The sequence below is a fragment of the Trematomus bernacchii genome, unplaced genomic scaffold (genome assembly GCF_902827165.1).
Source record: "Trematomus bernacchii unplaced genomic scaffold, fTreBer1.1, whole genome shotgun sequence".
NCBI lineage: Eukaryota > Metazoa > Chordata > Actinopteri > Perciformes > Nototheniidae > Trematomus > Trematomus bernacchii.
The window spans coordinates 662,060-734,148 of NW_022987549.1; the positions used below are offsets into that span (position 1 = coordinate 662,060).

Sequence of the window (72,089 nt, forward strand, 5' to 3'; positions counted from 1 at the left end):
ATTTCAAACAACTTTTCCCCGCCTTTCAAACACTTATTCCTTGGTACAAGTGTTATCTTTCCCCCCCTGGGTGTGTGTGAGACAAGTGAACTGAGTCAGCCTGCCAACAAGCATCATTCTGCTGTCATTTGAAACATGTTCCCCCACTGTTTAACACACCTTTACCCACGTTTGAGCACTTACTGCTGGGTCAATGTGTCCTCTTTTGCCGCCCTGGGTGTGTGTGTGAGAGACAAGTGAACTGAGTCAGCCTGCCAACAAGCAGCACTCTGCTGTCATTTGAAACATGTTACCCCACTGTTCAACACACCTTTACCCACGTTTTGAGCACTCTTTCCTGGGTTGAAAAGACATGTGCTGTAGCCTGGTTCTCTCCCAGTACTGGGTACTAGTTAATGCCACTATCACCACCACATTTAAACCAGATGAACTGGTAGTTATCCGGGGTGCTGCAGAGTCATTTTCAGGCTCCTCTCCACAATTGTCCCCCTAAAATGATTTTAAATCATTATTTTTGCATTTAAATGCATTTATTTTATCATTTATATGGTTCCCCAACACAACGCACATAGTCTGGAGCTCACTGGGGTCCTGCATATAATTTAATCAGGCGTTTTAACACTTTTTCCCACGAAAATGATTTTTAATCACTATCATGGGGCTATGAAAATCAAATTCCGGGTAATGCAGAGCACAATTGCACCTTTTACTATTTAAATGTATTTGTATTATATATATTTGGGCTAGAAAGGTGACCTCTCTGGGTGATTTAGTCAGTTTATGGAGCTTAGCCCACAAATCCTGGATGATCCAGGCCGAATTTGGGTGCTCATAGGCGGCCTGCCAGGCGCCCCCACCCGTGGAAAGCAAAAAAAAGTGAAGAAAACGGATAATTATATCTTAAAATAATCAAAAATGAAGTTTTGAAAAATTGTCAAAAAAATGACAGTGCCAACGGGAGAAGGGGCCAAGTGTTTGGCGCTTCGGGCCGATTTTTCCCCTTCTCCGATGGTTGGTGCAACGGAGAAGGGGAAAAGGTCCCTGGGCTTCATTTCCCCTACCCTGTGAAAAAGATTCATCCATACTTTTCAGACTACCGTCTGCACGAAATCGGAAACCCAGTTTTTGGGTGCACTCAGAAAAAAAACGGCTGTTGCAAATCATGGAAGAATGTATCCGATCACCATGCACTCTGAGTGGGCCTTATTTTGTGCCTCAAGACCCCCCAGCCTGGTTCTCCAAATACTTTAAGTTCGACATGGAGGAATGGAGGGCACTTTGCAGGTGACTCTACCCGATTTTGAAGCACTATTTTGGTGCATAATTTTTACATTTTCCTGGTTCTCCAAATACTTTAAGTTGGACATTTTGAGCCATGGAGGAATGCAAGGGCACTTTGCAGGTGACTCTACCCGATTTTGAAGCACTATTTTGGGGCATAATTTTTACATTTTCACCCTATTCCCCGGTTCTCACAAAAGTTGAGTTGGATGATTTTGACCATGGAGGAATGTCACGGGAGTCGACAGGGGACTCCTGCGGGGTCATGAGGCACTATTTTGGGGTACAATTTTCTCAATTTGACCCCTTTTCCTGGTTCTCACAAAAGTTGAGTTTGCAGGGTTGCAGGTTATTCTTTTACTACATTTATTCTTAACCTTGCCTGAAAATTACAATTAAAAAAGTTAATGCAGGATTTGATATGTTTTACGAGACATAAGGGCAAGAATTCAGAGGGAAAGGAGCCGTTTTGAGCTCTGCTACTAAAAACTGCTTTTTTTTAACGTCATACGTCAAACGCGTCATATTACGTCACATGGGGGAGCAACTTTCTCGGACTCCTTCTCTGCCCAATCCGCGGTAGTATTTTGTAGTTGGTTTGAGCGGTTGTGATTTAGTGAGCTGGTATTTTTTCGGTAATTTTACATTGCATTTCACCATTTCTAATCATGGTGAGCTATTGTGTTTGTGCAGGTTGCACAAACTCCAGCCTGTCAGGGCATCGAGTCCACAGTTTCCCTAACAGGAAAAGGACCGGAGCTAGCTTTCGTTCCTGGGTGCGTTGTGCGAGGTGCATCCACCTCCCTGCAGCACATACTCTCCACAGCTGAGGCCTATCAAACAAAACGCTTATCAGGAAACCGTATTACATCTCTCTCGCCCAGGGGCGGATCTACGGGGGGGCAAGGGGGGGCAGTTGCACTGTCGAGCCTTGCACCCCCAGCTGCCCCCCTAACTTTTGTGTCCCTAAAGCTGTACTTGTAGCAACAAACCTACACTATGTCCACAAGATTCTCAAGCAACGAAACAAGCAGTAGGCCAACATTAGTTAAGTGAATCATTTTAAATATCATTTTAGGCCCGTTAAAAACGTAGCTACGGCCCTGCATTAAACTGCGGAGCGGCGTTCACAGACCGCGGCTCACACCGCTGCAGAGAGACCGAGCTGTCCCCGCATCTGAAGGTGGATCTGATTCCCCTTGGAGCTTTCCCCTTCGACTAGTTTTGTTTTTACTAAAGACCAGAGCTTGAAACAAAATATTAATAAAACGCTGCTGTTTGAATCCATAGCGTTAAACAGACGGTCGCTGTTTGGGACGTTACGTTACAAAATACTACACAGACAGCGCTACCTGGGAGATTGATCACTTTTATTTGCTAAACTATGCGGTACTATTAAATCCACGTAAATTACACATCACAGCCATGAGGCCAGATCAATTAAACCAGGATGCATCCTTTACCGTCAACCTGGGTCTAAACACAGCTGCCTGTGTGCGTTTGATAAATACTTTCTGATTTCATATTTATTATATATGCTACTTATTAGCTACATGGCCCTAACGCAGGGCGTTGGCCAACTTGAGGCCCCACGCAAAGTTATATGATGAGTAGGGTTGGGAACCGAAACTCGGTTCCAGATGAGAACCGATAAGAAAATGCCGGGTACCGGGTACCCATACAAAATACACAATTTGGGTTCTGCTTAACGGTTCCTAAACGCGGTAGACCCTGTGTTCCACCGGGTCCGTCTGCACCGCGGTGACCCGGTTGAATACAGGGTAAGGGCGGACTGGCCATCTGTGTGTTCTGGAGAATCACAGAACGGCCGGTCGTCAGCGGGCCATTGACGGCCGGCTCGGTACGCTGACGGCCGGCACCGCCCTTACATTTTTTAAAACGGCATCATGTAAGTTGCGCTGACAGGCGCCAGAGGTCCACAGACGGTCCCGTAGACAGTTCACAAGCTCAGTCACTTCATAACACCAAAGATGGATGGCGGTAAACGCTCTAAAGTGAGGCTAAACACTAATAAAGAAAAAGACAAGGCACAGTGTAATGCCTGTTAATAGCTTGCCACAGGCATAGCTCAGTTCAAATAAAGCACAGCTATTGTGCAATACATTTGTATTGCATGTATATTTTTTATTTGTAAAAATGTCAGTTAAAGCTTAAAAGAATAAAGATATTTTTGTTATCTAAACGTTTGACCTCTTTCTTTTACAATTTTGGAATGGAAACGGGGAATCGATAAGAACCGGAATCGATAAGAACCGGAATCGATAAGAACCGGAAACGGAATCGATAGATTTCAAACGATACCCATCCCTAATGATGAGGCCCTCTGTTTAGCGAGCGTCAACGGGGGGGGGGCACACTAATTGCGCCGCATAAGCGCATACGTGCGCATTTACATTTTGATGAGGCTCCCTCCGCCAGGTGAGGCCCCACGCAGTCTGCGTGATCGGCCTGTAGGGAGGGGCGGCCCTGCCCTAACGTGTAAACTTATACACACATTTGTACCAGTGCTTTTCACAAGTAGACTAGTCAACAACAACAACAACAACAACAACACAAAAGACATATCTGAAGTGATCAGGAAGAACAGAAAGAGGAAAGGAAAAGAGAGATGAAGAGACCAGGAGGGTCAGAGCAGGAGGAAGAGGAGGAGATGAAGACATTAGTGAAGAAGGAGAAATGTATGTGAGGAATGCAGATGAAGTGTCAGAAAGAGGGCCAGAGGCAGGGATCAGGAGGCAGAGGAGACTCCAGCTGGACCACATGGTATGTTCTTATTCTCCTTACATATTCCTTTACAGCAGCACAATCTAGCAGCTCTTAGTATTGACACATATGTATTGAAATGTGTTGCTGCACAGGTCACCTTTAGCTCTCTGAAGAGATGGGTGATCTAATTTGTGTACTTAAGTATAACTAAGTACTTTTACTGTACTTACAGTAAACAGAGTTCTAGGTACTTCCTGCTGTTTTATACTATATGTTAGTTTGTTTGTCTAAGTGAACACCTTGTTTCTCTTGTGCATTAAAATCACTTGTGTTAGGGCATGATTTAACAATAAATAGGTTATATATATATACAAAATACCACGTACTGTCCGCCCCCCTTTGCCACCCCATGTAAAATGTTCTAGAACCGCCACTGTTTAGCAGCCAGGTATATATTGCACAGTTTTTAACGGCATATATATATATTTACAGGGTTGGGTGAAGTGTTTTGCCCAAAATACCAAAATGCCTCATCTGCACTTTTCCCCCAAAAATGAATTTTAATCAATACTTTTAGATGTAAATGGTTTATTGTATCATTACTATGGGTCTCTGAAACAATCAGACTTTTACCACACTGTTATCAGACTTTTAGCAGACTTTTAGCAGACTTTTAGCAGACATTTAGCACTCTTTTCCCCGCTGAAACGACTTTAAATCATCAGTGTCACTATTGTGGGGATGTAGGAATGTACCTGTGCCTGGTGTGGAGCCTCCCCGCACTTTAAATCAATTGATTTGCTTTTATTGATCGTATTTTCTACTGTGAATGCACTGTGCTCATGTTGGGTGATGCGCTCCCTGGAGCCCTCCTGTGGGGAAACTTGGAACTTCATTTAAATCACTTGGTGCTTTTTAAGCCATTTAAAATAGTTTTCTCACTTTTAAAATACTTTCTGCCCTAGAAATTATTTTTAATCAGTATTACCATTATTTAGGGGCTGCATGAACACGTATTTGAGCATCCCTGCACACTTTCCTTCTATTTAAAACACTTTTCAGTGAGGTGCTGCAGCCTGCTTCTCTCCTGTTTCTCTGCCCCTATTTAAAACACTTTTCAGTGAGGTGCTGCAGCCTGCTTCTCTCCTGTTTCTCTGCCCCTATTTAAAACACTTTTCAGTGAGGTGCTGCAGCCTACTTCTCTCCTGTTTCTCTGCCCCTATTGAAAACACTTTTCCTCCTTCCAACTTGCTAGAGGTGAAATCTCTATTTCAGCTCTGATTTTGGCACATCTTGTAAATTAGTTAAATTTAGCTTTGTGTTTTTATTTAAAGGTAGGGTAGGTAAGTTTGAGAAACCGGCTCGAGATACACTTGTTGTTATATTCCATGGAATGCTCTTAACATCCCGATAGCAATGAATATCTTAAGGGCTTTGACAAAAAATCCATAAAAAATGTAATCTGTGGAAGCCGTAGTACTGTAAAAAGCACGACCAATCATCTGAGCCGGCCCGGCTAAAATAACTGGATGGCCTACCTGCCTGTCAGCCTTCCATCTGTGCACAAACGTATTTCGTGCCCTCATTGGTCATGTGCGCGTTCGTGTGTGTTGGAGGAGGGGCTCTGTGAGGAAGTTGCAGATTTTCTCCGGTTGTGTATTTTCAAATTCTAGCGCACTCGAGCTGGTTTCTCAAACTTACCTACCCTACCTTTAAGTCGCTGTTCATTGTTTTCTATATAAAGCAGTTTTAATGATATCCTATGGACGCTGATGTGTGGATGTTGTGTCGTCTTTTGATAACTTTGTTGAGCTTGTTTTTAGCTGCATGTCTTTTTCTATATTACTGAACATAGTGTGTGCTGGTTCAGCTGGTGAGGCTGGTTATGAAACAGAGGGAGGAGGTGCAGACAGGTGAGGGAAGGTGAAAGTATGAAGTCAGACTGCCAGACGCCATTTTACAGCTCGACACGAGGAGGAGAACAACAGGGTGAGTGTTAACACCAGGATCTGCTTTCTAACACATTCATTATTTACTCTGTTTTACTGGATGTCAGAAAATAACTTCTTGGTTAAAAATCTGCGTCCTAGAGTCCATTGAGACTTCTGCAAGTGTTGTACACTTTTATTATTTCCTGTTTTCTGATTCATCAGAGTTACATAACATGTGACAGCCAGCACAGTCAAAATGGAGAGCGGCCTGAAGTCTGACTGATTTTGTGTGTGTGTGTGTGTGTGTGTGTGTGTGTGTGTGTGTGTGTGTGTGTGTGTGTGTGTGTGTGTGTGTGTGTGTGTGTGTGTGTGTGTGTGTGTGTGTGTGTGTGTGTGTGTGTGTGTGTGTGTGTGTGTGTGTGTGTGTGTGTGTGTGTGTGTGTGTGTGTGTGTGTGTGTGTGTGTGTGTGTCCTCCTCCAGTCTTCAGTAATGACCCTGGACCTAAAAAACAAATATGTAAAACGTTTCACACTCAAATGAATTTTAACAACAGAAACCCACAATCACGACTCAACAACTCTAAACATCTTTAATAAGGTGAACAGTCATAGATCAAAAGCTGCTCTTTAAATAAACTAATGATGTTTAAACATGTGTTGTTTCCACAGACAGAGAGCAGAGTCTACGGTCTCCATGTGGTCTCTGAAGAGTGACCGGTCTAAAGACTGGCTTCCTCTAAACTTCAGTGATGAACCTGGACCCTCAGACACAAAGTAAGAGTCTCTCCTATAAACTTTTTATTTTTTTATTTAACCTTTATTTAACCAGATAAAAACATTGAGATAAAATCTCATTTTCAATGCTGACCTGGCCAAGAAGGCAGCAACGTTACACATAACACAAACATATAAAATACAGAGAACATAACTAAGAAAACAAAAGACGAAAAAGCAGTCACTACATTGTGCACATTAGGACAGTAAGAAAAGTACACTACTTGTTACTGCAAGAGCAGCTGGTGGTGAGGACTTCAGACAACTTCAATTTAAAACATGATATTGAGACAAGTGCCCTCAGTTTAAGGCGTGATTGAAGGTCATTCCAAGACCAAGGACCATAATAAGAAAGACTCCTTTTTCCAGCCTCAGTCCGCACAGCAGGAACCTGGAACCGTATCCAGGCACTGGATCTGAGGTTGTAAGAGTCACAAACTGGGGCAAATCTGGCACATATGTACAGTGGAAGCTTACCTAAAATGGCTTTATACATTAATAAAAACCAGTGCTGCATCCTACGCATAGTAAGTGAGGACCATCCAGTTAGGCTATACAGTGTGCAATGATGAGTCCTATAGGGTGCATTTGATATGTAACGCAGTGCAGCATGGTAGAGTGGGTCAAGTTTGGCCAAAACAGTGGGACAGGCAAATCTATAAATGATATCACCGTAGTCCAGCTGGGACAGGAATAAGCCAGAGACCAACCTTTTACGGGATGAAATTGAAAAACAACATTTAAGTCTGTAAAGGAAGCCAAGAGTGAATTTCAATTTCTTTGTTAAAACTTCAATATGGTGTTTAAAGTTCAGATTACTGTCCAACCAAAAGCCCAGATATTTGTAGGTATCAACAAACTCAACAGAAACGCCATCAAGGGTGTCAATGGAGAGGCAAGAGGAGGACGCTGACTTGGGAGCAAAAAGCATTGCTTTGGTTTTCTTACTGTTCAATAGCAGTTTGGAATCAAGGAGTGCATGCTGCAGTGTGATACAATCTGATTTTAAATTGGAAACGGCCATATCCAGAGAAGGAGCACATGAGTATACAATAGTGTCATCAGCATACATATGATAGGTAGAAAATTGCATCTGATTACAAATATTGTTTACATATAATAAAAAGAGCAAGGGCCCCAAAATAGAGCCCTGTGGAACTCCCTTCTCCAAGGTGACAGGGTCAGAGACAGTACTACCCAACCTGACGCATTGAGTACGGTCGGTTAGATAACTCTGAAACCAGCTAATGGCATTGTGACCGAAACGAGACACCAACATAACATTAGACATAATGTGGTGATCTACAGTGTCAAATGCTTTGGCTAGGTCAATAAACAATGCAACACAAACTGATTTCTTATCCAAAGCAGCCTTAATATCGTCTAAGACTTTCAGACTGGCAGTCACAGTACTGTGCTTTGATCTGAATCCAGATTGCATAGGGTTAAGGATGTTGTGTGAATTTAAAAAAAGTTTTAGCTGAGTAGAAACAAGGGACTCAAGAATCTTTGATAACACAGAAAGATTTGAGATAGGACGATAGTTATTCAACTCCGTGGGATCACCAGCTTTCAAGAGGGGCGATACCAGAGCTTGCTTCCACACAGCTGGCAGTGTGTGAGTCGACAGGGAGAGATTAAAAATATCAGTTACTGGTTGTGCTATCATCTGAGCTGCAATTTTTAAAAAGAACGGGTCAAGGCCGTCAGGCCCGGCAGACTTTTTAGGATCAATCGAGTGCAAACCCTGTAAGACTTCAGAGACCGAGAAATAAGCAAAATCAAAAACAGGGGAGTTCATCTCTTGACTATGGCTGTGAGTACGACCATTTAGAGAGTCATGACTTTGCTCATCAAAAATGTGACCAGCCTTTTCGAAGTGAGCATTAAAGGCATTAGACATACCATCTGAATCTGAAATAAAAGAATCACTGACCTTCAGTTTTTGTGGGAAACTAGAAACCTTCTTGTTCTGAAGTGATTTAATTGTTTTCCAGAACCTAGAATGGTCATTAAAACAATCAGTGGTTAAGCTCAGATAGTAATCAGCTTTAGCTTTTTTAATAAGGGCAGAACATTTATTTCTGAGGACACGAAAAAGAAGCCAGTCATCACTAGTGTTAGACTTTCTAGCTAAGGACCATTGCTTATTTCGATCATGAATGAGATCAGATAGTTCTCTAGTAAACCATGGAGTGTTCCTATTCTTAACTCTGAATTTTCTAAGGGGGGCATGTCTATTAATAATCGATAAAAAGTGATCAATACAAAATTGGACGGCAACATCAACAGATGGAATTAACGCTGTGAAGTGCCATTTAACCTCCGCCAGATCGTGTAGGAAAGCCTGCTCAGAGAAGTGTTTGAAGCAGCGCCTGAGCACAATAAGGCCCTTGGCTTTGGGCAACTTAGTGCTCCTAACGCAAGCGATAGTGCAATGGTCACTGATATCATTAGGAAAAACACCAACAGACACATACTTATGAGCTGCATTTGTTAGAATGACATCTATAAGGGTATCGTTATTGGGTTTGGCAGGGTTTATTCTAGTGGGACTATCAATAAACTGAGTTAAATTCAAAGAATCACAAACCTGCTTAAACTGTGAAGATTTATCACTTAACCAGTCCCAATTTAAATCACCCAATAAAATGATTTCAGAAGAAAACTTAGACAACAATTCAGTAAGGCTAGTAGTTGCATCCATGATGGCCGATGGAGGCCTATAACAGCCAATAACAGTGAGAGGAGCATTTGCTATAGTTATTTGGACTGCTAGCAACTCAAATTGCCTTGGAATTGAAATTGAGTGAAGGACAGAGCACTGTAGTTTCTCAGCAGTGTATATTGCAACACCACCAGCTCTGCCCTTACGATCCGCTCTGAATACATTATATCCATCAATGTGAATAACAGTGTCAGTGACAGACGGTTTTAACCAGGTTTCAGAAACTACAATAATATCAGGCTTAGCAACTAAAAACTAGGTCTTGAAAACATCTAATTTGGGCACTAGGCTTCTAGCATTAACATGCAGAAAACCCAATCCTTGCCTACAGCTAAACTCATTCGGAGTTGGCAAATGATGCAAGGAAGCAGAGAAACACTCAGGACCAGGGTTAATGTTAACGTTACCAGAGAGTAATAGCAGTAACAATATTAACAGTCTGGGAGATGATTTTTTCACATGGGCTCTGGACGCGTCACTCCTCAGAGGGGCGGGGCTGCTCCGATCCTTCGATATTAGCGAGTCCAGAGTCAAAAGGGCATACGGGAGAGCGCATTTCGTGCCATGAAACGTCAGCTTTTGGTAAAAACTATCCGATGGAGTCAGCGCTCCAGAGGTTCCACCATCCGAATGTCCGAAGTGAACAGAGGCATCGCTGGGAGGCAATCCGTCAGTTTTGCTGACATGCGGGCTGACAATTAATCCCAGGAAAAAAGCGAACACAAGGGTAGCTTTAGGCAACATTGTGCTGCAACACACCCAATTCAGGATCCGCAGCTCAGGTCCCAGCAGCTCAGGTCGATCAGCAGCTCAGGTCGACCAGCCCCCGACAGCACGGCAGGACAGACAGCAATCCAGAGTCCGAAAGAGCGACAGCTCAGGCAGAGAGCAAACAATCCAGTCACAGCGAGGCACCGGCACAAAACGACGCAAAACAGCCCAAAAACGTTTAAAAGCTTGTAAAACGTTTTTAAAAGCGCAGCAGACCAATTTAAAAACGGGTCTAAAAAGCTAAATAAAAATTATAAAATGTCAGTATGCACAAGAGGTAGTTAATGCCAAAAAAACTACGAGAATGAGACTAACAGAGACAGAAACCAAACAACATGCTGCCATCTTGGAACACACACCTGGGTGCAATCAACCTCAATTCGAGGTTCTGAAAGCTTCTGAAACTGACCTGAAGAGGATCCAGTTTTGATGTAATCTAATATACAGGGTTCGTACGGGCGCTAGAAATCCTTGAAAATGCTTGAAATTGTACGAGGTGTTTTCAAGGTTTGAAAAGTGCTTGAAATTGTAAATGCTTTACTTCGATTCTTAGATTAAAAGAAAATAAAGAAGTCGGAGCGCGCTTAATTGCTTCGCTTTTACATAAAACAGCTCCGCCCCGGCCTTCCCGCGTTATGCTCGTGACCTGCAAGTGTTTTTGTTACGTGTGTGACCTGGGCATTCTGATGAGAGTGATAGATGACAGTATGCCAGGAGGTTGCAGTTTCAACGAGCGTTGGCTAGCAGAAGACAAATACAAGCCATGGGTAAGACGAGGGTCAAGCCCACGAGTAGCCTCCTGCAAAGTTTGCAAAAAATAACGATGCGAGAGTCTGCGCTGATGAGCCACATGAAAGGCACGCCGTAGTAGAGCATTTTAGATTAGGCTAACGTTGCATGTTACGTTTGTTCAAGCTAACGTTAGCAAGCTGAATAGCGAACTCGATGAGGGATAATAATAATTGCAGGGGACAATCATTTCAGAGGAGCGTACCTATGTTATGTGCGTTACAGTCGCCATCCTGTGGTGTTCAGAGGCGTGCATTCTCCCACTGAGACTTCTATAGACGTAGCCGGCCCAGGGTGGGCCTACCTGAATACGCGCGCATCACACCGTATAAAAGGAGGCCTCGCCTCCTGACTATCATCCTATACCTCTCTTCAGCGAGCGGAATAGAACAGACAGTGCCCTGAGTAGAGGGCTCCGCCTGTGTTTATATAACTAGGGTTACAATACGTAACCCCCCGTTATATCTCTCACAGGCTCCACCCTCTACTGGACTCTATGGGTACAATGGGTGGAGCCCTGATGTATACGCGCACTGTTGTCCAACACCAATCCACCCTACTGCACCTGACCGGCTTTTCTGGTCAGCAGCTGCTGCCCCACACTCTCCCTTAACCCGGTTGTGAAACCTGGGCTACGGCTGACAGAGCACACCCTGCTGCGCTTACCTCGCAGAAAGTGTGCTCAAAAAACAGTGCCGGGGGACCCCCCCCCCCCCCGCCCATAGACGGGTGGGGAGAGCCCCCTCGGCCCCGTATGGGCTTGCTACGCACCTGCCTTCCTGAATCCCTAAGGATAACAGGGAGAGCGCCAGCGCCCATGCCTCACACTCGTGCAGAGGGTGAGAGGACTACAAATGTGGGGGGGCCCTCCGCCCGTAACGGGCCAGCACGCCTCTTGCCTATCCCGGGACCCTCAGAGGGCCCAGGAAAGGTGAAGGCGCATCACGTCCGGGGAGGGGGTCAGATGCCAACTGATCCACAACCCCCCCCCCCACCTACAAATCCTGTGTTGCCCCAGCAAGCACAGACGAGGAGAAAGAGCCTGACATGTCCAAGAGATAAAACCTTATAAAGGGGCCTGGCGTCGACCAAGACGCCGCTGTGCATATATCCTCCACACTCACACCGTTGAATAAGGCTGTTGACACAGCTACAGCCCGTGTGGAGTGCGCACAAATCCCCGTGGGGCAGGCTCTCCCTGCCTGTCCGTAGGCATGTGCAATGCACTCGCAGAGCCAGCCTGCCAGGCGTTTCTTGGACAGAGCTTTCCCGATCACCCCGCCCCCGAAGCACACGAACAGCTGTTCGGTGCATCTAAGGGCAGCCGTGAGCTCCACATAACATGCTAGCGCACGCACCGGGCAGAGGAGGTGCAGTTTAGCCTCCCTGGCCCCCCATGGGGGGGGAGACTAAAACCCCCTAACTGAATAGCCCTCGGCCTGAACGCACTCCTTAGGTCTTTAGGCACAAAGGAGGGGTTCGGTCTAAGTGTCGCGCCACTCCGGCCACCCCGAACTAGTAAACAACTCGGGTGCACCGACAGAGCAGTTAACTCGGACACTCTTTTGGCTGACGTTAAGGCAAGAAGCAAAGCTGTTTTCCACGACAATGCTTTCAGAAGGGAGAGCTCCAGAGGCTCAATGGTCCCGAGGCCAGAGCCTCGAGCACTAGGGGCAGGTCCCACTGCGGGGTGGAGACGTGCACTACAGGGCGCAGTCTCCTAACCCCCTGTAAAAACCCCGACATCAGTGGTTGATTAAAGGCTGACCTGCCACCAAAATCCCTCATGACAGGACGAGATGGCTGCTGCATACAATTTCACTGTGAAATGCGCCAGCCCTCTGTCCACCAGTAACTGTAAGAAGGATAAAATAGAGCCCAACTCACAAGATAGGGGCTCTATTCCCCGCTCCTCACACCAATGCTGGAATCTCAGCCACTTTGGCCTGTAACAGGCTGTGGTGGATTCTGCTCTAGCTGCCTGGATAGACTGAATAACGCTGTCAGACAATCCACCCTGTCTCAGCCTGTCCCTCTCAGGAGCCAAGCCTGAAGAGGACGGCCCAGAGTGGGTAACGCCCCGATTGCACCTGCCCCTTGAGACATCGCCCCCCAGAACTGGGGGATCGCCCAGGGCTGGCCCACCTTCATCTGTGTCATTTCTGAGTACCACGGAGCCCCGACGCGATTCGGTGCTACCAGAATGACTGACAGACGTTCTCGCCTCACTCTCCCCAGGAGAGGGAGAATGAGACGCAGCGGTGGAAAGGCGTATAGCAGCTTCCTTGGCCATGGCTCGTGTGCAAACGCGTCCACCCCCAAGGGCGGGTCGTCGCTCAGGGCCATGGAGAACCACAGGGCACAGTGGCTGTTGCGCCGGCTGGCGAACAGGTCCACTTCTGCTCTCCCGAACTGGGCCCAGATCTGCTTCACCACCTCCGGGTGAAGCACTCGCCTGGCAGGGGGCCGCCCCTCGACCTGAGGTCGGCCCCTCTGTTCTCCAGTCCCGGGACATGGAGGGCTCTCAGAGATAACACCACCTCTGAGGCCCATAACCACAGCTCCTCCGCTGTGGTCAACAAGGAGGCGGAGCGGACTCCGCCCTGCCTGTTGATATAAGCCACTGTGGTGCTGTTGTCGCTCCTGACCATTACATGTCTCCCCTGAATTAGGGGCATGAAATGCTGGAGGACTAACACTACTGCCCGTAGCTCTAGGAGGTTGCTGTGTCGAAACTCTGTCAGAGCCCAGCGCCCACCTATAGCTCTCTTCAGGCAGGTCCCTCCCCATCCTGTTCTGGACGCGTCCATGAACACTGTGATGTAGGAGGTCACCCGTCCCAGTGGAGACCCCCTCCGGAGGTGGTCCAGAGACCCCCAAAACCGGAGGTTTGCCCCCACTGAGGGGGGGAGGGATGGTCACCAGCCGTCGTTTGTGCCTCCAAACGCAGGCTGGGGAACCACCTCTGCAGGCGGCGCATATGTAGTAACCGGCGGGACCACCATGTGAGCAGCCGCCATGAGACCCAGAGTCTGCATGACAGTTAAAGCTGTCACTGTTGCCCCCTGTCGCAGCCTGTGCACCGCCCTGAGAAGGGGCGCACGTCTGCTCTCTGACAGGGTGGCACGCAGCGCGTCTGCATCGAGCACCACACCCAAATACAACGCCTGTTGGCGAGGTATGGGGGTGCTCCTTTTTCCCAATCGATCGCAAAACCTAATTTGGTTAGGTGTGTGATCAATTGTGCTGTGCAAAACATTGCCTGTTCCCGGGACCCAGCCATGACTATGAGGTCGTCTATGTAAAAGAAAACTCTCATGCCGTGTGCGCGCAGCGGTTGAGGCGCTGTGGCCACACATTTGCTGAATGTGCGTGGGGATAGGGAATAACCGAACGGCAGCCTGTTGTATTCGTAGGCTATTCCCTGGAAGGCAAAATAGATACTTTCTGTGCTCTGGAACAATTTCCACATGAAAGTACGCGTCTTTCAGGTCGATGGTGGTGAACCAATCGCCTGGCTGCACAAGCCCTAGTAACTGTTTCACAGTTAACATGCGGAATTTCCTGCTGGAAATATGATGATTCAGGCCGCGGAGATCTAGAATAGGTCTGAATTCCCCTGTTTTCTTGAGAACCAGGAAATACATGGAATAAAGACCCTTCTCTCTGTGCTGAGGATGCACAACAGACACAGCCTGTTTCTGCACCAGAGCCTGAATCTCTGCTGAGAGGAAACCCATCTCCTCCTGGGAAGACAGATTTACCTCTCGCATGCCCATAAAAGGAGGTGGGATGCTGCAAAACTGGAGTGAATAGCCCCGTTTCAGCGTCCTGTCCATCCACCTTGTCAGTACACAGCTGAGTTTCCATTCCCCATAACATTGTGTTAATGGGCAAGCCCTCAGCTGTGGGGCCGCAGCTATGAAGCTGTGGTACTCTCTGGTGGCCCACTCCGCCGTCAAACCCTCCATAAAAGGAAGTTTGACCCATGGGGGGCTGACACAGAAAGGGCCGTTTTTCTATAATGCAGTTTCCACTCAGAGAAAAAAACGGCAGATTTTCCACTGAGGTCCCTGAACGCACCACGGCACGCTCCCGTGAGAGCGCGCGCTCCGCCATAATGCTGTTTCATCTTAGAGAGAAAGAGGCATTAATCGGAGCTTCTTCTGTCGATGAACGCACCGCGGCCCGCTCTCGGGGGGGGGGCCGCGCGTCGTCATAATGCTATTTTCCTCACTATGGAAAACAGCATTAACCGGAGTTCTTACAGGCGTAGTGTGTTTTACTAAGGCCCCTGAACGCACCGCCACGCGCCTCTTTACAAGTGCGGGCGTTGCTATAATGCAGCCCCTATCACTATAGTAAACAGCATTATTTGGAGTCTTAGCTTCAGGCATAGAATGTTTTCTAACAGAAAAACGTCGGCCATAATGTCCCTGTACCCGCACCGCACTATAACAGTGCTGCCTGCGGTTTATCACTCTCATCTGCGCACTCCCACTAGCCTCCTCCCTAACGGGAGCTATAGCTGGGGCGGCGAGTGGGGAATTTGTACAGTCATCAACATGTGCAAGTGTATTGTGGAAACAAAGGACACTCAGACTTGGATACAGATCAACACCATCTTTATTTTAAAAGTTTTGACAGAGATCTGGGCATTAAATAGGCAGATAACTCCGCGAAGATGGAGCTCCCCACCCGGGTGCTCTGCTGTTGCGGAGCCTGCCTCGGTCGGGCAGCCCTTCCCCGTGACTGCCGGTATGCCGGTGCCACGGGGTGGGCCGTAGAGGTGGAGGGCGCCGCAGCTACGGGACCCCCGTGCCGGCGCCTCTCCCTCCGCTTCACTGTCGTACTACGCTCCCTCCCCTGCATGGCAATGCGAGGGGGGCACGTAGCGGGGCCTGAGGAGGAGCCAGCGATAGCATGCGGCTAAGCTGGACTCTCTCCTCCTCTAGGCGGCTGAAGCGCTGGGTGACCGAGGAGACCGACCCAAAGAGCCCCTCCGTGGACACGGGGGCTCCGAGGAGATCTTCTCGGTCCTTCTTAGATAGGGCTGTGAGCCCTGGCCACACGTGACGAGACGCCACTGTGGCCAGGGAAATCATCCGCCCTGCTGCGGTGGCCACGCCATAAATTAGATTACTCATCTGACTAACAGCGCGGTCCGAATAATCGCTCTCGTCCTGAGACGGGAGGGCGGGGGCGTCTGCCTGAGGGTGATCAGGAAGACGCCAACACGCCAAGATTATCGGCCGCAGCCGCCATCTGCATACCGAGCTTGAACAACTTATCCAGATATTCCAGGTGTCTCGGTCCCGGGGCAGCGGGGCGGAGGACGTTTACCCTCCGCCCAACCAGCCGCGGAAGCAGATGGGCCGCCAGGCTCTCATCGAGGGGGGGGGCACACCTGGACATGTCGTGTCCGAGCGATCCACCACCTTAACGATACCCGCCATGTCGGCTATCGGGGCCTTCGTTTTAAATAGCTGCTGCCATGTCGCCTCCACACACCGCCATACCTCTGGCAGCTGGGGCGAAACGAAGGTCGGCTGCGCCGGACTCACCGGGCCGTAAATCTCAGGCGGTTTACAGGCCTCGTGGCAGCGGTGGGGGGAGCGGTAAGCCTACACGCTCCGCCACCAGAGTCATCACCGGGAAATCGATCCGCGCAGACCTGAGAGTTGGACCTCCGGTCAGCGAGGCGTCCTCCTCGTCCCCCATCGGAGGAACCGGGAGACGTCAATTCGCTCCCCGAATCGCCTACGTCCACGACGTCGAGCTCCAGATCCACCGACTCCTCCTGCGGGGTAGCCCTCGCCAGGAAGTGCTGCCCACGATGCTCTTGTGTGAGTCGCGGGATCATCTGGCAGTCTGGGCATGTTAGCGTCGGGCCCATATTACCCACCGCGTGGTCAGGCCCCAAGGACGTGAAGCAGAAGGGTAATTAGATTCGGGCATTTTGGGTAGGTCCTACACTTTACTCTCTTTTTCTCAATCGTCTCGAAGCTCGTGGAATCACTTCCGCTGCTGAAGAAAAAAAGGATGATAGTCAGGAGGCGAGGCCTCCTTTTATACGGTGTGATGCGCGCGCATTCAGGTAGGCCCTGTTGGAGCAGAACACCTATGGTGGTGGCTGATAGCCCCCCCCCCCCGCTACGCGCCGTTCGTTAGATGAGGCTGATCTCTATTTATCAGGCCGTCGACCCGAACATGTCGGGCAGAAATAGCAGCCACATAAATTCAGAGTGAAGTGAGAACGTCCACTATCTAGAAGGGACTGCCGTCTGGGCAACAGTGTACCTGCTGTCCCAAGGAACACGCATATTCTTGCCCCTCAGTTGGGGTAGAAAGTGCGTGAGTGCAAGCTGCACAGCCCGAAGCTCTAGCACGTTGACATGGCGTGCACCCTCCTGGGCAGACCACTGACCCTGAGCGGTCCTGCCCTGCCGCACTGCACCCCACCCTGAGAGACATGCATCTATGGTGACGGTCTCCTGGCGGGATGGGATGGCGCCCATGGGCACGCCCATCAGGAGATAGGCCCTGCCCCTCCAGCGTGACAGAGAGTAGAGACAACGCTGCAACGCTCTGACTTTCATGTGCCTGTGCCACTTGGCATCCAAGAGAAGGCTGTTCAGCCACATCTGCATGGGGCGCAACGACAGCGGGCCTAAGGGCCCAACGGCTGAGGCAGCCGTCAGGGCCGGAGGAACTGAATATAAGGCACCATCTTGCCCGGCCCACGAGGAATTAGGAATCCCTAAAGTCCACGGTTGCGAACCACTCCCCCTGTGCATGTGCTGTGGTCAGCATATGGAATGGCAGCACCTCCAGGAATCTGTCGATTCCTCTGAGGTCCAAGAGCAGGTGAAATCCGCCGACTTTCTTGCTCACGAGAAAGTACGCAGAGTAGAACCCCCTGGGCTAAGCAGAGGGTCTACTGGCTCGATTGCCTCCTTGGGCAGAAGGACGGACAACCCTTGGGCTAGAGCTAGGGCATCTGCCGAATCGCTGACGACTGTCATTTTGGCTCGGCCGAAGGCTAGGGGCCGGAACTGCGGTTCGTACCCCTGGGTTAAGGTGAAAACCACCCAAGGGCCGGAAGTACAGACAGCCCAGTAGCTGAGCTGCTGCTGGGGGGAGGCCGGTAAGGCTCTGAGGCACGAGGCCGCCTAGAAGGCCGGCAGCCGGGGGCACAACAGATGAGTTGGCCGCTGGGACCTGCGCAGACCACCACTGTAAGCTGGTGGCTGAGTGCGGCTGGTAGAGGGGCCCCTGGACCTGCTGGGAGTGGGCACAGGCCTATAAAGACCCGAGAGCTGCTGCTTGGGGCAGCTGCCCTGTAGGCACTGGAGCGTGCTGCCCAAGCTAGGCAGACCAGCTGCCCCAAACAGCTCCCCTGGCTCGACTGGCACACTACGGAGGACATGTTTCCGACAGTGGTGACTAAGCAGACCAAACCTGGCGACGAGTGTGCACCATAAGGACATGACTCGTCCCAATTCCCTAGCATTAGGGCAAAGGCTTGCAGTGATGCATCACTGAGGCCCAGCAAAGAAGGCTCAGCCGGAGCCTGCTGCAGAGAGGTAGAGACAGCCAGTATCAGATGGGAGAGGGAGTTCCTGTGCCGCTGTGTCGTAGGCCTTACAGAGCAGCTCGTTTGTGACCCTGCACTGAGGCCGAGGGCACCTGGCATCCGGGGCCAGAATCGGGGAGGCGATGGCAGGCTCAATGGATGGCAAGCGACCCAGCCCCACCCTCGCCGGATCCTGCATGGCAGCAGAGTGGGAGAGGACCCTGGTGTCTCTCTAGCATGCATGGAGCTCCCTCAGGTACTCCTCTAAAGGAAGAACAGTGGGAGTGAAAGGGGCAGGGTTATGCCTGAAGAAGGCGCTAGCCTGGGTCGGCCTGCGGAACCTGAAGCTGCAAGCGTACCAGGGCCGCACGAATAATGGCCGCCATGGAGCCGTCCTCCGTGCCCTGCAAAGAGCTCTGAGCAGAGGAGTGGGAAGCCTCTTCGGCCCCGCCCCCCCCTTTCAAGAAGAGGTTCAGCCGGAGCCGCTAGCGACATGGCATCCTCAAGCAGAGGTGTGGCAACCGAAGGCGGGCCAGGCGGCAAGCTAGTAGCCCCCACACCGGCCCCTGGCTGAAGGGCCAACAGGAGCGGCTTTGTCTGCTCCATGATGGCAGCTAACCGATCCACCTTAGGGGACAGCCCACATGAATGAGCCATTCTGTGGGTAGCCAAATGCAGCGTAGCCGGGAGCGGGTGCGGGAACACAGCCTGGACCAGCAACCTGTTTAACGGAAAGAGTAGAGCGGTGCTGCTACTCGCCGAACAGAAAGAGGGATGTAATTACACCCACGTTACCGGCAGAGGGAGCGGGAGCGAGAGCACTGCCTTCACCTAGCTGAGTAAATGAAAGTGCAAGGCTACTAGCAGAGGGAGCGGGGAGCGAGAGCACTGCCTTCACCTAGCTGAGTAAACGAAGCACGGAGCTACCGGCAGAGGGAGCGGGAGCGCGAGCACTGCCTTCACCTAGCTGGATTAAATAAAGAAGTTCAACAGGACAGCTTAGCCGGGCGGCTCATGCTAGAATCAAGTACACGTCTACCAGGAGCGGGGACGAGAACACTGCCTTCACTGGTTGAGTCAGAGACAAATGCCAGATGCAGCGTAACTGGGAGCGGGTGCGGGAACACAGCCTTCACCGGCTACCTGCTGAACGGAAAGAGTATAGCAATGCTCCTACTCGCCGAACACAGAGAGGGATGTGAATGACCTACACCCACGTTACTAGCAGAGGGAGCGGGAGCGAGAGCACTGCCTTCACCTAGCTAGATTAAACGAAGAAGCTTAACGGGGCAGCTTAGCCAGGCAGCTGCTGCTAAGAATCAAGCCGCATGCAGAACACGGCAGATGTTAGCCAAGCGGCCGCTGCTAATAATCAGAACGATACGTTACAGGGCAACGTTACCGGGAGCGGGAGCGAGAGCACTGCCTTCACCAGCTGAGTTAAATAATGAAGCTAAACAGTCCATGCAAGGCGTTAGTCAAGCGGCTGCTGCTAACAATCAAGCGAAATCAAGTCAAAAAACACAAATGTTTAAGACCAGATAACTAGCTTCCAAAGAAGAGAACAGCACAGAGCTGTAGTTACAGTAGTAACCATGGCCAGTGCCTACACGGCCTAGAACCGTAGTTACAGTAGTAACTATGGCCAGTACTTACGCGGCTTAGAACCGTAGTTACAGTAGTAACTATGGCCAGTATTTACACGGCGTAGAACCGTATTTACAGTAGTAACTATGGCCAATACTTAAACGGCTTAGAACCGTAGTTACAGTAGTAACTATGGCAAAAGTAACCGTGGCCAGTGAATGGGCACACATGCGGAGCACACGGCACACACAGTGAAGATTGTTCTCCGCATCTACCCATCCTAGTGCTAGGAGACTAGCATTAGGAGCGGTAAATACAACAATATAGCGCTACTGCAGTCGCTGAGATAAATAATGAAGCTTAACAGTACATGCAAGGTGTTAGCCAAGCCGCTGCTGCTAACAATCCAGCAAGACCAAGTCAAAACCCAATGTTAAGACCAGATAATTAGCTTCTAAGGAATAGAACAGCCCGTAAGAACCATAGGCCATGGTTACAGCAGTAACCATGCCATAGTTGCATGGCCTAGGACCGTAGTTACAGTAGTAACTCTGGCCAGAACTTACCTTACTCTCTGCACCTAACAAAAAACAGGCAAAATATGGCAATGTGGACTTTCCATACTAATTAAATGAGAGACGCAGCTAAAGCTGGAAACTCAAATGCTAAAGATAGCTCGGGCACAACGCCACAAGCAGAACTTTCAAAAGAGCATCATAAGGGCAACTTTATGGGAGAGGAAGCGAGAACACTGTCGTCACCAGAAAGTAGCCAGACAATAACAAGACAGCAATCAGGACAACTTAGCTGGGAGAGGGTGCGGGAACACAGCCATCACCACAAGTTGACACGAAGCAGTCCGTCGAGGCTCTGCACGGCGCACAGCCGGCCACAGCTCCTGGAGGACACGTTAACAACCCATAGCTCCGACTATCAGTCGCGAAGCTGCACGCGGCCAGCTGTATGCAGAGAAATCCCTCAGATCAAACGTTCAAACCTGAACGCTGTAGGCTGCAAGAATGCAGCCACGGTACTCTCGCGCAGCGAGAAGATGAAAGGAACAGATCCTCTGACGACACCGGCTGCTATAGCCGGTGTCACGTGGGTCACAGGTGACTTTGTTGTTATTGGTACTCGAGCTGCGCATGCGCGCGATGGATATATCCAGTGCTAAAGCACCGCCTCTGGCGGTCAGTAGGGACGGAATAGAACTCTGAAATGTTTTGTAGAGCCACCATTGTATTTGCTCGCATTAGCATTATTAGCATTAGCATTCGCCCAGCGCACAAACGCAGAGAGACTAACTTATGGCAACACTAAATAAAGCATGGGAGCGGTGGAGATGAGGAGGTGTCTGGTTTTGTAGTTGTAGTCATTTGTTCTGGGAATGTCATTTTCGAGCCTGAAACATGAAAAACAGGCTTGGTGCTTAACAGGTTAAGCCCTGAGCCTGTTTTTCAGGTCTCAGGCTCGAAAATGACATTCCCAGAACAAATGACCATATCTTCCCTTCTAAAAGGGTTAAATTAATAATCTTTTTTCTCAAAGTATTGATAAACCTGTGAGTTGGATGTAGAAAATTCAGAATCAATATAGATGTTTTTTATTTTAAAGAAAATTCTGATTTTACATAGTAAAAAACTGTAAATTGTAGTGTCCGTCCAAAAATTCTTTTTTTTACTTATAGTGAAAACCACCCTTGGATGATGGGTTAGTAGACTAAAAGCTTTAGGAATCCAAAGTACAACATATAATAAGTACCCTGTATCAAGATTGATGCAAAACAAGTGACATTTGACCTTTTTAGAGAGATTTAGCAAAAATAAACCACTTCTGGGGTCATTTGGGTGGATTTTCCATATCTCTGGCCCCCCTTGCTCGATTTTGATGGTTGACACCTCTTTCTGACCGTTAGAGCCAATAGAATCGAAGGGGGAGTCCCCCACACACACACGTTGTGAAGAGAAAAGGTGGAGGCTTCGCGCATGTAATTTTCAATCAGAGTGAACCTATCTCTAGCTTTGACATCTGGAAACGGAAAAGCAGTTTTAATGCTTCTGGATTATCAGAAATCATTTCAAAGGGACACAGACACATTAGATTAACCTATGGATTAACTTCAGCAGCGTTTTTATCGTGTTAATGCCATTGAAGACCACTTTGGAGAGACTACAGAGCCAAGGTAAACATTTTAGCATTTTTAGCTACCTAGCGTCACCTGTTTTGATGTCCATTTAGGGTTTTGCTTATAACGTCGCAAATACGTATAATTCGGTGTCAATAGATTCTGTGTCACCTCACGATGTGAATCGATGTCTTGGATGTGGTGAAAAGATAAATAATAAGGTTTTGTGAGTGATTTTCGGTGCAGTAAGGTGTTAGCATTTTTCGCTCGTTGCTAATTCAGAGGCTCAGTGTTAGCATTGTGGGTTTTCTTTTGAAAGAAATTAATAAATGATCAGTTAGATGAGTTTCTTCCCGTTACATGGATATAAAACATTCATAGTTTTATTAAATGAACATGCCCTCAGACACTGTTTCCTGCAAGATGTTGCGGCAGTGCCCCGGTACCGGGGTCTCTCGGGCTTAACAGGTTAAGTATTAGATCGGTCACAACATTTGCAGAAACATGCAGGAACCAGCAGATGGCAGCAGAACCAAACAGTTGTTGGGGGGGGGCGGGTTCTCTGTGAACTGCACAGAGAACACCTCCAGTGCCGATTCTAGAGTCGGTGGGGGCCCTAGGCAAACATTCACTGGGGGCCCCTCGATCCAGCTTTTCATCACCACGCACAGCCGACAGCATGCTTAAAGGACCCATGTCATGCTTTTCCGGTTATTACCCGTCCCCTTGTGTGTTATGAAGGTTTTTATGCATGTAAACGGTGTGCAGAGTCACAAACCCTCAAAGTACACCCTGTAGGGAGTAAAACTCTAACACAGAAAATACCTCCCCAAAACGCCTCGTTGTAGATACGTCATTGTCCATTTGATTCTTCCATTTCGTTCCGGGTACGGCATGATGTCAAGCCGTACCCGGAACGAAATGGACCAATCCGTGGAGCCGTTACGTTACGTCCGCGGAGCCGTTACGTTAAGCCCCCGCTGATTGGTCCAAATTGACCAATTCACGGACTTCCTCACATCTGTGTGCAGGGAGCAGGCAGCTCAGCTGATTTCTCCTCCCTGGCTGCAGGCTGATAACAGACAGTTGGGATCGCGGCGAAATTCTCTCTGCAGACCCATTCTCACAGCGTTTATCAACCTTTTTCTTACTCAATATCAAGCCACACTTATTGTTTTTACTTCGGATGTGAGTTTGTGTGTGCTCAGGATGAGTTTGGCTGTGTATCGCTAACAAGGAAACAACACCTCCACGGAGCTCAGCGCGATTCACAACGTCCCGACCAATCAGAGCACACTGTGCTCACAGGGAGGGTGGGGGCTGGAGCTATTGGAGCTCCAACGAGCCGTTAAAGGCAGAGAGTGAAATTCAGTGAATACACGTAGTTTACAGAGATGCTGTATGAGAAACCAATGTGAGTTTGGAAAAATGCACAATATAAATCTATTCTAGTAGACCTCAACAATGGAATTATGATCAGTGGAAATGGCCATGACATGGGCCCTTTAAAGGTTAAATTAACATGTTCCAAATGGCTAACAATAGCATTTAATTTAAGTAAAGGTGAAAAAGCAGGGACTCACATGGCTGTAGACTGTTGTTTATTGAATATATTACATCATCATTACATTTTCATTATAGTAACAAAGGGTGAATGATTCACAACAAAATATTAAAACACAATAACAACAGTAAGTGGTGTAACATCACAATGCCTAACATACAGTACACCTCAAATCCTGTCAAATCTACTTTTTATGAGGATATGTTAAAAAAAAAGACATTTTAATATTGACTTTAAATATGCATGAAGAGGCAGCACATAATATGTGTTCTAACTTTAAATCTATTACATTTAACAGAATAGTAATATTTTCACATTTGAGGGAAATTCAAGCCAAATCTGAGTTAAATCAAGTATATAATATTGTTGTTGTGCTTTATGTTGATCTCTATCTATTCATATATCCCTTTAAATAATTATGATAGGAAACACAATCTAACATGGTCAACATATTCCTTTTATATTTCAGCAGCAGGACCCTTCTTCAGAAATCTTAACACGACTCCTTTGATTTGAGGCAGACCCAGGCCATAAACGATAGGGTTATTGAGGGGGGGAATGATCAGATACGCTAAAGACAAAATAGCTGTGATGCTTGGATTCAGTTGATCATTCTCAAATCGAGTCAGAGACAGCTCGCAGAATAGAGAGATGGAGTAGGTCAAAAAGGAGACGATGTGAGGCAGGCAGGTTTGTAACGCCTTTCCTCTGAATTCAGACGAGCTCCTCCTGCAGACCAGCAGAATCCTTAGATATGTGTACAGGACGAAGAACATGGGGATGAAGATGATGGTCACCGTGAGAAACAGACCAGTTATGTTGCTTGGAGTGGTATCCACACAGGAGAGCTGCACCACAGGCCAGTTAGAGCAGAAAATCCTGTTCAGTTTATTTCCACACAGCGGTAATTTAACAGTAAGATAGACACCAAAGCCAATAGTAAACACTGGGTAGAAAACAGCAACAAGCACAAGAACCTGCACCCATTTGAAGGTCATTTTACTGTGATAGTGTAAGGGAAGACAGATAGCAATGAATCTATCGTAGGCCATGATGGTGAGGATGGTCTGCTCACAGGAAGCATAGGTGTAAATAACATACACCTGAATAAAGCATAATGGACGTGAGACCAAATGAGAGTCAGAGAGGATGTCCTGCAGGAACCTGGGGAAGAATCCAGCTGAGCCAAACAGAGAGTTTACACACAGACAGCTGATGAAAATATACATGGGCTGATGCAGAGACTTCTCCAGGAACACTGCCAGAATAATGGCCATGTTAGCAGAGACTATAGTCACATAGATGAACAGACACAAGATGAAGAACAGGTATCTGAGGGGCCCAAAGTCTGCAAACAGAGTGAACTGAAAGTAGGGAGGGTTCAGGCTGCTGTTGCTCGTCATGTCTGCTCCAAAGAGAGGAACAATACAGGAACTGTAAATGAGATGATGTTAGCTACATTTCAGATATTAATACAAAATCAGCCTGCATGCAATCTCCAACAGTTGTATGTGACCATGTTAAATATAACATCTGGGAAAATCTCACCTCCACATACAGTAGTTCACAGACTTATTCAGGCTCTCTATATCTGCGAAGAAAGGGGGAATATAAATGCACAATAAGGGAAATGTTCAAAGGAAAATGTCGTAATTCAACACCTACAGTAATACAAAAACACAATAAGCGTGCGTGCATGTGAATTGCAACTTTCCTAACACTTGTACTTGACAATATTGAATTTAACTTCAGATAGCTGGAGAAGAGAAGCACACACATGAAGGGCAGGAAAAAAGTCTCATAAACTACATGAACCACCAAGATGGTAATTCGCATTGATTTAAACATTATTTCACACTCTTACACATTGCCTCCTTCATGTTTGCAAGTTGGCCTAAACAGAGAACACATTCATAGACAGAACAAGAGTTATAGAAAGGAGATGCAAGACTTAAGGAAAGGTCACAAGCAGACAATAATCAATATAATCTAATTTGAAGTAAGTCAAATATAAGTGAGAATATATTCTTTCCTTATGTTAAATACATATATATGCACAAATACTTGCATGCAGAAGCAGTATACACATGTATACAGTATGATTATCTACCTGTGTCAAGGTACTAACAATAAAACAACATATGTTACTCAATATTAATATATTAATATGAATACAAAATCAGCCTGCATGCATGCATGTGAATTGTAAAATCTCCTAGGGTTGTACGTGACAATATTGTGCTGGGAATATCTCACCTCCACATACACTACATGCAGCAAAGATCTGGCATGTCTCAGTTATTCAAACAGGAGTTCACAGACTTACTCACTTTCTATATCTGGATAAAAAGGAGGGAATATAAATGCAACATGTCCTAATTCAACACATACAATACTAAAAACCACAATAACCTGCATGCATGTGAATGGCAAACGCTCACAGTTGGACCTGACAATAGTAAATATAAATTCCAAGTAACTGAAGAAGTGATGTACACAAAATAAGACCTTCTCATAAACTACATGCACCACAATCCTGGCATTTCTCTGTTATTTAAACAGTATTTCACTCACATTTAAAATGTTTGTGTTTGCACCTAAAGCAAAAAGAGAGATGCATTCAAAGATCAACCGGTAAAGGAAAGGAGGGGAAGAAAAAAAGGCTAAACTTGCCCTAGCCAGCATATAGTATCATCACATTGAAGGATAATGTAAGTGACAATAATCCATAGCATATACACTATGTTAATCAATGCTTGCATAAGAATAACAGATTCAATGAATTCAACACTCTCAGTACATCAGCACATATAAATACACTCATACAGAATAATGATTGACTTACTGATTCCATGCGTGAAAGTGTGCTGTAGGAACATTCACATATCTTATACTTGTGTTCAGATCAGCACGATAACCTTGAAAGCATTCAATAGTCAGTAGTGTGTTTTACAATAGTTAGACAACTGAAACAACCATCAACAATTACGTTTAAGATTCAACGTGGGTACTAACAATAAAACAACGTATGTAACTCAGCATGTTAGTGAGAGCTTTGACATGATGAGAGGAAGCCTCCCCCCCTGTAATGATCCACTCTGAAGAAGCTGGACACTTTAGGTCTGTCTGCTGCTAGGATGCAAACGTTGCATCATGTTACTGAGGGGTGTGTGTGTGTGTGTGTGTGTGTGTGTGTGTGTGTGTGTGTGTGTGTGTGTGTGTGTGTGTGTGTGTGTGTGTGTGTGTGTGTGTGTGTGTGTGTGTGTGTGTGTGTGTGTGTGTGTGTGTGTGTGTGTGTGTGTGTGTGTGTGTGTGTGTGTGTGTGTGTGTGTCTCAGTAACATGATGCAATGTATTCAGATGACAGCAGTGTCCACAGATGCTGATGGAATGAGGGTCTCCCCCTCGATTAAAAATGGTCAATGAATCTGCAGAATATCTTCTTGAATGTTCCCGAGCTTTTGGTAAACATAGAGAAACTATGTATTTGTGGCCCTTAAAGAGACCAGAAGGTGTTCCAAAGACAGGAGGAACACGAGGCAGAGTTTTCTATATGCCTCTGGTTTGGTAGTTTCATTCAAATCAGAGCTTGGTCAGAAAGGAAAAGCTCTGAGCTTTAAAAGGGTCCACTTCCTGTTTGGTACAGATGATCACCGTGGGAGCAGTTTTGTATTGAAGTTAGTCTGTAACACTGCACAGCATTTCCAAGTGTGGTCATCTCAAACATCCCTAAAACTTCAAGTTGACCTTTCCACGATAACATGTGTGTGAGTTAATGATGATAAACCAACCAAATGAGTTGACATATCATCAACATGAGTAATAAAGAGCCTTAACGTTTACACTCTAAGGTCAAAGAGGTCAAGATGTGGTGACATCGTTATCAGAAATGACCTAAAGTGATGTACACTGTGTGTGTGTGTGTGTGTGTGTGTGTGTGTGTGTGTGTGTGTGTGTGTGTGTGTGTGTGTGTGTGTGTGTGTGTGTGTGTGTGTGTGTGTGTGTGTGTGTGTGTGTGTGTGTGTGTTTGCAACTAAGTAATATGATGCAATGTATTCAGATGACAGCAGTGTCCACAGAAGCTGATGTAATGAGGGTCTTCAGGGCCCCCCCCCCCGAAATCATTAATCAGCTAAATATTTTCTGTCTTACACATAAACGTTCAGCAAATACAAAAAAGTCTAGTTTTAGTTGCGTCTCTAGGTAAGACTAGAAAGTGTGTGTGTGTGTGTGTGTGTGTGTGTGTGTGTGTGTGTGTGTGTGTGTGTGTGTGTGCAATGTGTTCAGATCACAGCCGTGTCCACAGAAGCTGATGTAATGAGGGTCATTAGAGCCCCTCCCCCCCCTCTCCGGACTACAGCCAGTGTACATAGAGCTAATTATGACCCAGTGGTCACAGTGAGTCGCGCGGGGGGGGGGGGGGGGCTCTGTTGTCACGAACACAACACACACTCACCTGAGCTGCTGAGTAGCTGAGGTGATTATCTCAGTAATTGGTCCGAGGCGCTCAACAAAAAAGCTTTCTCCTTAGTCCTCTGAGGAGAGAAACTTTGGCCTGTTAGCAAACACATTAACAACAACTTTATAAGATCATTTAATATAAGAAATGGTTATATAATATACAGAGTAATACAAAATAATTTGATGTAACACTTTATAATAATTAACATAAATAATAATAAAGTGAGACTTAATGATGTTTTCTGTAATCCACTCAAACATCCAAAATCCATATTAAGGATTACGTTTTACTGTCTTTGTCTGTCACACACACACACACACACACACACACACACACGCACACACACACACACACATACACACACACACACACACACACACACACACACACACACACACACATACACACACACACACACACACACACACACACACACACACACACACACACACACACACACACACACACACACACACAGTTACATCACTTTAAGTAAACAAACTCCTCTAAAGTTAGCATTACATAACTCTTCATGAACATATTTAAACATGACATGTCAGAAAACTTGTAATGTAAAACATAACTGTGTTAATGTCCGTAATGAAGTGGGGGGGTTTCATGGTGATATCTGTTAGTTTATTGTTTACCCTATTCTCCTGTAGTGTGTACAACATGTATGAGTTTTACAATCCACCTCTCTCCTCCTCAGAAGTCTCCACATCAGTGTCCCTTACTCTGCATCATTCCTCTGCATATTGTGAGGCTTCTTACACACACAGACTGCCTATCATTTAAAAGCTTAACATATAATGTACCTGTCACATCCTCATGATGCTGATGGCAAACACTCTACCGATGCAATAGGGAATGTTCTGAATGCCTCATCAAATGGCCTTCATAAAGATCTCATTTGCATCAGAATCAGAAGTCCTTTATTTGTCCCGCATCGTGGAAATGTTCATGAACAGCAGATCGTGTAGGTAAGGTCAAGAAAAAAATAAAAGAATGGCTAAGTATGCACACGTTATTAATAACACAATAGGTCAAAAACAATATAACAGACATGTACGCCATGTTAATAAAAGTAGCAGTAGGAGGGTATATTGCACAAAGTATTGTATATTTTTAATCGGAGGATAAAAACCTCTTTATTGGTCACAAATACATGTAAAAAGCACACACAGTGAAATGTGGTCTCTGCTTTTAACCCATCCTAGTATAGCTATTGAGTGGGCCCTCTCCCAGCAGTAGCAGTCCACACTCCATTTTTAGATCTGTTCGGGGACTTGAACCGACAACCCTACGGCAGTTATTGCACATCAGAAGTCTGGTAGCTCTGTGTACAAATGTGCAAAATAATCTGAGGGTTGTCTGAAGATAAAAAAAAGTGAACTGTTGATGTATGCCACTGTGGTGCTGTTGTCGCTCCTGACCAGTACAGATGCCCACTGACCCACAGCCCCCCTCTCCCTCCTCACCAGTCCTGTGTTGCCCCAGCAAGCACAGACGATGAAAAGGAGCCAGACATGTCCAAGAGATAAAACTTAATGAAGGGGCCTGGTGTTGACCAAGATGCCGCCGTGCATATGTCCTCCACACTCACGCCGTTAAATAAGGCTGTTGACACAGCCATGGCTCGTGTAGAGTGTGGACGGACCCCCGTGGGGAAGGCTCTCCCCGCCTGTCCGTAGGCATGTGCAATGCACTCGCAAAGCCAGCCTGCCAGGCGTTTCTTGGACAGAGCTTTCCCGATCACCCCACCCCCGAAACACACAAACAGCTGTTCTGTGTGTCTAAGGGCAGCCGTGAGCTCCACATAACATGCTAGCGCACGCACCGGGCAGAGGAGGTGTAATTTAGCCTCCCTCGCCCCACTATGGGGGGGAGATTAAAACCCCCCAACTGAATAGCCCTCGACCTGAACGCACTCCTTAGGCTCTTGGGCACAAAGGAGGGGTTCGGTCTGAGTGTCGCCCCGCTCTGGTCACCCCGGATTATTAAACAACTCGGGTGCACCGATAAAGCGGTTAACTCGGACACTCTTTTGGCTGACGTTAAGGCAAGTAGCAATGCTGTCTTCCATGACAGTGCTTTCAGGGAGGAGAGCTCCAGAGGCTCAAATGGTCCTGTGACCAGAGCCTCGAGCACCAGCGGCAAGTCTCACTGCGGGGCGGAGGCGCGCACCACTGGGCGCAGCCTCCTGACCCCCTGGAAAAACCGCGACATTAGCGGCTGAGCAAAAACTGACCTGCCGCCAAATCCTTCATGGCAGGACGAGATGGCTGCTGCATACACTTTCACTGTGGAATGAGCAAGCCCTCTGTCCACCAACAACTGTAAGTACGACAACATAGATCCCAATTTACAAGATAGGGGCTCTATTCTCTGCTCCTCACACCATCGCAGGAATCCTAGCCACTTCGGCCTGTAACAGGCTGTGGTGGATCCCGCTCTAGCTGCCTGGATAGACTGAATAACACTGTCAGACAATCCACCCTGTCTCAGCCTGTCCCTCTCAGGAGCCACGCCTGGAGAGGACGGCCCAGAGTGGGTAACGCCCCGATTGCACCAGCCTCCTGAGAGATCGCCCCCCAACTTGGAGGGGCCAGAGCGCCCAGGGCTGGCCCACCTTCATCTGTGTCATCTCTGAGTACCACGGCGCCCTCACGCGATCCGGCTCTACCAGGATGATTGACAGACGTTCTCGCCTCACTCTCCCCAGGAGTGGGAGAATGAGACGCAACGGTGGAAAAGGCGTAAAGCAGCTTCTTTGGCCATGGCTCGTGTGCAACGCGTCTACCCCCAAAGGCGGGTCGTCGCTCAGAGCCATGGAGCACCACAGTGCGCAGTGGGTGTTGCGCCGGCTGGCGAACAGATCCGCTTCACCACCTCCGGGTGAAGCGCCCACTCGCCTGGCAGGGGTCCGCCCCTCGGCATGAGGTCGGCCCCCCTGTTCTCCAGACCCGGAATGTGGAGGGCTCTCAGAGATAACACCACCTCTGCAGCCCATAACCACAATTTCTCCGCTGTGGTCAACAAAGCGGCGGAGCGGACTCCGCCCTGTCTGTTGATATATGCCACTGTGGTGCTGTTGTCGCTCCTGACCATTACATGTTTTCCCTGGATTAAGGGTTTGAAATGTTGGAGGACTAATACTCCTGCCCGCAGCTCTAGGAGGTCGCTGTGCCGTGTCTCTGTTTGAGACCATCGCCCACCTATAGCTTTCCCCAGGCAAAACGCAAATACTTTCTGTGTTTCGGAGCAATCTCGACATGAAAGTAAGCGTCCCTCAGGTCGATGGTTGTAAACCAATCGCATGGCTGCACCAGTCCCAGTAACTGTTTTATAGTTAACATCTGGAATTTTCTGCGTGCAATGTGGAGATTCAGACTGTGAATCCAGAATGGGCCTGAATTCGCCTGTCCTTTTGGGCACCAGGAAGTACAGGGAATAATCCCCCCCCCCCTCTCTTATGCCTGTGAACGGAGGAGGAATGCTGCAAAACTGGAGTGATAACTCAGTCTCGGCGTCCTGTCCATCCACTCCGTTAACACGCAGCTGCGTTTGCATTCCCATAACACTGTGTTAGGGGATGTGCAATCAACTGTGGGGCCCCAGCAATAAAGCTGTGGTACTCTCTGGTGACCCGTCCCGCCGCAAAACTCCCTGTGAAGGGAAGCTCTGCCCATGGGGGGTCGACACAGAAAAGGGCCGACTCTCCACTGAGGTCCTTGAACGCGCCGCGGCGCACTCCCGTGGGAGCGCGTGCTCCGCCATGATGTTTTCACCCAAACAGTGAAAAAACATCAAGCGGAGTTCTTACACTTGCCGTTAATTGTTTCCCAACCCCGCTACGCCGGCCATAATGTCCCTGTACCTGCATAGCGCGGTTTATCACTCTCACCCGCGCATGCGCACTAGCTGCCTCCTTTACTGGAGTTACAACCTGGGCAGCGAGTGGGGAAACTGTACTGTCAACATTACGTGGCCGTGTGGGTGTGTGGAAAGAAGAGACACTCAAACTGGAATACAATTTATCTTTTCTTATTTGAGAAAGATGCCATTGCAACCAAAGGGTCAAACAGGGAGGAGGCGGGATTCGCCCCCGCGTCCTGGCCGGAGAAATCACCTCTTCTCCGCCGGGACGCTTCCCTCCGCTGTGGTCAACAAAGCGGCGGGGCGGACTCCGCCCTGCCTGTTGATATATGCCAACCCAGTCTCACGGCATTTCGTGTTATAGTCACGAAATTAATTTAATCTATTGATTCGTGTTCACCAACACGATTTTCGCATTTTTTTCGTGTCACACAGAACGATTTTAAATGCAATGTATTTCTATTGGTAGTATGTTTCGTGCCTGCAACACGTATTTTTGTCCGGTCGGGTCTTGGAATACCAGAAGCTGTGTGGTTCATAAAAACATGTTCTTACTCAATATCTTACCCTAAGCCTAACCCTATCCCTTTTATTTTAAATTGTATAATGTCGGAGTTTTTTTGCCGTCAGTGAGGAAAAGAAATGGCTCAGAGCCTCAGAATACTGACATCTGTATTTTTTGTCATCTTTTTTTCCTTCTAATTTATTATTATTTGGTGCAGGCACGAAACACACTACCAATATAAATACATTACTTCTAAAATCGTTCTGTGTCAGAATACTGAAATCTGTATTCTTTCAAATCTGTTTTTCCTTCTAATTTGTTATGATTTACATTGCTTTTAAAATCGTTCTGTGTGACACGGAAAAAATGGCGAAATCGTGTTGGTGAACACGAATCAATAGATTAATTTCGTGACTATAACACGAAATGCCGTGAGACTGTGTTGTATATGCACTGTGGTGCTGTTGTCGCTCCTGACCATTACATGTCTCCCCTGAATTTAAGGATTTGACATGCTGGAGGACCAACACTACTGTCCGTAGCTCTAGGAGGTTGCTGTGCCATGTCTCTGTTAGAGACCATCGCCCACCTATAGCTTTCCCCAGGCAAAAAACGCAAATACTTTCTGTGTTTTGGAGCAATCTTGACATGAAAGTAAGCGTCCCTCAGGTCGATGGTTGTAAACCAATCGCCTGGCTGCACCAGTCCCAGTAACTGTTTACAGTTAACATCCGGAATTTTCTGCGTGCAATGTGGAGATTCAGACTGTGAATCCAGAACGGGTCTGAATTCACCTGTCCTTTTGGAAACCAGGAAGTACAGGGAATAATGCCTCTCTGTCTTGCGTGCACACAGCAGACACTGCCTGTTTTTGCACCAAGGCCTGAACCTCTGCTGAGAGAAAACCTATCTCCCTCGGGATGATAGCTTTGCCTCTCTTATGCCTGTGAACGGAGGAGGGATGCTGCAAAACTGGAGTAATAACTCAGTCTCAGCATCCTGTTCATCCACTCCGCTAACACGTAGCTGCGCCTCCATTCCCCATAACACTGTGATAGGGGATGTGCAACCAGCTGTGGGGCCCCAGCGATAAAGCTGTGGTACTCTCTGGTGACCCGTCACTAGCTACTTGCACTGCATGGGAAATACTCAGCTGTGCAAACAAATTGTTTGATTTTACCAAAATAAAATGTTTGAATGCAAAAAAGGTTCTCCTGAAAACTCCAGCATGTTTCCACTGTTTCCTAGAATCTGTAGCAGCAGCTGGTTTAGGACGGTCTTCATTTCCTTTGGACTCAATATAAAGTTTTCATTTGTAAATTCAGCTGTGTGCTTCGTGTTTTGTCAAACCAGGGTTAGAGGTGGTAGGATTTATTCACTTTGTCACTATTTTTCTCCTTAATGACCCGAAAAAAGGGGTTGAATCTTAGACAAAGGAGTCAAAACATTACTGGGATTTCTTTATTTACCTGCTTATAAAGATGTACAATTAGCAAAACTATTTTAGGTGAAATTAAGTCATAAGAAATATTTTTACAGACTTCAGACAAAGACTACATTTTAAGAAAGGAGAATAATTAAAAATGTGTGGATTGTTTTGTCAAACCAGGGATAAAGGTTGTATAATTTATTCACTTTTTCACAATTTTTCTCCTTAATGACCCGAAAAAAAGGAGTTGAATCTTAGAAAATGAAGTCAAAGCCTAACTGGGATTTATTCGATTACCTGCTTATAAACATGTACAATTAGCGAGAGCATTTAAAAGGTCAAATGTCACTTGTTTTGCATCAATCTTGATACAGGGTACTGATTACATGTTATAGTTTGGATTCCCAAAAAAATGACATTCCCACAACAAATGACCATATCTTCACTTCTAAAAGGGGTAAATTCATAATCTTTTTTCTCAAAGCAATGATACATCTGTGAGTTGGACGTCCAAAATAAAATAATTACTTATAGTGAAAACCACCCTTGAATGATGGGATGGTAGACTAAAAGCTTTAGGAATCCAAACTATAACATATAAGTACCCTGTATCAAGATTGATGCAAAACAAGTGACATTTGACCTTTTTAGAGAGATTTTGAAAAAAAAAAACACTTCTGGGGTCATTTGGGTGCATTTTCCATATCTCTGGAACCCATCGGTCGATTTTGATGATTGACATCTCTTTTTAACCGTTAGAGCCAATAGAATCGAGGGGAAGTTCCTAAAATCCATCTAAACATTACCCATTGGTGAATGAGTGATGCGTAGCCAGAATGCCCAAAACATTAGTTGTGATGTCTGTGTTTGCTTCCCCTGCCGCGAGTTCTGATCGCTCAGAGATGATACTGATATTTCTGGAATCTGTGGAATCTCAGTTTGCTAATCGCTGGATTGGATGTGCAGTTACGACAAGTAATAAGGGTATTTATACCGTGAGTTCTGTGCTAAGTGCGTTAGCATTTTTCCGCTCAGGGCTAATTTAGATGCGTCTTGTGAGACTTGTGCTTTGTTTCGGTGAAAATGGTTCATATCTTCAGTTAGCTGAGTTTCTAACCGTTAAGTGAGTATGACACATTCATAGGTTTTTAAATATTAAGAAGCCCTGAGACACAGTTTCGTGAAAAAACTACCCGCCAGACCCGGATTAGGGTCCTCTCGGGCTTAACAGGTTAAATGCTCTCGCTAATTGTACATATTTAAAAGCAGGTAAACGAATAAATCCCAGTTAGGCTTTGACTTCATTTTCTAAGATTCAACTCCTTTTTTTCGGGTCATTAAAGAGCAACTTGCAGGTTTTTTTTTTTACTACATTTATTCTTAACCTTGCCTGAAAATTACAATTAAAAAAGTTAATGCAGGATTTGATATGTTTTGCGAGACATAAGGGCAAGAATTCAGAGGGAAAGGAGCCGTTTTGAGCTCTGCTACTAAAAACTGCTTTTTTTTAACGTCATACGTCAAACGCGTCATATTACGTCACATGGGGGAGCAACTTTCTCGGACTCCTTCTCTGCCCAATCCGCGGTAGTAGTTTGTAGTTGGTTTGAGCGGTTGTGATTTAGTGAGCTGGTATTTTTTCGGTAATTTTACATTGCATTTCACCATTTGTAATCATGGTGAGCTATTGTGTTTGTGCAGGTTGCACAAACTCCAGCCTGTCAGGGCATCGAGTCCACAGTTTCCCTAACAGGAAAAGGACCGGAGCTAGCTTTCGTTCCTGGGTGCGTTGTGCGAGGTGCATCCACCTCCCTGCAGCACATACTCTCCACAGCTGAAGCCTATCAAACAAAACGCATATCAGGAAACCGTATTACATCTCTCTCCCCCAGGGGCGGATCTACGGGGGGGCAAGGGGGGGCAGTTGCACTGTCGAGCCTTGCCCCCCCAGCTGCCCCCCTAACTTTTGTGTCCCTAAAGCTGTACTTGTAGCAACAAACCTACACTATGTCCACAAGATTCTCAAGCAACGAAACAAGCAGTAGGCCAACATTAATTAAGTGAATCATTTTAAATATCATTTTAGGCCCGTTAAAAACGTAGCTACGGCCCTGCATTAAACTGCGGAGCGGCGTTCACAGACCGCGGCTCACACCGCTGCAGAGAGACCGAGCTGTCCCCGCATCTGGCCAACTTGAGGCCCCACGCAAAGTTATATGATGAGTAGGGTTGGGAACCGAAACTCGGTTCCAGATGAGAACCGATAAGAAAATGCCGGGTACCGGGTACCCATACAAAATACACAATTTCGGTTCTGCTTAACGGTTCCTAAACGTGGTAGACCCTGTGTTCCACCGGGTCCGTCTGCGCCGCGGTGACCCGGTGGAATACAGGGTAAGGGCGGACTGGCCATCTGTGTGTTCTGGAGAATCACAGAACGGCCGGTCGTCAGCGGGCCGTTGACGGCCGGCTCGGTACGCTGACGGCCGGCACCGCTCTTAATTTTTTTAAACAGCATCATGTAAGTTGCGCTGACAGGCGCCAGAGGTCCACAGACGGTCCCGTAGACAGTTCACGAGCTCAGTCACTTCATAACACCAAAGATGGATGGCACACTAATTGCGCTGCATAAGCGCATACGTGCGCATTTACATTGTTATGAGGCTCCCTCCGCCAGGTGAGGCCCCCTCCGCCAGGTGAGGCCCCACGCAGTCTGCGTGATCGGCCTGTAGGGAGGGGCGGCCCTGCCCTAACGTGTAAACTTATACACACATTTGTACCAGTGCTTTTCACAAGTACACTCTTGCAGGCCAGAGGAGCTGGAGTGAGTCAACAACAACAACAACAACAACAACAACAACAACAACACAAAAGACATATCTGAAGTGATCAGGACGAACAGAAAGAGGAAAGGAAAAGAGAGATGAAGAGACCAGGAGGGTCAGAGCAGGAGGAAGAGGAGGAGATGAAGAGACCAAGAGGGTCAGAGCAGGAGGAAGAGGAGGAGATGAAGAGACCAGGAGGGTCAGAGCAGGAGGAAGAGGAGGAGATGAAGAGACCAGGAGGGTCAGAGCAGGAGGAAGAGGAGGAGATGAAGAGACCAGGAGGGTCAGAGCAGGAGGAAGAGGAGGAGATGAAGAGACCAGGAGGGTCAGAGCAGGAGGAAGAGGAGGAGATGAAGATACCAGGAGGGTCAGAGCAGGAGGAAGAGGAGGAGATGAAGACATTAGTGAAGAAGAAGAAATGTATGTGAGGAATAAAGCTGAAGTGTCAGAAAGAGGGCCAGAGGCAGGGATCAGGAGGCAGAGGAGACTCCAGCTGGACCACATGGTATGTTCTTATTCTCCTCACATATTCCTTTACAGCAGCACAATCTAGCAGCTCTTAGTATTGACACATATGTATTGAAATGTGTTGCTGCACAGGTCACCTTTAACTCTCTGAAGAGATGGGTGATGTAATTTGTGTACTTAAGTATAACTAAGTACTTTGACTGTACTTACAGTAAACAGAGTTCTAGGGTATCACGAGTACTTCCTGCTGTTTTATACGATATGTTAGTTTGTTTGTCTAAGTGAACACCTTGTTTCTCTTGTGCATTAAGAACACTTGTGTTAGGGCATGATTTAACAATAAATAGGTTATATATATATACAAAATACCACGTACTGTCCGCCCCCCCTTTGCCACCCCATGTAAAATGTTCTAGAACCGCCACTGTTTAGCAGCCAGGTATATATTGCACAGTTTTTAACGGCATATATATATATATATACAGGGTTGGGTGAAGTGTTTTGCCCAAAATACCAAAATGCCTCATCTGCACTTTTCCCCTAAAAATGAATTTTAATCAATACTTTTAGATGTAAATGGTTTATTGTATCATTACTATGGGTCTCTGAAACAATCAGACTTTTACCACACTGTTATCAGACTTTTAGCAGACTTTTAGCAGACTTTTAGCACTCTTTTCCCAGCTGAAACGACTTTAAATCATCAGTGTCACTATTGTGGGGATGTAGGAATGTACCTGTGCCTGGTGTGGAGCCTCCCCGCACTTTAAATCAATTGATTTGCTTTTATTGATCGTATTTTCTACTGTGAATGCACTGTGCTCATGTTGGGTGATGCGCTCCCTGGAGCCCTCCTGTGGGGAAACTTGGAACTTCACTTAAATCACTTGTTGCTTTTTAAGCCATTTAAAATAGTTTTCTCACTTTTAAAATACTTTCTGCCCTAGAATTATTTTTAATCAGTATTACCATTATTTAGGGGCTGCATGAACACGTATTTGAGCATCCCTGCACACTTTCCTTCTATTTAAAACACTTTTCAGTGAGGTGCTGCAGCCTGCTTCTCTCCTGTTTCTCTGCCCCTATTGAAAACACTTTTCCTCCTTCCAACTTGCTAGAGGTGAAATCTCTATTTCAGCCCTGATTTTGGCACATCTTGTAAATTAGTTAAATGTAGCTTTGTGTTTTTATTTAAAGGTAGGGTAGGTAAGTTTGAGAAACCGGCTCGAGATACACTTGTTGTTATATTCCATGGAAGGCTCTTAACATCCCGATAGCAATGAATATCTTAAGGGCTTTGACAAAAAATCCATAAAAAATGTAATCTGTGGAAGCTGTAATACTGTAAAAAGCACGACCAATCATCTGAGCCGGCCCGGCTAAAATAACTGGATGGCCTACCTGCCTGTCAGCCTTCCATCTGTGCACAAACTTATCTCGTGCCCTCATTGGTCATGTGCGCGTTCGTGTGTGTTGGAGGAGGGGCTCTGTAAGGAAGTGGCAGATTTTCTCCGGTTGTGTATTTTCAAATTCTAGCGCACTCGAGCTGGTTTCTCAAACTTACCTACCCTACCTTTAAGTCGCTGTTCATTGTTTTCTATATAAAGCAGATTGAATGATATCCTATGGACGCTGATGTGTGGATGTTGTGTCGTCTTTTGATAACTTTGTTGAGCTTGTTTTTAGCTGCATGTCTTTTTCTATATTACTGAACATAGTGTGTGCTGGTTCAGCTGGTGAGGCTGGTTATGAAACAGAGGGAGGAGGTGCAGACAGGTGAGGGAAGGTGAAAGTATGAAGTCAGACTGCCAGACGCCATTTTACAGCTCGACACGAGGAGGAGAACAACAGGGTGAGTGTTAACACCAGGATCTGCTTTCTAACACATTCATTATTTACTCTGTTTTACTGGATGCCAGAAAATAACTTCTTGGTTAAAAATCTGCGTCCTAGAGTCCAGTGAGACTTCTGCAAGTGTTGTACACTTTTATTATTTCCTGTTTTCTGATTCATCAGAGTTACATAACATGTGACAGCCCAGCACAGTCAAAATGGAGAGCGGCCTGAAGTGTGTGTGTGTGTGTGTGTGTGTGTGTGTGTGTGTGTGTGTGTGTGTGTGTGTGTGTGTGTGTGTGTGTGTGTGTGTGTGTGTGTGTGTGTGTGTGTGTGTGTGTGTGTGTGTGTGTGTGTGTGTGTGTGTGTGTGTGTGTGTGTGTGTGTCCTCCTCCAGTCTTCAGTAATGACCCTGGACCTAAAAAACAAATATGTAAAACGTTTCACACTCAAATGAATTTTAACAACAGAAACCCACAATCACGACTCAACAACTCTAAACATCTTTAATAAGGTGAACAGTCATAGATCAAAAGCTGCTCTTTAAATAAACTAATGATGTTTAAACATGTGTTGTTTCCACAGACAGAGAGCAGAGTCTACGGTCTCCATGTGGTCTCTGAAGAGTGACCGGTCTAAAGACTGGCTTCCTCTAAACTTCAGTGATGAACCTGGACCCTCAGACACAAAGTAAGAGTCTCTCCTATAAACTTTTTATTTTTTTATTTAACCTTTATTTAACCAGATAAAAACATTGAGATAAAATCTCATTTTCAATGCTGACCTGGCCAAGAAGGCAGCAACGTTACACATAACACAAACATATAAAATACAGAGAACATAACTAAGAAAACAAAAGACGAAAAAGCAGTCACTACATTGTGCACATTAGGACAGTAAGAAAAGTACACTACCTGTTACTGCAAGAGCAGCTGGTGGTGAGGACTTCAGACAACTTCAATTTAAAACATGATATTGAGACAAGTGCCATCAGTTTAAGGCGTGATTGAAGGTCATTCCAAGACCAAGGACCATAATAAGAAAGACTCCTTTTTCCAGCCTCAGTCCGCACAGCAGGTACCTGGAACCGTATCCAGGCACTGGATCTGAGGTTGTAAGAGTCACAAACTGGGGCAAATCTGGCACATATGTACAGTGGAAGCTTACCTAAAATGGCTTTATACATTAATAAAAACCAGTGCTGCATCCTACGCATAGTAAGTGAGGACCATCCAGTTAGGCTATACAGTGTGCAATGATGAGTCCTATAGGGTGCATTTGATATGTAACGCAGTGCAGCATGGTAGAGTGGGTCAAGTTTGGCCAAAACAGTGGGACAGGCAAATCTATAAATGATATCACCGTAGTCCAGCTGGGACAGGAATAAGCCAGAGACCAACCTTTTACGGGATGAAATTGAAAAACAACATTTAAGTCTGTAAAGGAAGCCAAGAGTGAATTTCAATTTCTTTGTTAAAACTTCAATATGGTGTTTAAAGTTCAGATTACTGTCCAACCAAAAGCCCAGATATTTGTAGGTATCAACAAACTCAACAGAAACGCCATCAAGGGAGTCAATGGAGAGGCAAGAGGAGGACGCTGACTTGGGAGCAAAAAGCATTGCTTTGGTTTTCTTACTGTTCAATAGCAGTTTGGAATCAAGGAGTGCATGCTGCAGCGTGATACAATCTGATTTTAAATTGGAAACGGCCATATCCAGAGAAGGAGCACATGAGTATACAATAGTGTCATCAGCATACATATGATAGGTAGAAAATTGCATCTGATTACAAATATTGTTTACATATAATAAAAAGAGCAAGGGCCCCAAAATAGAGCCCTGTGGAACTCCCTTCTCCAAGGTGACAGGGTCAGAGACAGTACTACCCAACCTGACGCATTGAGTACGGTCGGTTAGATAACTCTGAAACCAGCAAATGGCATTGTGACCGAAACGAGACACCAACATAACATTAGACATAATGTGGTGATCTACAGTGTCAAATGCTTTGGCTAGGTCAATAAACAATGCAACACAAACTGATTTCTTATCCAAAGCAGCCTTAATATCGTCTAAGACTTTCAGACTGGCAGTCACAGTACTGTGCTTTGATCTGAATCCAGATTGCATAGGGTTAAGGATGTTGTGTGAATTTAAAAAAAGTTTTAGCTGAGTAGAAACAAGGGACTCAAGAATCTTTGATAACACAGAAAGATTTGAGATAGGACGATAGTTATTCAACTCCGTGGGATCACCAGCTTTCAAGAGGGGCGATACCAGAGCTTGCTTCCACACAGCTGGCAGTGTGTGAGTCGACAGGGAGAGATTAAAAATATCAGTTACTGGTTGTGCTATCATCTGAGCTGCAATTTTTAAAAAGAACGGGTCAAGGCCGTCAGGCCCGGCAGACTTTTTAGGATCAATCGAGTGCAAACCCTGTAAGACTTCAGAGACCGAGAAATAAGCAAAATCAAAAACAGGGGAGTTCATCTCTTGACTATGGCTGTGAGTACGACCATTTAGAGAGTCATGACTTTGCTCATCAAAAATGTGACCAGCCTTTTCGAAGTGAGCATTAAAGGCATTAGACATACCATCTGAATCTGAAATAAAAGAATCACTGACCTTCAGTTTTTGTGGGAAACTAGAAACCTTCTTGTTCTGAAGTGATTTAATTGTTTTCCAGAACCTAGAATGGTCATTAAAACAATCAGTGGTTAAGCTCAGATAGTAATCAGCTTTAGCTTTTTTAATAAGGGCAGAACATTTATTTCTGAGGACACGAAAAAGAAGCCAGTCATCACTAGTGTTAGACTTTCTAGCTAAGGACCATTGCTTATTTCGATCATGAATGAGATCAGATAGTTCTCTAGTAAACCATGGAGTGTTCCTATTCTTAACTCTGAATTTTCTAAGGGGGGCATGTCTATTAATAATCGATAAAAAGTGATCAATAAAAAATTGGGCGGCAACATCAACAGATGGAATTAACACTGTGAAGTGCCATTTAACCTCCGCCAGATCGTGTAGGAAAGCCTGCTCAGAGAAGTGCAGCGCCTGAGCACAATAAGGCCCTTGGCTTTGGGCAACTTAGTGCTCCTAACGCAAGCGATAGTGCAATGGTCACTGATATCATTAGGAAAAACACCAACAGACACATACTTACGAGCTGCATTTGTTAGAATGACATCTATAAGGGTATCGTTATTGGGTTTGGCAGGGTTTATTCTAGTGGGACTATCAATAAGCTGAGTTAAATTCAAAGAATCACAAACCTGCTTAAACTGTGAAGATTTATCACTTAACCAGTCCCAATTTAAATCACCCAATAAAATGATTTCAGAAGAAAACTTAGACAACAATTCAGTAAGGCTAGTAGTTGCATCCATGATGGCCGATGGAGGCCTATAACAGCCAATAACAGTGAGAGGAGCATTTGCTATAGTTATTTGGACTGCTAGCAACTCAAATTGCCTTGGAATTGAAATTGAGTGAAGGACAGAGCACTGTAGTTTCTCAGCAGTGTATATTGCAACACCACCAGCTCTGCCCTTACGATCCGCTCTGAATACATTATATCCATCAATGTGAATAACAGTGTCAGTGACAGACGGTTTTAACCAGGTTTCAGAAACTACAACAATATCAGGCTTAGCAACTAAAAACCAGGTCTTGAAAACATCTAATTTGGGCACTAGGCTTCTAGCATTAACATGCAGAAAACCCAATCCTTGCCTACAGCTAAAGTCATTCGGAGTTGGCAAATGATGCAAGGAATCAGAGAAACACTCAGGACCAGGGTTAATGTTAACGTTACCAGAGAGTAATAGCAGTAACAATATTAACAGTCTTGGAGATGATTTTTTCACATGGGCTCTGGACGCGTCACTCCTCAGAGGGGCAGGGCTGCTCCGATCCTTCGATATTAGCGAGTCCAGAGTCAAAAGGGCATACGGGAGAGCGCATTTCGTGCCATGAAACGTCAGCTTTTGGTAAAAACTATCCGATGGAGTCAGCGCTCCAGAGGTTCCACCATCCGAATGTCCGAAGTGAACAAAGGCATCGCTGGGAGGCAATCCGTCAGTTTTGCCGACATGCGGGCTGACAATTAATCCCAGGAAAAAAGCGAACACAAGGGTAGCTTTAGGCAACATTGTGCTGCAACACACCCAATTCAGGATCCGCAGCTCAGGTCCCAGCAGCTCAGGTCGATCAGCAGCTCAGGTCGACCAGCCCCCGACAGCACGGCAGGACAGACAGCAATCCAGAGTCCGAAAGAGCGACAGCTCAGGCAGAGAGCAAACAATCCAGTCACAGCGAGGCACCGGCACAAAACGACGCAAAACAGCCCAAAAACGTTTAAAAGCTTGTAAAACGTTTTTAAAAGCGCAGCAGACCAATTTAAAAACAGGTCTAAAAAGCTAAATAAAAATTATAAAATGTCAGTATGCACAAGAGGTAGTTAATGCCAAAAAAGCTACGAGAATGAGACTAACAGAGACAGAAACAAATCAACGTGCTGCCATCTTGGAACACACACCTGGGTGCATTCAACCTCAATTCGAGGTTCTGAAAGCTTCTGAAACTGACCTGAAGAGGATCCAGTTTTGATGTAATCTAATATACAGGGTTCGTACGGGTGCTAGAAATCCTTGAAAATGCTTGAAATTGTACGAGGTGTTTTCAAGGTTTGAAAAGTGCTTGAATTTGGGATAAAGTGCTTGAAATTGTAAATGCTTTACTTCGATTTTTAGATTAAAAGAAAAGAAAGAAGTCGGAGCGCGCTTAATTGCTTCGCTTTTACATAAAACAGCTCCGCCCCGGCCTTCCCGCGTTATGCGCGTGACCTGCAAGTGTTTTTGTTACGTGTGTGACCTGGGCATTCTGATGAGAGTGATAGATGACAGTATGCTAGGAGGTTGCAGTTTCAACGAGCGTTGGCTAGCAGAAGACAAATACAAGCCATGGCTAAGACGAGGGTCAAGCCCACGAGTAGCCTCCTGCAAAGTTTGCAAAAAATAACGATGCGAGAGTCTGCGCTGACGAGCCATATGAAAGGTACGCCGTAGTAGAGCATTTTAGATTAGGCTAACGTTGCATGTTACGTTTGTTCAAGCTAACGTTAGCAAGCTGAATAGCGAACTCGATGAGGGATAATAATAATTGCAGGGGACAATCATTTCAGAGGAGCGTACCTATGTTATGTGCGTTACAGTCGCCATCCTGTGGTGTTCAGAGGATGAAGCACTCACTGTTGTAATTCAACCCAGTCTCACGGCATTTCGTGTTATAGTCACGAAATATAATCTATTGATTCGACACAGAGCGATTTTAAAAGCAATGTATTTCTACTGGTAGTATGTTTCGTGCCTAAACCAAATGTGACTTGCTCTATCGAAATCAGTCACATTGACCCGAAGACACATTTTCGTTTGTATTACTGGTCTGGGGGAAGCTCGCGAGTGTGTTTGTGTGTATTGTGTTTGTGTACCGGGGAAACACTCACAAGAAACACCGGCTGTTGTTATGCCTGCTGTGACGTTAAGTTACTCCGTTCTCCGCTTGTAATTATGCCGTTACAAGCTTCAAAGCTGTATTTATCATCTGAATTTGCCGAAACAAGTTTAATATTCTGAAAGCCAATTCTTTGTTTATTTGAAAACAGATGAAAACAAACTGTCCCGGACCCTGCCGTGTTATCTATGATTACTATACGCCTTTACTTCATAATTTCAGCGGAGGGAGGGGGAGCGGCGCTGAGGAAGAGCAGAGTGCGAGTTGAGAGGTGCCTCTTCTTCCCTTTACAAGCTTCAAAAATGTATTTATCATGAGATTTTGGCAATAACAGTTTCATATTCTGAAAGCCAAGACTTTGTTTATTTAAAATCAAACAAAACACCCGAACCCTGAAAAACTAGTTTTTTTACACAAATCCACGTTTATTTTTTCAATGAGCCGTTGCGACTTTTGACTGATTTCGATAGAGCGGGTCACAAATAATAACAAATTAGAAGGAAAAATAAATATACAGATTTCAGAATTCTGAGGCTCTGAGCCCCATTTATTTTCCTCACAGACGGCAAAAAGAGCCCGACATTATACGATTAAAAATAAAAACAATAATCGTGGCTTGATATTGAGTAAGAACATGTTTTTTTTAACCACACAGCTTCTGGTCTTCCAAGACCCGACTGGACAAAAAGACGCAGGCACGAAACATACTACCAATAGAAATACAAGCCGCGTTCACACCGGAGTACTTTTCCCCGTACTTTTCGCGTTTAGTTCCGTTAGTACCCCTTGTGTCGCGTTCACACCAAAAAGAGTACTTCAAGCCGGGAACTTTTACCCCCATTTTTAGTGCCTGCTGAGAGATGGTACTTTCCTGGGGTAAAAAAGTGCCGCAGTTCTGATTGGCTGGGCGAATTGCAAACCACGCCCCGTAAAACGATAGTTACGGCTGTAACTACGGTTCTATGAGTCCCGGATGACCGCCAGAGGCGGTGCTTTAGCACTGGATATATCCATCGCGCGCATGCGCAGCTCGAGTACCAATAACAACAAAGTCACCTGTGACCCACGTGACACCGGCTATCTCAGCCGGTGTCGTCAGAGGATCTGTTCCCAGAATCTTCTCGCGAGCACACAAGAGTTCTGAGTGACAGGAAACTCTGGCGGTCATCCGGGACTCATAGAACCGTAGTTACAGCCGTAACTATCGTTCTATTTCGTCCCTACTGACCGCCAGAGGCGTTGCTTTAGCACTGGATGACTTATACCAACCATGTCATGAAGAATCCAAGCCCTTGCTCACTACTGGAAGCAGCCGTCAACGGGCAGCCACTGGTAGAGGGCACACCTCCTTTAGTGCCGCTATGGCAAAAACAAGAGTTGCTCCGACTGCCGTATACAGGCAGTAGCCTCGATATTCGCCCTTTGGGCACCCACAGGGCACAGCAACTTCGACGTGCCGTTCTCCTGAATGTCAAAGCGTGCCAGCTGGGCAGGCTGATTGAAGTGGGTTTGTGGAAGCACCCTGGGCAGGAATGCCAAGGGCAACACCTGAGAGTCCCACCTCGGGCATGTATCGTTTATGGAGAGGACATGTAACTCCCCAACTTGCTTCCCTGAGGCCATGGCAAACAGAAATGCTGCCTTCGTGGGCAGCCACCAAAGCCCCATGATAGGGCATCCGGCAGCAGGGGCAGGTCCCAAGCCGGAGCCCTCGGGGTGCTAGAGGGACGCTGCCGTAAAGCCCCTCTTCAGGAAGAGGGACACCGACCTGAGGCACCCCGCCGTGGCGCCGTCGACCCGAACATGTCGGGCAGAAATAGCAGCCACATAAATTCAGAGTGGAGTGAGAACGTCCACTATCTAGAAGGGACTGCCGTCTGGGCAACAGTGTACCTGCTGTCCCAAGGAACATGCATATTTGTGCCCCTCAGTTGGGGTAGAAAGTGCGTGAGTGCAAGCTGCACAGCCCGAAGCTCTAGCACGTTGACATGGCGTGCACCCTCCTGGGCAGACCACTGACCCTGAGCGGTCCTGCCCTGCCGCACTGCACCCCACCCTGAGAGACATGCACCTATGGTGACAGTCTCCTGGCGGGATGGGATGGCGCCCATGGGCACGCCCATCAGGAGATAGGACCCTCCAGCGTGACAGAGAGTGGAGACAACGCTGCAACACTCTGACTTTCCTGTGCCTGTGCCACTTGGCATCCAAGAGAAGGCTGTTCAGCCACATCTGCATGGGGCGCAACGACAGCGGGCCTAAGGGCCCAACGGCTGAGGCAGCCGTCAGTCTGCCCAAGGGCCGGAGGAACTGAATATAAGGCACCATCTTGCCCGGCCCATGAGGAAGTAGGCATCCCTAAAGTCAACGGTTGCGAACCACTCCCCCTGTGCATGTGCTGTGGTCAGCATATGGAATGGCAGCACCTCCAGGAATCTGTCGATTCCTCTGAGGTCCAAGAGCAGGGGAAATCCGCCGACTTTCTTGCTCACGAGAAAGTATGCAGAGTAGAACCCCCTGGGCTAAGCAGAGGGTCTACTGGCTCGATTGCCTCCTTGGGCAGAAGGACGGACAACCCTTGGGCTAGAGCTAGGACCTCTGCCGGATCGCTGACGACTGTCATTTTGGCCCGGCCGAAGTCTAGGGGCCGGAACTGCGGTTTGTACCCCTGGGTTAAGGTGAGAACCACCCAAGGGCCGGAAGTACAGACAGCCCAGTAGCTGAGCTGCTGCTGGGGGGAGGCCAGTAAGGCTCTGAGGCACGAGGCCGCCTAGAAGGCCGGCAGCCGGGGGCACAATGGATGAGTGGGCCGCTGGGACCTGCGCAGACCACCACTGTAAGCTGGTGGCTGAGTGCGGCTGCTAGAGGGTCCCCTGGGCCTGCTGGGAGTGGGCACAGGCCTATAAAGACCCGAGAGCTGCTGCCTGGTCTGCCTAGCTTGGGCAGCACGCTCCAGTGCCTACAGGGCAGCTGCCCCAAACAGCTCCCCTGGCTCGACTGGCACACTACGGAGGACATGTCTCCGACAGTGGTGACTAAGCAGGCCAAACCTGGCGATGAGTCTGCACCATAAGGACATGACTTGTCCCAATTCCCTAGCATTAGGGCAAAGGCTTGCAGTGATGCATCACTGAGGCCCAGCAAAGAAGGCTCAGCTGGAGCCTGCTGCAGAGAGGTAGAGACAGCCAGTATCAGATGGGAGAGGGAGTTCCCGTGCCGCTCTGTCGTAGGCCTTACAGAGCAGCTCGTTTGTGACCCTGCACTGAGGCCAAGGGCACCTGGCATCCGGGGCCAGAATCGGGGAGGCGATGGCAGGCTCAATGGATGGCAAGCGACCCAGCCCCACCCTCACCGGATCCTGCATGGCAGCAGAGTGGGAGAGGGCCCTGGTGTCTCTCTAGCATGCATGGAGCTCCCTCAGGTACTCCTCTAAAGGAAGAACAGTGGGAGTGAAAGGGGCAGGGTTATGCCTGAAGAAGGCGCTAGCCTGGGTTCGGCCTGCGGAACCTGAAGCTGCAAGCGTACCAGGGCCGCACGAATAATGGCCGCCATGGAGCCGTCCTCCGTGCCCTGCAAAGAGCTCTGAGCAGAGGAGTGGGAAGCCTCTTCGGGGGTGAGCGGGGCCCCCGCCCCCCCCTTTCAAGAAGAGGTTCAGCCGGAGCCGCTAGCGACATGGCATCCTCAAGCAGAGGTGTGGCAACCGAAGGCGGCCCTGGCTGAAGGGCCAACAGGAGCGGCTTTGTCTGCTCCATGATGGCAGCTAACCGATCCACCTTAGGGGACAGCCCACATGAATGAGCCATTCTGTGGGTAGCCAGATGCAGCGTAGCCGGGAGCGGGTGCGGGAACACAGCCTGGACCAGCTACCTGTTTAACGGAAAGAGTAGAGCGGTGCTGCTACTCGCCGAACACAAAGAGGGATGTAATTACACCCACGTTACCGGCAGAGGGAGCGGGAGCGAGAGCACTGCCTTCACCTAGCTGGATTAACGAACAAGGCAGTTTAGCGTCTACCAGGAGCGGGGGCGAGAACGCTGCCTTCACTGGTTAAGTTCGAGACGAATGCCAGATGCAGCGTAACCGGGAGCGGGTGCGGGGACACAGACTTCACCAGCTACCTGCTGAACAGAAAGAGTAGAGCAATGCTCCTACTCGCCGAACACAGAGAGCGATGTAACTACACCCACGTTACCAGCAGAGGGAGCAGGAGCGAGAGCACTGCCTTCACCTAGCTGAGTAAACGAAGCACGGAGCTACCGGCAGAGGGAGCGGGAGCGAGAGCACTGCCTTCACCTAGCTGGATTAAATAAAGAAGTTCAACAGGACAGCTTAGCCGGGCGGCTCATGCTAGAATCAAGTACACGTCTACCAGGAGCGGGGGCGAGAACACTGCCTTCACTGGTTTAGTCAGAGACAAATGCCAGATGCAGCGTAACCGGGAGCGGGTGCGGGAACACAGCCTTCACCGGCTACCTGCTGAACGGAAAGAGTAGAGCAATGCTCCTACTCGCCGAACACAGAGAGGGATGTGAATGACCTACACCCACGTTACTAGCAGAGGGAGCGGGAGCGAGAGCACAGCCTACACCTAGCTAGATTAAACGAAGAAGCTTAACGGGGCAGCTTAGCCAGGCAGCTGCTGCTAAGAATCAAGCCGCATGCAGAACACGCCAGATGTTAGCCAAGCGGCCGCTGCTAATAATCAGAGCGATACGTTACAGGGCAACGTTACCGGGAGCGGGAGCGAGAGCACTGCCTTCACCAGCTGAGTTAAATAATGAAGCTAAACAGTCCATGCAAGGCGTTAGTCAAGCGGCTGCTGCTAACAATCAAGCGAAATCAAGTCAAAAAACACAAATGTTTAAGACCAGATAACTAGCTTCCAAAGAAGAGAACAGCACAGAGCTGTAGTTACAGTAGTAACTATGGACAGTACTTACACGGCCTAGAACTGTAGTTACAGTAGTAACTATGGCCAGTACTTACGCGGCTTAGAACCGTAGTTACAGTAGTAACTATGGCCAGTATTTACACGGCGTAGAACCGTAGTTACAGTAGTAACTATGGCCAATACTTAAACGGCTTAGAACTGTAGTTACAGTAGTAACTATGGCAAAAGTAACCGTGGCCGGTGAATGGGCACACATCCGGAGCACACAGCACACACAGTGAAGATTGTTCTCCGCATCTACCCATCCTAGTGCTAGGAGACTAGCACTAGGAGCGGTAAATACAACAATATAGCGCTACTGCAGTCGCTGAGATAAATAATGAAGCTTAACAGTACATGCAAGGTGTTAGCCAAGCCGCTGCTGCTAACAATCCAGCAAGACCAAGTCAAAACCCAATGTTAAGACCAGATAATCAGCTTCTAAGGAATAGCACAGCCCGCAAGAACCATAGGCCATGGTTACAGCAGTAACCATGCCGTAGTTGCATGGCCTAGGACCGTAGTTACAGTAGTAACTCTTGCCAGAACTTACCTTACTCTCTGCACCTAACAAAAAACAGGCAAAATATGGCACTGTGGGCTTTCCATACTAATTAAATGAGAGACGCAGCTAAAGCTGGAAACTCAAATGCTAAAGATAGCTCGGGCACAACGCCACAAGCAGAACTTTCAAAAGAGCATCATAAGGGCAACTTTATGGGAGAGGAAGCGAGAACACTGTCGTCACCAGAAAGTAGCCAGACAATAACAAGACAGCAATCAGGACAACTTAGCTGGGAGAGGGTGCGGGAACACAGCCATCACCACAAGTTGACACGAAGCTGTCCGTCGAGGCTCTGCACGGCGCACAGCCGGCCACAGCTCCTGGAGGACACGTTAACAACCCGTAGCTCCGACTATCAGTCGCGAAGCTGCACACGGCCAGCTGTATGCAGAGAAATCCCTCAGGTCAAACGTACAAACCTGAACGCTGTAGGCTGCAAGAATGCAGCCACGGTACTCTCGCGCAGCGAGAAGATGAAAGGAACAGATCCTCTGACGACACCGGCTGTTATAGCCGGTGTCACGTGGGTCACAGGTGACTTTGTTGTTATTGGTACTCGAGCTGCGCATGCGCGCGATGGATATATCCAGTGCTAAAGCACCGCCTCTGGCGGTCAGTAGGGACAAAATAGAACTCTGAAATGTTTTGTAGAGCCGCCATTTGCTCGCATTAGCATTATTAGCATTAGCATTCGCCCAGCGCACAAACGCAGAGAGACTAACTTATGGCAACACAAAATAAAGCATGGGAGCGGTGGAGATGAGGAGGTGTCGGCGTTCTGGTTTTGTAGTTGTAGTCATTTGTTTTGGGCATGTCATTTTCGAGCCTGAAACATGAAAAACAGGCTTGGTGCTTAACAGGTTAAAACCTGAGCCTGTTTTTCAGGTCTCAGGCTCGAAAATGACATTCCCAGAACAAATGACCATATCTTCCCTTCTAAAAGGGTTAAATTAATAATCTTTTTTCTCAAAGTAATGATAAACCTGTGAGTTGGATGTAGAAAAGTCAGAATCAATATAGATGTTTTTTATTTTAAAGAAAATTCAGTTTTTACATAGTAAAAAACTGTAAATTATAGTGTCCGTCCAAAAATTATTTTTTTACTTATAGTGAAAACTACCCTTGGATGATGGGTTAGTAGACTAAAAGCTTTAGGAATCCAAAGTACAACATATAATAAGTACCCTGTATCAAGATTGATGCAAAACAAGTGACATTTTACCTTTTTAGAGAGATTTAGCAAAAATAAACCACTTCTGGGGTCATTTGGGTGGATTTTTCATATCTCTGGCCCCCCTTGCTCGATTTTGATGGTTGACACCTCTTTCTGACCGTTAGAGCCAATAGAATCGAAGGGGGAGTCCCCCACACACACACGTTGTGAAGAGAAAAGGTGGGGGCTTCGCGCATGTAATTTTCAATCAGAGTGAACCTATCTCTAGCTTTGACATCTGGAAACGGAAAAGCAGTTTTAATGCTTATGGATTATCAGAAATCATTTCAAAGGGACACAGACACATTAGATTAACCTATGGATTAACTTCAGCAGCGTTTTTATCGTTTTAATGCCATTGAAGACCACTTTGGAGAGACTACAGAGCCAAGGTAAAAATGTTAGCATTTTTAGCTACCTAGCGTCACCTGTTTTGATGTCCGTTTTTGCTTATAACGTCGCAAATACGTATAATTCAGTGGTAATGTCGGTGTCAATCGATTCTGTGTCACCTCACGATGTGAATCGATGTGTTGGATGTGGTGAAAAGATAAATAATAAGGTTTTGTGAGTGATTTTCGGTGCAGTAAGGTGTTAGCATTTTTCGCTCGTTGCTAATTCAGAGGCTCAGTGTTAGCATTGTGGGTTTTCTTTTAAAAAAAAAAAAAAAAGATCAGTTAGATGAGTTTCTTCCCGTTACATGGATATAAAACATTCATAGTTTTATTAAATGAACATGCCCTCAGACACTGTTTCCTGCAAGATGTTGCGGCAGTGCCCCGGGGTCTCTCGGGCTTAACAGGTTAATTATTAGATCGGTCACAACATTTGCAGAAACATGCAGGAACCAGCAGATGGCAGCAGAACCAAACAGTTGTTGGGGGGGGGGGGGTTCTCTGTGAACTGCTTTTACTGCACACACCTCCGGTGCCGATTCTAGAGTCGGTGGGGGCCCTAGGCAAACATTCACTGGGGGCCCCTCGAATCAGCTTTTCATCACCACGCACAGCCGACAGCATGCTTAAAGGGGACCTATCATGCAAAATGCTAATGTTAGCATGCTTAAAGGTTAAACTAACATGTTCCAAATGGCTAACAATAGCATTTAATTTAAGTAAAGGTGAAAAAGCAGGGACTCACATGGCTGTAGACTGTTGTTTATTGAATATATTACATCATCATTACATTTTCATTATAGTAACAAAGGGTGAATGATTCACAACAAAATATTAAAACACAATAACAACAGTAAGTGGTGTAACATCACAATGCCTAACATACAGTACACTTCAAATCCTGTCAAATCTACTTGAGGATATGTTAAAAAAAAAACATTTTAATATTGACCTTAAATATGCATGAAGAGGCAGCACATAATATGTGTTCTAACTTTAAATCTAATACATTTAACAGAATAGTAATATTTTAACATTTGAGGGAAATTCAAGCCAAATCTGAGTTAAATCAAGCATATACAATATTGTTGTTGTGCTTTATGTTGATCTCTATCTATGCATATATCCCTTTAAATAATTATGATAGGAAACACAATCTAACATGGTCAACATATTCCTTTTATATTTCAGCAGCAGGACCCTTCTTCAGAAATCTGAACACGACTCCTTTGATTTGAGGCAGACCCAGGCCATAAACGATAGGGTTATTGAGGGGGGGAATGATCAGATACGCTAAAGACAAAATAGCTGTGATGCTTGGATTCAGTTGATCAGCCTCAAATCGAGTCAGAGACACCTCACAGAATAGAGAGATGGAGTAGGTCAAAAAGGAGACAATGTGAGGCAGGCAGGTTTGTAACGCCTTTCCTCTGAATTCAGACGAGCTCCTCCTGCAGACCAGCAGAATCCGTAGATATGTGTACAGGACGAAGAACATGGGGATGAAGATGATGGTCACCGTGAGAAACTGACCAGTTATGTTGTTTGGAGTGGTGTCCACACAGGAGAGCTGCACCACAGGCCAGTTAGAGCAGAAAATCCTGTTCAGTTTATTTCCACACAGCGGTAATTTAACAGTAAGATAGACACAGAAGCCAATAGTAAACACTGGGTAGAAAACAGCAACAAGCACAAGAACCTGCACCCATTTGAAGGTCATTTTACTGTGATAGTGTAAGGGCTGACAGATAGCAATGAATCTGTCGTAGGCCATGATGGTGAGGATGGTCTGCTCACAGGAAGCATAGGTGTAAATAACATACATCTGAATAAAGCATAATGGACGTGAGACCAAATGAGAGTCAGAGACGATGTCCTGCAGGAACCTGGGGAAGAATCCAGCTGAGCCAAACAGAGAGTTTACACACAGACAGCTGATGAAAATATACATGGGCTGATGCAGAGACTTCTCCAGGAACACTGCCTGAATAATGGCCATGTTAGCAGAGACTATAGTCACATAGATGAACAGACACAAGATGAAGAACAGGTATCTGAGGGGCCCAAAGTCTGCAAACAGAGTCAACTGAAAGTAGGGAGGGTTCAGGCTGCTGTTGCTCGTCATGTCTGCACCAAAGAGAGGAACAATACAGGAACTGTAAATGAGATGATGTTAGCTACATTTCAGATATTAATACAAAATCAGCCTGCATGCAATCTCCAACAGTTGTATGTGACCATGTTAAATATAACATCTGGGAAAATCTCACCTCCACATACAGTAGTTCACAGACTTATTCAGGCTCTCTATATCTGCGAAGAAAGGGGGAATAGAAATGCACAATAAGGGAAATGTTCAAAGGAAAATGTCGTAATTCAACACCGACAGTAATAAAAAAACACAATAAGCGTGCGTGCATGTGAATTGCAACTTTCCTAACACTTGTACTTGACAATATTGAATTTAACTTCAGATAGCTGGAGAAGAGAAGCACACACATGAAGGGCAGGAACAAAGTCTCATAAACTACATGAACCACCAAGATGGTAATTCGCATTGATTTAAACATTATTTCACACTCCTACACATTGCCTCCTTCATGTTTGCAAGTTGGCCTAAACAGAGAACACATTCATAGACAGAACAAGAGTTATAGAAAGGAGATGCAAGACTTAAGGAAAGGTCACAAGCAGACAATAATCAATATAATCTAATTTGAAGTAAGTCAAATATAAGTGATAATATATTCTTTCCTTATGTTAAATACATATATGTGCTCAAATACTTGCATGCAGAAGCAGTATACACATGTATACAGTATGATTATCTACCTGTGTCAAGGTACTAACAATAAAAGAACATATGTTACTCAATATTAATATATTAATATGAATACAAAATCAGCCTGCATGCATGCATGTGAATTGTAAAATCTCCTAGGGTTGTACGTGACAATATTGTGCTGGGAATATCTCACCTCCACATACACTACATGCAGCAAAGATCTGGCATGTCTCAGTTATTCAAACAGGAGTTCACAGACTTACTCACTTTCTATATCTGGATAAAAAGGAGGGAATATAAATGCAACATGTCCTAATTCAACACATACAATACTAAAAACCACAATAACCTGCATGCATGTGAATGGCAAACGCTCACAGTTGGACCTGACAATAGTAAATATAAATTCCAAGTAACTGAAGAAGTGATGTACACAAAATAAGACCTTCTCATAAACTACATGCACCACAATCCTGGCATTTCTCTGTTATTTAAACAGTATTTCACTCACATTTAAAATGTTTGTGTTTGCACCTAAAGCAAAAAGAGAGATGCATTCAAAGATCAACCGGTAAAGGAAAGGAGAGGAAGACCTGAAAAAAAGGCTAAACTTGCCCTAGCCAGCATATAGTATCATCACATTGAAGGGTAATGTAAGTGAGAATAATCCATAGCATATACACTATGTTAATCAATGCTTGCAAAAGCTTGCATAAGAATAACAGATTCAATGAATTCAACACTCTCAGTACATCAGCACATATAAATACACACATACAGAATAATTATTGACTTACTGATTCCATGCGTGAAAGTGTGCTGTAGGAACATTCACATATCTTATACTTGTGTTCAGATCAGCACGATAACCTTGAAAGCATTCAATAGTCAGTAGTGTGTTTTACAATAGTTAGACAACTGAAACAACCATCAACAATTACGTTTAAGATTCAACGTGGGTACTAACAATAAAACAACGTATGTAACTCAGCATGTTAGTGAGAGCTTTGACATGATGAGAGGAAGCCTCCCCCCCTGTAATGATCCACTCTGAAGAAGCTGGACACTTTAGGTCTGTCTGCTGCTAGGATGCAAACGTTGCATCATGTTACTGAGGTGTGGTGTGTGTGTGTGTGGTGTGTGTGTGTGTGTGTGTGTGTGTGTGTGTGTGTGTGTGTGTGTGTGTGTGTGTGTGTGTGTGTGTGTGTGTGTGGTGTGTGTGTGTGTGTGTGTGTGTGTGTGTGTGTGTGTGTGTGTGTGTGTGTGTGTGTGTGTGTGTGTGTGTGCCCACTAATGACCCTCATTACATCAGCTTCTGTGGACACTGCTGTCATCTGAAAACATTGCATCATATTACTTAGACACACACACACACACACACACACACACACACACACACACACACACACACACACAGTGTACATCACTTTAGGTCATTTCTGATAACGATGTCACCACATCTTGACCTCTTTGACCTTAGAGTGTAAACGTGAAGGCTCTTTATTACTCATTTTGATGATATGTCAACTCATTTGGTTGGTTTATCATCATTAACTCACACACATGTTATCGTGGAAAGGTCAACTTGAAGTTTTAGGGATGTTTGAGATGACCACACTTGGAAATGCTGTGCTGTGTTACAGACTAACTTCAATACAAAACTGCTCCCACGGTGATCATCTGTACCAAACAGGAAGTGGACCCTTTTAAAGCTCAGAGCTTTTCCTTTCTGACCAAGCTCTGATTTGAATGAAACTACCAAACCAGAGGCATATAGAAAACTCTGCCTCGTGTTCCTCCTGTCTTTGGAACACCTTCTGGTCTCTTTAAGGGCCACAAATACATCGTTTCTCTATGTTTACCAAAAGCTCAGGAACATTCAAGAAGATATTCTGCAGATTCATTGACCATTTTTAATCTAGGGGGAGACTCTCATTACATCAGCATCTGTGGACACTGCTGTCATCTGAATACATTGCATCATGTTACTGAGAGGCACACACACACACACACTTCTAATAACTTTGTCCCTGTATGTTGTATAATTGTTGTTTATCGTCATTAAATAACTGTTGTCACAAACACAACACACACTCACCTGAGCTGCTGAGTAGCTGAGGTGATTATCTCAGTAATTGGTCCGAGGCGCTCAACAAAAAAGCTTTCTCCTTAGTCCTCTGAGGAGAGAAACTTTGGCCTGTTAGCAAACACATTAACAACAACTTTATAAGATCATTTAATATAAGAAATGGTTATATAATATACAGAGTAATACAAAATAATATGATGTAACACGTTATAATAATTCACATAAATAATAATAAAGTGGGACTTAATGATGTTTTCTGTAATCCACTCAAATATCCAAAATCCATATTAAGGATTACGTTTTACTGTCTTTGTCTGACACACACACACACACACACACACACACACACACACGCACACGCACACATTACATCACTTTAAGTAAACAAACTCCTCAAAAGTTAGCATTACATAACTCTTCATGAACATATTTAAACATGACATGTCAGAAAACTTGTAATGTAAAAGATAACTGTGTTAATGTCCGTAATGAAGGGGGGGGGGGGGTTTGATGGTGATATCTGTTAGTTTATTGTTTACCCTATTCTGTCTTAGGTGCCTTACAAATAATGGACGTCCACTCTCGGGAGCGTCGGAGTTGTGCGGTCACCCTAAGTGACGGACCTAAAGTATCCGGGATTCAGGCACCTTCCCTGGCTTGTACATTTTTGGTGATGCGCCCTGGAGGTATCAGACTATTTTAAACAACTTTTCCCCGCCTTTCAAACACTTATTCCGGGGTTTTAGTCAGTCATTTTGCACGATATCATTTAACATTGAGGCTCTCCTGAAAATGCACATATTCTGTGCATTTTCAGGAGAGCGTCTATGTTAAATGATATCGTGCAAAATGACTGACTAAAACTCTCTTCCAGACATTTAAAAATACTTTCCCCGACCATTTAAACATTATTTCTGGCTTGTAAAGTGCAGTTATGCGCCCTGGAGGTATTATACTATTTCAAACAACTTTTCCCCGCCTTTCAAACACTTATTCCTGGGTACAAGTGTTATCTTTCCCCCCCTGGGTGTGTGTGAGACAAGTGAACTGAGTCAGCCTGCCAACAAGCAGCAGTCTGCTGTCATTTGAAACATGTTCACCCACTTTTCAACACACTTTTACCCACATTTTGAGCACTATTTCCTGGGTTGAAAAGACATGTGCTGTAGCCTGGTTCTCTCCCAGTACTGGTTACTAGTTAATGCCACTATCACCACCACATTTAAACCAGATGAACTGGTAGTTATCCGGGGTGCTGCAGAGTCATTTTCAGGCTCCTCTCCACAATTGTCCCCCTAAAATGATTTTAAATCATTATTTTTGCATTTAAATGCATTTATTCTATCATTTATATGGTTCCCCAACACAATGCACATAGTCTGGAGCTCACTGGGGCCCTGCATATAATTTAATCAGGCGTTTTAACACTTTTTCCCATGAAAATGATTTTTAATCACTATCATGGGGCTATGAAAATCAAATTCCGGGTAATGCAGAGCACAATTGCACCTTTTACTATTTAAATGTATTTGTATTATATATTTTTGGGCTAGAAAGGTGACCTCTCTGGGTGATTTAGTCAGTTTATGGAGCTTAGCCCACAAATCCTGGATGATCCAGGCCGAATGTGGGTGCTCATAGGCGGCCTGCCAGGCGCCCCCACCCGTGGAAAGCAAAATAAAGTGAAGAAAACGGTTAATTATTTCTTAAAATAATCAAAAATGAAGTTTTGAAAAATTGTCAAAAAAATGACAGAGTGCCAACGGGAGAAGGGGCCAACTGTTTGGCGCTTCGAGCGGTTTTTTCCCCTTCTCTGATGGTTGGTGCAACGGAGAAGGGGAAAAGGTCCCTGGGCTTCATTTCCCCTACCCTGTGAAAAAGATTCATCCATACTTTTCAGACTACCGTCTGCACGAAATCGGAAACCCAGTTTTTGGGTGCACTCAGAAAAAAAACGGCTGTTGCAAATCATGGAAGAATGTATCCGCTCACCAAGCACTCTGAGTGGGCTTTATTTTGTGCCTCAAGACCCCCCCAGCCTGGTTCTCCAAATACTTTAAGTTCGACATGGAGGAATGCAAGGGCACTTTGCAGGTGACTCTACCCGATTTTGAAGCACTATTTTGGGGCATAATTTTTACATTTTCACCCTATTCCCTGGTTCTCCAAATACTTTAAGTTTGACATTTTGACCCATGGAGAAATGCAAAGGCACTTTGCAGGTGACTCTACCCGATTTTGAAGCACTATTTTGGGGCATAATTTTTACATTTTGACCCCTTTGCCTGGTTCTCACAAAAGTTGAGTTTGATGATTTTGCCCATGGAGGAATGTCACGGGAGTCGACAGGGGACTCCTGCGGGGTCATGAGGCACTATTTTGGGGTACAATTTTCCCATTTTGACCCCTTTTCCTGGTTCTCACAAAAGTTGAGTCCGATGATTTTGCTCATGGAGGAATGTCACAGGAGTCGACAGGGGACTCCTGCTGGCTCATGAGGCACTATTTTGGGACACAATTTTTTCATTTTGACCCCTTTTGCCTGGTTCTCACAAAAGTTGAGTTTGATTATTGTGACCCTGGAGGAATGCAAGGGCAGTCGACAGGGGACTCTACCCGCATTTGAGGCACTATTTTGGGATACATTTTCTCAATTTAAACACGGACTGGTGATGGCTTGGACCCTTCTAGTGACCCTGGAGGATATGACCGAGAGATGACAGACTCTCTTGCAGGGTCATGAGGCACTATTTTGGGGTACAATTTTTACATTTTCACCCTATTCCCTGGTTCTCCAAATACTTTAAGTTTGACATTTTGACCCATGGAGGAATGCAAAGACACTTTGCAGGTGACTCTACCCGATTTTGAAGCACAATTTTGGGGCATAATTTTTACATTTTGACCCCTTTGCCTGGTTCTCACAAAAGTTGAGTTTGATTATTGTGACCCTGGAGGAATGCAAGGGCAGTCGACAGGGGACTCTACCCGCATTTGAGGCACTATTTTGGGATGCATTTTCTCAATTTAAACATGGACTGGTGATGGCTTGGACCCTTCTAGTGACCCTGGAGGATATGACCGAGAGATGACAGACTCTCTTGCGGGGTCATGAGGCACTATTTTGGGGTACAATTTTTACATTTTCACCCTATTCCCTGGTTCTCCAAATACTTTAAGTTTGACATTTTGACCCATGGAGGAATGCAAAGGCACTTTGCAGGTGACTCTACCCGATTTTGAAGCACTATTTTGGGGCATAATTTTTACATGGAGGAAAGCCATGGGAGTCGACAGGGGACTCCTGCGGGGTCATGAGGCACTATTTTGGGGTACAATCTTTTCATTTTGACCCCTTTTCCTGGTTCTCACAAAAGTTGAGTTTGATCATTTCGCCCATGGAGGAAAGCCAGGGGAGTCGACAGGGGACTCCTGCGGGGTCATGAGGCACTATTTCCGGGTACTTTTTTTCATTTTCACCCAAATTTCCCTGGATGAAATATATTTTTTTTTGTTGTTTTTATCCCAGTTTTGGCCACAGCGTTGCCTGGAGGATAGGACCGAAATATGACAGACTCTCTGGCTGCCTCACAAGTCACTATTGTCGGACACTTTCTTTGCTTTACCCCGGTTCTATCACTCTTTCCTCCTTTGACCATACAACCCGTTTCCTGCTGGGGTGGTGCCTGGTTCCGGGGTACCCCAAACCCTCTCATGGTCGGAGCACCATGTATCGATGCATCGGACCCAATGTTGCCATCACCAGCACCGCGTTGGTGCGCAGGTGGGACCATCCAACCCGGTGGTAACCCAAGCCCTCCCTTGGTCTGTGCACCATGAATTGATGCATCGGACCCAATGTTGCCATCACCAGCCCCGCGTTGGTGCGGAGGTGGGACCATCTGACCTGGTGGTAACCCAATACCTCCCTTGGTCCATGCACCATGAATTGATGCATCGGACCCAGTGTCGCAACCACCGATCACGCTAACGCATATAAACGAAGAACTATAACATCATTTTGATCAAATTCATTGTGTGTGTTTCAGTAAGGATGTCATCTGAATGCCCGGTGTGCAGACTCTTCTATCTGGCATTGTACAAACACCTTAAGCACAAGCATGCAGTGCGGAACTTGGAGGAGAGGGGAATCCTCCTGAAAATAGCCAGTGGAAGGATAAATGTTCGGACCAAACCCTGTCCCATCGCTGGGTGTTCGTACGCTGGGAAGAGACTGGACCGTCATGTAGAACATGACCACCCTGAGTTGTCCCGACATGAGGCACATCAGGTCATGGCAAGGCTGAAGCATAGTGTGGCAATGCAGTTGCTCCATGACCTCCGTGAGACTAACCCCATCATTGGAATGGCTACATCATTGGATATAGACAATGAGGAGGAATACCCCGGGCACCCTCCACCCTTCTCCCCACATACCGAGTGTGACAACAAGGACTGCAGGCAGGTGATGCTGGAAAATGTGGCATTGAGGGCTCAGAAGGATGCCCTCAATGATGAGGTGAAGACCCTGCGCTCCAGGCTGAAAAAGGAGCTAAAACCCAGGAAGCAGAGTGCTGCTGTGCTTGAGGAAGAGGACGAATGTATACGATTTAAGGGCCTGGCAATCCCAAGTACCTCCAGCATAAACGCAGTAGCCTCAGGCAGCAATACCCCTGTGAAGAGCCCGGTGAAGACTGTCATGCTTGCAGTAGTCTCCGGTAGCGAGACCCCTGTGAAGAGCCCGGTGAAGACTGTCATGCAGTCCCCAGTAACCTCCGGTAGCGGGACCCCTGTGAAGAGCCCGGTGAAGACTGTCATGCAGTCCCCAGTAGCCTCCGGTAGCGAGACCCCTGTGAAGAGCCCGGTGAAGACTGTCATGCTTGCAGTAGCCTCTGGTGGGAAGAGACCGGTAAAGAACCCTGTGAAGAGCCCAGTGAAGACTGTCATGCTTGCAGTATCCTCCGGTGGGAAGAGTACGGTCAAGAACCCTGTGAAGAGCCCAGTGAAGACTGTCATATTACCAGTTTCCTCCGGTAGCGAGACCCCTGTTGTGATCCAGAAAGCCGGTCGATTCTCGCCAGGTTTATGTGTCACAACGTAACCACGGCGGACCGGTTCTACGCGAATGCGCCAGGAATAAAGGAGGCATTGAGAATCCACTCAATGTTCAGGGCGTCATCAGTTGCGGCAGCAGCTGCATCAGCATCAGAAGGATGTCTACCGCTGTCAGATGGGGAGACCTCCGAAGAGGGCTCCAGGGCTGAGAGCAGCAGACAAGACCCCAACGATACCTCTTCTTCAGAGCACAAGCAACCTGATGGGTCATTGGAGCGGCAGCAGCAGCGGAAGCGGAAGCGGGAGGGAAAGAGGCCAATGAAGTCGGGACCGGGGCTGGTTGACACTCCTGATGATGGGGCAGGGGCCGTGGACTCAACCTGTTTGCCCTGGTGCACCGTACGAATTAGACGCCTAATATGGTCCCCAGAACCCCGCTAAACATTGTGAATATGTATACCGTGTATATAATTATTATTATAATCCTGGGTATACATTTTGTAAATAGTACAATACCTCCAGGGCGCATAACTGCACTTTACAAGCCAGGGAAGGTGCCTGAATCCTGGGTATACATTTTGTTAATAGTGCAACACCTCCAGGGCGCATAACTGCAAGAGTCCCACTGTTAGGGACTGGTGCTGGAGGTCTCTAGTCCGTCCTTCAGGGCTCTGTGAGCGGGCAAAGAGAGGTGATTTTCCCGGACTCTCTCCTGGAGGTGTGAAATAAACAGAGTCCCACTGTTAGGGGGCCATGCTGGAAGTCATTAGTCCGTACTTTGGGGGTCTGTGAGCGGGCAAAGATAGGTGATTTTCCACTCGTCTCTCCTGGAGGTGTGAAATAAACAGAGTGCTACATTTTGTAAATAGTACAATACCTCCAGGGCGCATAACTGCACTTTACAAGCCAGGGAAGGTGCCTGTATCCTGGGCATACATTTTGTTAATAGTGCAACACCTCCAGGGCGCATAACTGCACTTTACAACGTAGGGTAAAACATTTAGTAGTAGTAGTAGTGCAATGTGTAAATAGTTGATGTTTTAGGCTGTGTGTACTGTGGTTTTTGTTCCTGCAACGTGTAAATAGTTGATGTTTTAGGCTGTGTGTACTGTGGTTTTTGTTCCTGCAACGTGTAAATAGTTGATGTTTTAGGCTGTGTGTACTGTGTTTTTTTTTCAAATAAAATAAAAAAAATAAATAAAAAAACAATAACCTTGATGGTTCCCAGGGGCAGATAAAGTGCCACTTTCCATCAGCACCGGGGAGGCACTCTCCTTGGTGCTGAACCCTGTGATGAGCGCTCAAGTGTTGGCGGAGGAGGTGTAAGCCAGAGGAGGGTGAAAAAAAGTTAAAGTGTTTGAACCTCCAGCCCAGAAGGGGGGGTGGTGGTGCCAATAAGAAGGCCGAATTTGGATGCTGATGGGCGGACATAAAAGCACCACAAAATCCACCCCCTTTAGGGTCACCAGTGGCACGAGAATACCCTCCACAGAAGGGGGGGGTGGTGCCGTGAAGAAGGACGAATATGGATGCTGATGGGCGGACATAGAAGCACCATAAAAACCACCCCCCTTGTAGGGTCACCAGGGGCACGAGGTTCTGGTGGGTGTGAATACCTGTGTGCAAGGTTATGGAGGTGCCACTGTTATGGGGACATGCTGGAGGTCTCTAGTCCGTCCTTCGGGGCTCTGTGAGCGGGCAAAGAGAGGTGATTTTCCCGGTCTCCGCCCTGGAGGTGTGAAATAAACAGAGTCCCACTGTTAGGGACTGGTGCTGGAGGTCTCTAGTCCGTCCTTCGGGGCTCTGTGAGCGGGCAGAGAGAGGTGATTTCCCCCTTGTCTCTCCTGGAGGTGTGAAATAAACAGAGTCCCACTGTTAGGGACTGGTGCTGGAGGTCTCTAGTCCGTCCTTCGGGGCTCTGTGAGCGGGCAGAGAGAGGTGATTTCCCCCTTGTCTCTCCTGGAGGTGTGAAATAAACAGAGTCCCACTGTTAGGGACTGGTGCTGGAGGTCTCTAGTCCGTCCTTCGGGGCTCTGTGAGCGGGCAGAGAGAGGTGATTTCCCCCTTGTCTCTCCTGGAGGTGTGAAATAAACAGAGTCCCACTGTTAGGGACTGGTGCTGGAGGTCTCTAGTCCGTCCTTCGGGGCTCTGTGAGCGGGCAGAGAGAGGTGATTTCCCCCTTGTCTCTCCTGGAGGTGTGAAATAAACAGAGTCCCACTGTTAGGGACTGGTGCTGGAGGTCTCTAGTCCGTCCTTCGGGGCTCTGTGAGCGAGCAGAGAGAGGTGATTTCCCCCTTGTCTCTCCTGGAGGTGTGAAATAAACAGAGTCCCACTGTTAGGGACTGGTGCTGGAGGTCTCTAGTCTAGCAGAATACCTCCATGGCGCATAACTGCACTTTACAAGCCAGGGAAGGTGCCTCAATCCTGGGTATACATTTTGTAAATAGTGCAATACCTCCAGGGCGCATAACTGCACTTTACAAGCCAGGGAAGGTGCCTGAATCCTGGGGTAAACATTGTTTAATTGTTTAAGTGTTTTTAAATGTATGGAACAGTGTTTTGTCTCTTTCAAAACTCTCCCGCCATTGGCTGGATACATGGGGACGATTTTATATTCACTATGGCCGTTAATATTCCAGTGAGACGAAGTACGTCCGGTGACGGGAGTGATCCCATGTTAATTTTGTCCAAAAACCAGAGCATTCCCTCATCTCCTGTAGTGTACAACATGAGTAGTAATACTGATCCCCCTTCCATCACATTAGTATGCATAAAAAGTGACAGGTCACATCCCCCACGACTGAGCCCCTTTGATTAGCTAATGAGCCCCTTTGTTCGAGGTGTTATCGCGTGTAGGTGTGATATCACAGATAGGTGTGATATCCTTTGATGTGAGGGGTGAGGTGTTGTAACATGTAGGTGTGATATTCCCCCTTGTAGTAGATCCTTTGTTGTCTAATCTAATTAGCCTTTGATGTCTGCCCCTTTGTTGTCTAATCTAATTAGTCCTTTGATGTCTATCCTTTGATGTGAGGGGTGAGGTGTTGTGACATGTAGGTGTGATATTCCCCCTTGTAGTAGATCCTTTGTTGTCTATCCTTTGATGTGAGGGGTGAGGTGTTGTGACATGTAGGTGTGATATTCCCCCTTGTAGTAGATCCTTTGTTGTCTAATCTAATTAGCCTTTGATGTCTGCCCCTTTGTTGTCTAATCTAATTACCCTTTGATGTCTATCCTTTGATGTGAGGGGTGAGGTGTTGTGACATGTAGGTGTGATATTCCCCCTTGTAGTAGATCCTTTGTTGTCTAATCTAATTAGCCTTTGATGTATGTCCTTTGATCAGTGTTTGTAACTAGTATTAAGACAGTCTCTTTGAAGTTGTGTGAGACTGTCTCGCACCCCGTCCTCCTCCCACCCCGTCCCCCTCTCACCTCTTCTGTCACCCCCCTTCCTTTTGCTGTGATGTCAGAAGATAGAGGCGGGGGTGGAGTTAGGTAAAAAAGAAATCCGTGCAAACTAGATAAAAAGCCAGTCATTTCCACTCACCAAGTCACCTAAACTTTCAAAAACGAAAATGGCAAAGAGACGCATCGATATGGGTTTAATCAGCAAGACGCCTGTGACAACTTACCGCCATCCGTCGGGAGCGCCAGTCAAGAAACGGATGCAGTATCTGTGCCGGGTTCAGACCCTCCGTCTGAGGCTCTTCATGAAAAATGGAGTCTGGATGTGTGAGACTGTCTTCCCCCACATCTTTCCTGAAACTGACATGCTGTCCGTTTTACAAACAAGTTATCTTTCTGCTTCTTCACCCTCTGAATTTTCCTCCCCCGTCCCTCTTCCTTCAGCCATCACAACAACAATCAAGTCAGATCTGTGAAATTAAACACCTCTTCCCAAAGCGTGACTTCCCTATTGAGGGAGTGGGGCAGTAGGGCCTAACCCGATTGGCCAAATATACTAACATGCAGAACGTATGGTATGTTTGAAAAAAGACTAACCATCTATCCAGTTCAAGCTGTCTTTAAGATGTGACATTGTGCTCTGACTTTTTCCCCGTAAAATCGTGACAAACTATTACTTATTCTTAAATTTGACCTCTTGCTGCTTGGTTGAAAATGATAGATGAAAAATAACTTTTTTAAAAGAGTCAAACAGCGAGGGACATTATACGGGTGAAAGAAACTCTCATTTCTACAGATGACTCCCCCCCCCCCCCCCCCACTCAACGCAATAAGTCCCACCCCAATCAGCAAATCATCCAAAACTAAGGACCCCACTAAGACGACCGTTGAAAACTAGCCATGGATCTGAGAAAAACCAAGTCTGCTGTAGCCTACCCTTATTATCACCAGGATAACGGATATGGGCTTAATGACTGGATGTTACAAAGTAAGGGAGAGGATGTTCCCGAAGAAGAGCTTTCCTCTATATCATATCCATGTAAGGTCTTTAGGACAAAAGAGGACAATGATAAAATGACATATGAAGAATATCTTTCTTTAAAAGATGGTATTATAGATAACCTTTATATAAACAATATATCTCATACAACTCGCCAAGATCGCAAACGACAATTAGCAGAAAAGAAAAGCAAAAGTAAAGAAAACCGAAGAAAAAGAAAAAGCAAAATGAAAAGGAGAAGAAAAATGAAAAGCAAATGCAGAATGCGAATGAAAAGAAAAGGGACAATAGGACGGAAAAAGACAAAAAGAAGGAAGGTGAAAAGAAAAAGGAACAAAGTGAAGACATTTCAACTAACTATAGAGGATGCTGATAGTGTTGTAGAGCCATTACCGGATCATAATAATCTTATAGATCATCTACCGCTAACCGACTGCTGCGAATGTGTTGAACAAATACCAAAAGCAATGGCAGAGCTTTGCTTCAATATAATGAGAGAAAAAGCACGATACTATGGAATTGCCCAAATTGGCGACAGTGCCAGAACATGTATTAAAAGACTGTTGGAGGATCTCTATTCTAGTATCGGTTGTCATTACAGCGAAGGATATGCCAAAACGGGTGATGACAGACAAAGCTTTTGAAGACAATTATATGGTACCCGTCCTTACAGCTAAACAAATCCTATGCCAGGTATTCAACAGACCACAAGAAGCACAAGAAGCCCCAGAAAGGATTACATTCAGAGCTAATAATGGTGAAACCGAAGGAGAAGCGAAGCAGATTATAATCGTTGCGGGTGAAAGGATAGAGAATTTGCAAGTGATGTTAATGCACTTATCTGATATAAAAAATGCATTCATTTACTTCCAAGAGACCCCTAAACATCTACTTGGGCAATGTGAATTGAACGATAAACCGATCACTGTAAATGAAACGCGGAGAGAAGCAGCAGTGCAAATCGTTAAGTCTATTACCTTGTATGCACTACGACATTAACTTGGTCAAATGTAATATGTCTTTCTGAAAATGTGGCGAATGGTGTGTTTTTCAATTAAGCAACCATAACAAATGAAACTGTGTTTTATTTTTGCTTTCATATATAGTAATAGTATTAACTCATTTGACTAGACTGTACTAAAATAAGACGTTTCACTGTTAAATAAAAATGGAAGTAGAAAATCGAGATAATGATGAGGTTCATTATGTATCCAGTAACTATGAACAGCAGTTGAAAATGTTATTTAACCCTTTAACTCTAATTGACAAATCTAAAATGCTCGCCACGATGCCGGCGGTTTAGCTGCGGGATCGTGCGGCAAGCAATACAGGCCGGCGACTGGCCTAGGCCCTCCTCTGCGTGGTTCGGCCCCAGGCACTGGAAACACTGGCGGTGCGGGTCAGCCCCCGCAATCAGGCCAGGGCATGTCGGGCAGTTTCGGTGCTCCAGGAGTGGTTCCATTTCTAAATGTTTTTAATCTCTTTCTCTCATACGTCTCTGCTCAGTATCACTTCCGCTCGCTGAAGAGAAAGGGATGACGGTCAGGAGGCGACGCCTCCTTTTATACGGTGAGATGCGCTCGTATTCAGGTAGGCCCGGGGCCGGCTACGTCTATAGAAGTCTCAGTAGGTGAATGCTTGCATGATAAGGTAGTACCCATAGAGTCCAGTAGAGGGAGGAGCCTGTGAGAGATATAACTGCTTTTAGCATTTTATTCTTCCATACCTGCATTTGTTTTGACGCCTGCAAAAAACAACCCCCCCCCCCCCCCCCCCCCCCCCAAACTATTAATGGCTGGTGAATATAATGTGACATATATAACTCTTGATGGTCATGTGGAAGTGCAGAGATATAGATATCTGTATTTTGTGATCATGTTTACAGTTTATGTTCTGATCATCTGCAGTAATTCCACTATTGTGTGCATCATTGTTATTCACAAAAGCCTCCATGAGCCTATGTACATGTTCATTGCAGCTTTGTTGATTAACTCTGTTCTTTATAGCACTAACATCTACCCAAAGCTTCTGATTGACTTTTTATCCGAGAAACAGATCATATCTTATCAAGCTTGTCTCTTTCAAACTGTGATTTATATCACTCTGTCCTATTCAGAGTTTTTACTGTTGGCAGCCATGGCCTATGACAGATATGTGTCTATATGTAAACCTCTGCATTATTCAACCATCATGAGAAAAAGAACTGTCAATGTCTGTCTGGTTTTGTCTTGGCTTCTGCCGACTTGTGAGACTGCAGTGGGAATAGTTTTTTTTGCTAATAGCAAACTCTGCAGTTTTACTTTTAGGGGGATTTTTTGTAACAATTCAATTTACAATCTTCAGTGTGTGAGCTCAAGCGCTCTCTCTGTATATGGAGCGTTCATGTTGGTAAATATGTCACTTCTGCCTCTTATCTTCATACTTTTTACATACACCAGGATACTTATACTATCATATCAAAAGGGTAGAGAATACAGGAGAAAAGCTGCACAGACCTGTTTACCCCACCTGTTGGTTTTAATCAGCTTTTCCTGTTTTTTTACTTTGATGTCATCATAGTTCGTCTAGGATTTAATATTCCTGTAACTACACGTTTGATATTGACTTTGCAAGTAATTTCTTATAACCCCCTTTTCAACCCAATCATATACGGACTAAAAATGAAAAAGATATTTCACCAACTCAAGATGTTGAAGTGTCGGATTAAATCCAAATAATGCTACTTGTTTTCATTACTGATTTACTGTGAAGAGTAATGAGTTCAGATTTCATCTTCGAGGTTAATATAACATTAAGATTGTTTTCATCATGAACTCGACTGTGATAATAATCTGTGCTGGGAATCTAACATCACTCTGACTATCAATCATACTCTTATAATTGATATATTCTTCTGCTTACTGTGTATACCAGTATATACTATGTTTTAGTTAAATCACTTCACTCATTAATCACGGAAGAGCAACTCTTTAAACTGAACACATGGATACTTTCAAATCTTTTTGATTTTTTCTTTAAGGCTGATTTGGTCTGTAGCCATAAATAGTAATGGGATTTCACTAGTTGCTCTTCTACAGTTATGGCTAAAAGGATAAAGATTCATATATATATATATATGTATAGCCTATATTATTATATCATGTATGTGACTTTGGAGTGTTTCTTTGTTTTGTGGTTTCAAAGCTGTGATTGCACTTGTTGATCACCATGAGCACTTGGAGCTGCTTTACACTAAAATAAAAAAAACATATAGTTCACGTGGTGTGGGTAGTTATGATATTATGCTTGGGAACATATCTGTCATTTTGAAGCTTTAAGAGTGCCTTTCCTGCAGGGCTTTACTCATTTCTTTTCTCTGTCGTAGTTTCTTTGATGATGTTCATAATGGAAAAATAAAGTGATAATAAACATTTTAAATCTTGAAAACTTGAATTCTTTGATTTGATCACACAAAAGAATGCTAAAAAATAGATGATGAAATATGAGAGATCAAGAATTTGCAACGTATACAGTTGGTTTCCCCTGCATTAAGGAACAAAACAAACATACTTATGAAACTATAATTTAGAAAAATAAAAAAACACATTTTTGAGAGGGCAGACATAATGAGCAGTTTCACCAGGAGATCGGAGCAGGGATTAACAAAGAGCAGGACACAAAGTCACTTTTAAGTAAAGTTCCTTTACTTTAGTTTAACCAGGAATTAATACACAGGGCAAGGCAACAACTGATGAAACAGAACTCTCCCATGAACAATATATAACACCAACAGAAAACCAGAACTAAAATACATGCAGAACTAATAAAAAGGACACACGCAGCTGGGCAGTGCAGGAAAAACACAAGGACAACAGGTGAACAGAATCAGGTAATCAGACAGGCAGAAACACACGGAGAGAGGAAGTAAAAACAGACATAACACAGGGGGTGAAAACTTTTCTGAATATTACTGTAGTGGAGAGTTAGAGATAACTCAGTGTTGGCACTAGTTTTGTGTCTATCACTAGGTTCACCCAGGTGTGTCGGCCAGAACACCACTTAAGGCCAAAGGTCCAGAATAGAGGAAATGAGGAGCTAAGATGAGGTTTGACTTCTTTTCTGATTCAGGCAGACATACAGATATTTGTGTGTGTGGTTTTTCCTATAAGGGAAATAAACAAAATACAATCAATATAAGATAACATATGCATACATACATAATGTACATAATATTGCCAAACCCTATAGAAATAATAATCTAGACATAATACAACATGTCTCCCTTCTCTTATAATCATAAACACATTAACATATAATGTCAAACACTCTTTACCAGGGACACGCAGAGATTCAAAGTTAAGCTACCGCTAATGAATAACGTTCCACTTCCGGTTGGCGGGAAGCGGCTCGGAGCAATAAATGAACTGTAAACACATAATATCTCACCTTTAACGCCACATAAACATTTATCCACATAAACTACATCCTATTACATTAAAGGTGGGGTAGGTAAGTTTGAGAAACCGGCTCGAGATCGCTAGAATTTGAAAATACACAACCGGAGAAAATCTGCCACTTCCTTACAGAGCCCCTCCTCCAACACACACGAACGCGCACATGACCAATGAGGGCACGAGATAAGTTTGTGCACAGATGGAAGGCTGACAGGCAGGTAGGCCATCCAGTTATTTTAGCCGGGCCGGCTAAAATGATTGGTCGTACTTTTTACAGTATTACGGCTTCCACAGATGACATTTTTTAATGGATTTTTTGTCAAAGCACTTAAGATATTCATTGCTATGTAATATAACAAAAAGTGTATCTCGAGCCGGTTTCTCAAACTTACCTACCCTACCTTTAATAATAGGTCTGTGCCACTCAACACGGTGTATATACCCCTAACTTTGAGACAGGAGTGCCGACTCACTTGACGAGTGACTTAATGAGCACCCATAATAAATATGCACGCAGCATGCACAGATCACATGAGCACGGAGACTGCATTAAGCCACATCGGCACAGAAGTTATCACAATAATAATAAAGTGTAGAATGTAGTGATCACTTATTAATACACTGGGTTACATAATTCAATCAAGGAACTACAGGTTGGGGGTATTGTTCCGCACGGACACTAATGCTTACTGTACCTCCGGGGTATATACTGTGTCCTCCTTCCTTTCGCTTTCTCTTCTCTTCCCGGGCTGCGACCCGACAACATGTGGTTTTCTGCTGCTCATTAAAGCACCACTTTTTACCTTCATTGCACCGCCTCCGACTCCCTTCTCTCGGCACTACAAGAACAACATAACAGGCAGCACTGTGGACAAACACTCACATTCATTTAAGCACACAATACGAAACTTAAGACGGCATAACTTTCCTGCAACTACTGACGCACATTACCCTCTGATGTGTGACGTCACCTAAAACACGTGGGTTAGCCCCTCCCCACTATGAAGGCACAACTTAACAGGTATCAACTCTGTATAATAAAATTATATATATATATATCAATAACTATAAACACCAGACGTCGTTTGTGCCTCTTAGGATCCAAACGCAGGCTGGAGAACCACCTCTGCAGGCGGCGCATATGCAGTAACCCGAGCGGAACCAAAAAGTGAGCAGCCGTCATGAGACCCAGAGTCTGCATGACAGTTAAAGCTGTCACTGTCGCCCCCTGTCGCAGCCTGTGAACCGCCCGGAGCAGGGACGCACGTCTGCTTTCTGACAGGGTGGTGCACAGCGCGCCTGCATTGAGCACCACTCCCAAATACAACACCTGTTGGTGAGGTATGGGGGTGCTCTTTTTCCAATTGATCGCAAAGCCCAACTTGGTTAGGTGTATGGTCAATTGCGCTGTGCAAAGCATTGCCTGTTCCCTGGACCTGGCCATGACTATGAGG

At 45.9% G+C, this 72,089-nt stretch overlaps 3 protein-coding genes across 3 annotated transcripts; 1 reads left to right on the top strand and 2 right to left on the bottom strand.

The window, feature by feature from the left end:
- Window positions 1-24,311: 24,311 nt before the first annotated feature.
- LOC117476974 (olfactory receptor 51L1-like) lies at window positions 24,312-25,256 on the bottom strand. The gene has a single exon (XM_034123660.1). It carries the CDS (start codon window positions 25,254-25,256, stop codon window positions 24,312-24,314), a length of 945 nt encoding a protein of 314 aa, XP_033979551.1.
- Window positions 25,257-53,048: 27,792 nt separating this feature from the next.
- LOC117476975 (olfactory receptor 51L1-like) lies at window positions 53,049-53,993 on the bottom strand. Its single transcript, XM_034123661.1, has one exon. It carries the CDS (start codon window positions 53,991-53,993, stop codon window positions 53,049-53,051), a length of 945 nt encoding a protein of 314 aa, XP_033979552.1.
- Window positions 53,994-67,993: 14,000 nt separating this feature from the next.
- Window positions 67,994-68,761, top strand: LOC117476990 (olfactory receptor 142-like). The gene has a single exon (XM_034123680.1). The coding sequence runs from the start codon at window positions 67,994-67,996 to the stop codon at window positions 68,759-68,761; it is 768 nt and encodes a 255-aa protein (XP_033979571.1).
- The last annotated feature ends 3,328 nt before the right edge of the window (window positions 68,762-72,089 follow it).

What these genes read in the sequence shown, in the direction of transcription:
- LOC117476975 (XM_034123661.1), bottom strand. Translation starts at nt 53,993, where the DNA reads ATGACGAGCAACAGCAGCCTGAACCCTCCCTACTTTCAGTTGACTCTG.
- LOC117476990 (XM_034123680.1), top strand. Translation starts at nt 67,994, where the DNA reads ATGGCTGGTGAATATAATGTGACATATATAACTCTTGATGGTCATGTG.
- LOC117476974 (XM_034123660.1), bottom strand. Translation starts at nt 25,256, where the DNA reads ATGACGAGCAACAGCAGCCTGAACCCTCCCTACTTTCAGTTCACTCTG.